The sequence below is a fragment of the Cibotium barometz genome, chromosome 52, assembly GCF_041138505.1.
Source record: "Cibotium barometz isolate CiBa-2024 chromosome 52, ASM4113850v1, whole genome shotgun sequence".
In the NCBI taxonomy this organism is placed as follows: domain Eukaryota; kingdom Viridiplantae; phylum Streptophyta; class Polypodiopsida; order Cyatheales; family Cibotiaceae; genus Cibotium; species Cibotium barometz.
Genome location: NC_141097.1, coordinates 22642469 through 22714557, shown reverse-complemented (window position 1 = coordinate 22714557; position 72089 = coordinate 22642469). Strand labels below are relative to the sequence as shown.

The window sequence follows — 72089 nt, the reverse complement described above, 5'->3', positions numbered from 1 at the left end:
TCCAACAGATGTTTATATGCTTGTTGAAAAGAGTAGAGAGATCAATGACAGTATTGTGCTTACTTGTTTAAGGTGTGTACTCTTTGCCTTTTTTGAATGCTTTTAATTCAATCTGCAGGGTATTGTTTGAAAGAGATTTTCCAGACTAGGCAAAGCAAGTATATATTTGTGATCCTTGGTATCAACTATCCTGATTGACTTGTTGAGGTGTGAAGAGGCCCTCTTGCTCCTTATTTCCAGGGAGTTAGTCCGGGTACCTGCTTTGTTGTGCTGCCATATATAGAGAAGTATGTATTTTCTTTGGATTTCAAGCTGTTGATGGAATTTAAGTTATTAGTTGCTTGTGTTAGGTTTCTTATATTTTTTGTTTACTTTCTCAATTTTAGAGAGCACTGGTCTACTTGTTTAATTAATGTGGTGAAATGCTGGACAATTTTTATGAATAGCCTTCTTGGAATGCAAGGACAGTCTAAATTGTAAGTCATTATACTTTATATCGTTTTCTTCTTGCTTCCTAATTGTTGATTGTAAGTCATTCTTTATATCGTTGAGTGTAGGGCATGTAAGAGGGCTGTTGCATTGATTAAAACTCTATGTCTTGAATTGAAAAAGGATATAGAGTGGAAATTTCTCAACCAACCCATTCCTATGCAAAACGATTCGCACTCTTGTAGCTGGCACATAGTCGCAAATTTTTGGAAGTTCCTCCTTTCCAAGTACACTAATTTTGATAGCTGTGTAAGTTTCTTGTGTCACTGTAATATAATTTCTCTATGTTCATTTCATGAGAGATCCCACATTATTCTAATTAACTTTTATGTTATTTTGTAGTCTGTTTGCTCAAACTAGTTTTGGTTGTGGAGTGTGCGGGCAAAGGCAATAAACATTATCCTCAACAATGTAATTACGCTTGATAACCCTGACTCACCACTTCCACCAGTTGCTAGAGTGCATCAAAGAAGAGAAAAAAGATGTCGTTTCATTCCCCTATTAAGCATTCAGCTTTAAACAAGGAGTCCCTGAGAAGGGAAGCAAGGGCAAGGCAAAGAGGAAGCTTCCATTTGCAGGCAAAGGGCAAGGACAAGGCAAGCAAGGTGCCAACACAACAAAGGAGACAAAGGAGGAGGCCAAGGTGCCGAAGGCTGAGTCAAAGGAGGAGGCCAAGGAGGCTGAGGCTAAAGAGCCCGAAACTGCTTAGAGGCATTTTGTATATGTCCAGAGACAACATTGTAAAGATTCTGTATTTTATTGAGCTCGTCTCATTTTTCTAAAAACATTCTATATTTTTATTGAGCCCTACTCATTTTTGTTATCTTGTGAGTATTGTGCTTTTCCATACTAAAATATATTGTTGAGAATTTTTATTCTCATAGCTTATCTTTGGCTAAAACTGAATTTTAAAGACGTTTGCTTCAAAAATTGTTATGAGTACTTTGTAGAGTATACACATTTCCATGTAGAAATTTTTCATCACATTAGTCATTGTAAGATACAACAGTTCAGTACAAGTCTTACAATGACTTATATTGGGCCCTCAATACAAGACCTTTCTTCTTCAGACAGATTTTTCCTCCGTCTTCTTCTCTGGGTTGTTCATTTGAAGAATTCTTTGATGCATCTCTTTGGCTTCATCTATCAGTTTGTCTACATCTTCAAGGTCTTTCTTGAAGCTTTTAGATATCTGGATAGGTTGATCATTTGTATCCCCAACAGAGGAATAGGAATCATCATCAGAAGAAATAGCTAAAATAGCTGGCCTAGCAACCTTGCTAGGAACATTACTCTCATTAGAAGAATTTGCATCCATGGGCGGCTTTTGTATAGAGCTTATAAGTTGTAAGATATTATGTTCTCAATTCCCTTATGGATTGGTTTCCATCAACATAAAAAAACCATGTGTTGTAAATCTGTGTGCCACTAAACCATTTTGGAATAGGAACCCTAGTACCTACACTGAGCTGACCATTATTGTGCACATACAAGACAGCTTTAGAGTAAATTTGTTGAGTTATATTATAACTTTAATATAAAAATCTAAATTTATAGCTGTTACAAGACTAAAATTCATTGCTCAGTACACTTTTTTGAGGGCAAGGACTTTACAAAATTAACATACTTGAAGTAGCTTCAAAATTCACAAAATTCAAAATCCCCATTAATTGAGCGATATACCATCAACGTCCCAATCGGGATCTACCAAGGTCTTTGGCTCTAGTCATTTTTGAATCTTCCTATTGTTCACCTTGAATTGTGTTCTGCTAATATCCTCACCTCCCACGATATTAAGGTGCTCTCTAATATTTAGGAGGCTTCAATGTCTACTTACACCTACAACTTCCACTGCACCACTAGGCAACCGAAAGCATATGTCGAGAGGCAAAAAACTTGTTCATCTGCATGCATTGGGACCCAACAACTATTCTTTTTCATCCACTGCTCATAATAAAAGCATATGTGTAGTGTGGGACGTGCTTTGAGATACCGAAATGAGACACTAGATTCTACTATATTGCACTTGAATGTGTCATCCTTATGTATCCCTTCTACATTCCTCCACTGGTCTCCAAGCAAGGCTACCATGTCAACACCTAATACCTTCTTGCACACAAATATGGTAGGTGTTTGTGTGAGAAACAAAATTGATTGAACATCTTGGGCAAAAAGATGTATTGGGCATACCCACCAACTAAGACTCATAGATCGAGAGGGCTTTGCAAACTTCAAAGACCCTTGTATATCACAAAGCATCTTTGATCTCATGGACCATTACAGTCCAAGCATCTAGAATGCCATTCTAGAGAAGATAGGGGTAGAGATGTGATTATCTATAGCTTACCAAACCCACTGTCTTGCTTTGGCACCAAATAGGAGTGCTGGCAAAAGAAGACCTTTTCCTTAAGAAGTTTTGCACTTGTTTTACAAGAAAACATTGCCTCACCAATGTCTGCATCATGCAATGCTTGAAATGTTCCAGTAAGGCTTTCCAATGGCTGCTCCTCTATCATGTTTGAAAAAAAAATATCTGCAAACAAGAAATAAGTTGACTTAGATTGAAACATCTCTGTCAGAAAATCTCACATGCCCCTTTCTACCTGCGATACTTACAATTGTATGGAAATCGAGTTTGTTGGCGAAATATCTCATGTTGTGTAAACATGTTGTATCGTGTGGCCACTAGTTTTCCATTGCTTGCCTTCTTAAAGCCTTGTAAATAACCTTTTCAATGGTGCTCCAGTACATTTCACTGTCAAACTCGATTAGGCCCGATTGCAACAAGCAGGCTGTAGATAAACCCAAGCGCTCTTACGAAATGCCTCTCGCACCCAAGCACCATCATCGTCCTTCTTGTTATGCAAGGATATCTCCTCAATCTCATCTTTTGGTCTTCTTGGTGTGCGGCCATATCTTCTTAGAATCTAGAGAAGAAAGATTAGGGTTAGAGTAAAAAGGAAAGAGATGTGCAGACTACGGTTTTATGGGAGCCTTGAAGATGAAAGAGATGGAGCTCCAAGAAGGGAAGGAGATTAAGATGGAGGAGAAAGTTTAGGGTTTTGGGCTTTGATGGTTTCATTAGGGTTGGGCAAATGAGATAGAGATTGAAGAGAAAGGGAGGAAGAGTTTAATTTGGACGCTCGAGAGGGAAAGCGGACTTGAAAATGAAATTTTTGATTACAATGAAATTTGAGATGGGTTTTTGGGGGAAAATGTGAGTTTTGGGGGATCTCAAAAATTTCAAAATTTTAAGAATTTTTGGATCCACGAAAAATGGTGGGACCATACCTACCCTAAACCCCCTACATTTTTAAAGGGACAAGTGTAATTATTAGTACTGAAAGCCTAGTCCCCCCTCCCTATAGCCTACTCTCCCTCCCTATATTCAAAGGAGACCAAATGTGCACAATCCTCTATTCTTATTGGTCCGTTTATTACTTTCATTAGTAAAAGGCCCAAAATCTGTCCAAATGCCCCCTAATGCTCCAAGAGAAGAAGAGGATTAGTGAAGCCCCAAAGCTTCACAATGGAGAGGCAAGGTAGAGAAATAATAGAAATATACTAAACTAAAATTACACTAGCATAGAGTTACTCCAATATGAAAATACAAAGAAATGGGGGTCTATTTATAGGAGAGGGAGGCCACCAACCAAGTCCAACTAGAATCTAGAGGCTTCTAGCTTCAGTTTGATCCATTTTGGACAAGTTTTAGACTAGTTTGGCTCACTTTTTTATTTGGTTTGAAGGAGGAGAGAGGAGAGATGAAATATCTCATTTTTTTGAATTTAAAAATGCCCCCTTGATGTGATTTCTAGGCGCCTCCTTCATGAGCCCCCTCCCCCCATCTTGAGGTGTCAAAATTCTATTTTTATACCAATAAATCACATTTTTTTACTAATAAACCCTAGTAGTAGTCAACTCTTCATCTTATGTGAGAATTTACTCATTTTTGGGAGATTTTCTTTTATTCTTTGCATTTTTCTTATTCCAACACTTGGATTAACCTTATTGACCCTTTTTGAACACTATTTGGACCTTAATCAAAATTTTCTGAAATTATATACCCCTAGGCCAAGATGTCCAATACACATATTCAATTAATTTCTAATGCACATTGGAAAACTCTTTTTAAGATTCTGTTTTAGGGTATCTCTTCCTATTGACTTGGAGAAAATACTTATCCAAAATATTTCAAAATTGTATTATCTCTCTCTAGAATATTTTCTCTCTCTAGACCCAAAATAAGGGAAAACAATGTTTTCTTGCATTCTGAATTAGGGGATGACTACAAAGACTGAAGGAAAGATTCTTACACCTTTACATCTCAACAGCTCGAGGGAGGAATCTTACATCCTACCCCACTTAAAAAATGCGAGATGTCCTCATCCAGCTGGAGGATAATCTCTTTCATCTCTTTCTTCTTTGATTACTTCGAGCGTTACTGCCTTGGAAGTAGATGGCTGGTTTGGAAACTTCTCTCTTTGATTTCCTCAATTCTTAGACTGAGGTCTTGCATTACTTTGCATCAAACCTGAGGGTTGGTTAGGGAGTCTACCTCTAGGGTTGGTAGGGAGTCTACCTCTAGGGTTTCCCTGATTTTAACGAGAAAGGACCTTGATTACTCTGGAAGGAAGGAGCTAGAATCTAGAATCTTGGTCCTTGACTTCCTTGTCCTGAAAACCTTGATCCAAAAGGAGTTGGGAATTCCATGATACGATGACCGTATCCTTGGCAGTTAAAGCATTTAATTCCTTTGTTCAAGGGTGGAACTTCTGAAGTTGAGTTACAGGGGATTGTATTCCGAGAAAAAGGCCTTTCTTCCATTCTGGAACTTCCCGTATCCTGGGTTTGACTAGGACCTTATTGTCTTTAGGAGGCGAAAAATTAAAATCACCTTCCGGCGTTAGGAAGCTTTTGAAGGACGATGGTGTTGGCATTGGTGGCGGGACCTTGACAGTAAAGGCCTTGGTGAAATCCTTCGCCATCCGCACTACTTCGGCCAATGAAACTCACTTAGAATTCTTCACCAAAGTATCCAAGGGTTCATTCATTCCCCGAATGAACCTGGCCACCATCAGCTGCTCTTCATCTAGTATTCAAGAGGGAGAGCGAATGCTTGGTGATATTCCTCCATAGTTTGGCTTCCCTAGGTTAGCTCCAAGAACTCGTTCATCTTTGTCTCCAAGAAACCTAGAGGACAGAATCTCTTTCTGAGGTATGCTTTGAGATCATCCCACGTCTGTGTGTTCTGATCCAAGCGGTTTGTCTCACAGTTGTTCCTCCACACTACTCTGGTTGTTTCTACAATCTGCAGCCTACTGGCAAGAGCCACCTTACTCTTTTTGTTGTTGTAGCCTGTGGCATCGAAGTACTCCTCCATGGCTTCGATCCACTTCACTTCTCTACTGTTTCTCCCAAGTGCTCCCCTTCACCTTTGAAAGATCCAGGCTGAGATCTATGAGTGAAGAGCTTTATGAACATCTAGGTCGAGCTCTTCCTCATCAAGACGACCTTGATCCATGATCCTATCAATACGAAAATTCTTATCAGATCCTTTTTTTCTTCCAACTTAACCAAGACACTCAGGTTAAAAGACCACTTTATTTAAATCTAAAAAGGAGTTAAACTTTAGATCCAACTGATTCTGGGGTTTCTTAAAGTTTGGTCAACCCTCTCAAAATCCTAGGATAAAGATCCCTTCTATAAGAAGAAACATACAGAACTCATTATCAAAAAATAGTTCATTCATATCCTTTACACAATAATGGTCCAATCAGACTAGTAATTTCATCTGAACATTCCCCACGGGAATTTCAGTTATACAGGTTCTCAATCTCTTATTCCACAATTGCGTTCTACTGGGCCAAAGGTCTCAATCTGTCAGGCACGATCCACTAATCCAATAGTGATCTACTGAAAGTCTTGATCGTCTACCAGGTTACTAACATCATCACTGAATTCTCTCCATTCATCACATCATCATGACTTATTCAACTCATCTTTCTTCAACCGAAATTCAAAAAAAATTCATCATCCTTCAATCAGAATCCAAATCAATTCATTAATTCTCAACAACCAGAATTCTAAAATCATATCAACCAGCATTCAAAAAAATCATCATCTAAGATAGAATTTTTGCTCATAACTTCAAGGTCTTAGATTCACTCGTATATACTGTCAGTTATACCCATGGTATATACAGGTGGTCACGGTCCGTGGTGTTATAAGGCAAATGCCATCATATCTAGGCCTCACACAAATCGGGGATTCCACACAAATGCAATACTTCCATCTAAAAACCCAATTTCCAATTTGTGAATTCCCATTCTTAATATCAATTTGTACGAGTTTTAACACACAATTACAATCTTTCACTGGTAACTCATAAATTCTTGACATTTCTTGCTTCTTCGTTGATCAACTTCAACAAATTCGCTCTAATACCAGCTGTGAGATCCTTGCCCCCTCTCTACGCATCGACGAACTCTGGGGTGCTGGCAGTAGAAATAGCAACCTCACGCGTAGGGTAGAGCTTCCCACTCATGGCCTCACCCACGAATGTCCGAACAAGAGACTAATCCGGCGGCGCATCCAAATCGAGCTTGGAAAAAACTTCTCTCACCCAGAAAGCATAGGCGATTCCTCTAGGAAAAATCTTCTAATGTAGTCAAGGGCCTTAACTAAGCTTTGTATTTCAACCGAACCCGCGGGTCACATGGCCAAATCAAGGGAGGAACTTGCACTTGGTTCATAGAGACCAATGCTTTTTTCCCTATCAAAGAGGCACAGTCACATTGATTCTTTTCCATAGAACAAGGATTATCATGTGACTTACTTCAACTATCGTAACTTGAATAGAATTGAATTTTATTATAGGAATCCATCAATCCAGCCTAACCCCATCCAACCCCATGGGTTAGCCAACCGCCCAACCACTGTATTGATAGAATCCATTATAAAAATTTGGTTATGTTTTGTCTCGGGTACTAGGGAAAAGAGTTTCCAAGCCCCCCAGCCGGCTCTCATGCAAAATTTAAATAGACACACCACTTACACACCCAATAGAAAATTTCCTTTTCTCTGAGTCAACTATTTTCAAAACAGCATTAAAATAAAACCACAGTGTTTCCATCATAATTCTCAGCATTCCATTTCGAGGTCCCATTTTTAACTTTTCTACTTCCTAACCATAAAATCCAAATTTCAGTCATTCCTTCCTCAGCGTACCTATGGCCCCACACCGGGGCAACCAGAACGCTCACGACTTGCTCACTTCAGGGGCCTTTTCAATAGTTCCTAGCCCAAAGTACCTAGCATAATCACATATAGATACTCCATTGAAGATCAGCTAGATCAATCAACAAGATGCGTATAGACACTCCATTGAAGATCAGCTAGATCAATCAACAAGATCCATGTAAAAGAGCCATGAACTCATCCGTTGTTGAAGACCAGCAAGGCCAATCAACCAAATCCATGCCTGTGTTCAAAAAACAACTCCAACTCATTTTTCTTCCTCGTCTCGTACACGTGGGTATCTTGGGCGACCCAGAGCCCGAGCACCGTATGGTCAGCACCCTCTAGGCTCTTTCACAGGTCACCTAGCGCTTGACTCATAGGAGGCCACTTCCTTGGTCCCTCATCCACCATACCGAAAGCTTACCATTTTAATTGAACCGAAAGCTTACCATTTTAATTGAATCGAGGCTGGTCAAGACTTCGACCGACCTTGCCATGCGAGACGTCCTTCATTAACTCTTTGTCAGCTGTTGTTTTGCAACCTTTTCACTTAGGTCAGCCACCACCACGACCTCATTCCACAAGATAGTCAAAATGCTTCCCCAGCATTCTTGACATAAAACAATCTTTAAAAAACAGGTTTCACATACAAATATAGTTCCAAATAAAATTCTCATCATTCCACATCCTTTAACATCATTTCTCATCATCCCATATCATTCCACATCATTTCTCATTATCCCACATTTTTCTACATCAATTCACATCACATCATTTCACATCAATTCACATCCATTCACATCATCCCACATCAGTTCACATCCATTCACATCATCCCACATCCACTCACATCATTCCCACATCAATTCACATCCATTCACATCATCCCACATCAATTCACATCCATTCACATCATCCCACATCAATTCACATCCATTCACATCATCGCACATCATTTCACATCCACTCACATCATCCCACATCAATTCACATCCATTCATCATCCCACATCATTTCACATCCACTCACATCAATTCCCACATCAATTCATATCTTTCCACATCCACTCACATCATTCCCACATCAATTCACATCTTTCCACACATCAACCAAATTAAAAGTATAGTTACTCTACTTTTTATACTCACATGACTTTCTAAGTCTCGACCATTACTTGGCTCAGTTAAAGACAACTTTTCTCGACACAATTCAGCTAAGTCTAAATTTTCATTCATTTTTGGATCCTCAATCTTTTCAAGAGTTCTGGATTCCTTTCCCACAAGAAATCTAGGGATAAGTCAGTCTCACAAGTATTCACATTCATCAAATTAAGCGTGTTTCTAGTCTTTTTCTAGGAAATCCTTTTCCCATTCAGAATGTACTCCAAGATTCTATTTTTCAAAAATCTAGATTTATACTTCGTAATTTCATAAGTTAATTATGTTCGTGATTTCTCTTTCTGATTTAAATTTTATCTATGATTTCACAATGCATTCCCATGAATATTTTCTCATTCTTATCTCAATTTTTCCAAAATAAAATATACTCAATAATCTTCTTTTTGAATAAAAGATTTATGCATACGATCTCATGGGATTTATAAAACCAATTATACCCATACTTCCTCTTTCAGCTTAAACACTAATTCATTTTTATCTACATGAATCATTTCCATAATTCTCACAAATTGAATGAATCTAGAAATTTGTGCATAATCTTCTTTATTTTGAGGCAAATGAATAATGCTCAAAATTCCTCTTTTAGCATAAAATTTATTATGCATAAACTCATTCTCTAATGATATAAGTTTTTCCATAACTTTCTCAAATTTTCTAAGAAATTATAATACTCCAAATTCCACTTTTGATATAAAAGTTATTTATGCATAAATTCTATTTTCTAATGATAAAGATTTTTCATAACTTCCCCATATTTTCTATGAAATGAGAATGCTTAAAATTCCACTTTTAGCATAAAAATTAATTATGCAAAAAATTCACTTTTTTAATAATAAAAATTTTGCCAAAGTTTTATCGCATTTTTTATGACATAATAATACTCAAAGTTCCTCTTTTAGAATAAAATTTTTTTATGCATAAACCTTCATTTTCTACTGATAAAAGTTTGCCATAACTTCCCCGCATTTTCTTTGAGTTAAAATGGTTAAAATAACACTTTTAACATAAAAATTAGTTTATGCTATGTGAGAATTTACTCATTTTTGGGGGGATTTTCTTTTATTCTTTGCCGTTTTCTTATTTCAACACTTGGATCAACCTTATTGGCATTTTTCAACACTATTTGGATCTTAATCAAAAAATTTCTGAAATTATATACCCCTAGGCCAAGATGTCCAATACACATATTCAATTAATTTCTAATGCACATTGGAAAACTCTTTTTAAGATTCTGTTTTAGGGGATCTCTTCCTATTGACTCGGAGAAAATACTTATCCAAAAATATTTCAAAATTGTATTACCTCTCTCTAGAATATTTTCTCCCTCGACCAAAAATAAGGAAAAACGATGTTTTCTTGCATTCTGAATTAGGGGATGAATACAAAGACTTAAGGAAAGATTCTCACACCTTTACATCTCAAAAGCTGGAGAGAGGAATCTTACATCCTACCCCACTTTAAAAATGCGAGATGTCCTCATCCAGCTGGAGGATAATCTCTTTCATCTCTTTCTTCTTCAATTACTTCCAGCGTTACTGCCTTAGGGAGTCTACCTCTCTGGGGTTTCCTTGATTTTAACGGGAAGGACCTTGATTACTTTGGAAGAAAGGAGCTGGAATATAGAATCTTGGTCCTTGACTTCCTTATCCTAAAAACCTTGATCCAAAAGGAGTTGGGCATTCCATGCTACAATGACCGTATCCTTGGTAGTTAAAACATTTAATTTCTTTGTTCAAAGGTGAAACTTCTGAAGTTGAATTCTAGGGGATTGTATTCCGAGAAAAAGGCCTTTCTTCCATTCTAGAACTTCTCGTATCCTGGGTTTAACTAGGACCTTGTTGTCTCTTAGGAGGCGGAAAATTGGAATCACCTTACGGGGTTAGGAATCTTTTGAAGGATGGCGGGACCTTGACAACAAAGGCCTTGGTGAAATCCTTCACCATTTGCACTGCTTCAGCCATAGAAACTGGCTTAGCATTCTTCACCAAGGGGGAGAGCGAACGCTTGGTGATATTCCTCCATAGTTTGGCTTCCCTAGGTTAGCTCCAGGAACTCGTTCATCTTTGTCTCCAAGAAACCTAGAGGACAGAATCTCTCTCTGAGGTATGCTTTGAGATCATCCCACGTCTGTGTGTTCCGATCCAAGTGGTTTGTCTCACAGTTGTTCCTCCATGCTAATCTGGCTATTTCTACAATCTTCAGCCTGGCAAGAGCCACCTTGCTCTTTTCGTTGTTGTAGCCTGTGACATCGAAGTACTCCTCCATCGCTTCGATCCACTTCACTTCTCTACTGTTTCTCCCAAGTGCTCCCCTTCACCTTTGAAAGATCCAGGCTGAGATCTATGAAGAGCTTTATGAACATCTAGGTCGAGCTCTTTCTCATCGAATTGGGGGTTGACATTTCTACCACGACAACCTGAATCCATGATCTTATCAATACAAAAATTCTTGTCAAGTCCTTTTTTTCTTCCAACTTAACCAAGACGCTCAGGTGAAAAGACCACTTTATTTAAATCTAAAAAGGAGTTAAACTTTAGATCCAACTGATTCTGGGGTTCCTTAAAGTTTGGTCAACCCTCTCAAAATCCTAGGATAAAGATCCCTTCTATAAGAAGAAACATACATAACTCATTATCAGAAAATAGTTCATTCATATCCTTTACACAATAATGGTCCAATCAGACTAGTAATCTCATCTGAACATTCCCCACATAGGAATTTTAGTTATACAGGTTCTCAATCTCTTATTCCACAATTGCGTCTACTGGGCGAAAGGTCAAGCTGCGTGAATAATCTGTCAGGCACAATCCACTAATCCAATAGTGATCTGTTGAAAGTCTTGATCGTCTACCAGGTTACTAACATCATCACTGAATTCTCTCCATTCATCATCATCATGACTTATTCAACTCATCTTCCTTCAATCGGAATTCAAAAAAATCATCATCCTTCAATCGGAATCCAAATCAATTCATCAATTCTCAACCAAAATTCTAAAATCATATCAACCAGCATTCAAAAAATTCATCATCTAGGATAGCATTTTTGCTCATAACTAAAAGGCCTTAGATTCACTCATATATACTATCAATATAAAGTTGCAATTATACCCACGGTATATACAAAGTCGGGGATTCCACACAAATGTGGTACTTCCATCTAAAACCCAGATTCCAATTTGTGAATTCCCATTCTAAATATCAATTTGTACGAGTTTTAACACACAATTACAATCTTTCACTAGTAACTCATAAATTTTTGACATTTCTTGGTTCTTCGTTGATCAACTTCAACTAATTCGCTCTGATACCCTCTCTCTGTGCATTGAACTCTGGGGTGCTGGCAGCAAAAATAGCATTCTCATGCACAGGGCAAAGATTCCCACTCAGGGCTTCGCCCCACGAATGTCCGAATAAGAGACTAATCCGGCGGCGCATCCAAAACCGAACCCGGAAAAAACTTCTCTCGCCTAGAAAGCATAGGCTATTCCTCTAGGAAAAATCTTCTAACGTAGTCAAGGGCCTTAACTAACCTTTGTATTTCGATCGAACCTATGGGTCACATGGCCAAATCAAGGGAGGAAGTTGCACTTGGTTCATAGAGACCAACGCTTTTTTCCCTATCAAAGAGGCACAGTCGTTGATTCTATAGAACAAGGATTATCATGTGACTTACTTCAACTATCGTAACTTGAACAGAATTGAATTTTATTATAGGAATCCATCAGTCCAGCCCAACCCCATGGGTTAGCCAACCGCCCAACCACTGTATTGATAGGATCCATTATAAAAATTTGGTTATGTTTTGTCCCGAGTACCAGGGAAAAGAGTTCCTAGGCCCCCTAGCCGACTCTCATGCAAAATTTAAATAGACACACCACTTACACACCCAATAGAAAATTTCCTTTTCTCTTATTCAACTATTTTCAAAACAGCATTGCAATAAAACCACAGTGTTTCCATCATAATTCTCAGTATTCCATTTTGAGGTCCCATTTCCAACTTTTCTACTTCCTAACCATAAAATCCAAATTTCAGTCATTCCTTCCTATGGCCCCACCGGCAACCCCAGAACGCTCACGACTTGCTCACTCAAGGGCCTTTTCAATAGTTCCTAGCCCAAAGTACCTAGTATAATCACATAAAATCCGTATAGACACTCCATTGAAGATCAGCTAGATCAATCAACAAGATCCATGTAAAAGAGCCATGAACTCATCCGTTGTTGAAGACCAACAAGGCCACTCAACCAAATCCATGCTCGTGTTCAGAAAACAACTCCAACTCATTTTTCTTCCTCATCTCGCACACGTGGGTATCTTGGGCGACCCAGAGCTCGAGCACCATATGGTCAGCACCCTCTAGGCTCTTTCGTCGTCGCAGGTCACCTAGCGCTTGACTCATAGGCCACTTCCTTGGTCCCTCATCCACCGTACCGGAAGCTCACCATTTTAATCCAACCGAGGCTGGTCAAGACCTCGATCGACCTTCCCACACGTGACGTCCTTCATTGACTCTCGGTCAGCTGTTGTAATCTTTTCACTTAGGCCCCCCCACGACCTCATTCGACAAGATAGTCAAAATGCTTCCCCAGATTAGTTTATGCATAAACCTAAGTTTAAACATAAACATAATTACTTTTAGCACCTTATTTATTTGAGAAAAATACCCGATTATGACTTCCATATGAAAATAATTATAAGAATGTTAGCCCAAACTCTCTCTTTCACTTTAGAATGAATAAATATGAATTTCCTTATTATAAAACAAGCATAAATTAACTAATCCTCATTTTAATTAGATTAAAAATCATAAAAATGCTTAATCTCTATCTCTAGCTTGTTAGGGTAATCTCCAAGAGAAGAAGAGGATTAGTGAAGTCCCAAAGCTTCACAATGGAGAGGCAAGGTAGAGAGATAATAGAAATATACTAAACTGAAAATTACACTAGCATAGAGTTACTCCAATATGAAAATACAAAGGAATGGAAGTCTATTTAAAGGAGAGGGAGGCCACCAACCAAATCCAACTAGAATCTAGAGGCTTCTAGCTTCAGTTTGATCCATTTTGGACAAGTCTTAGACTAGTTTGGCTCACTTTTTTGATTTGGGTTGATGAGGAGAGAGGAGAGATGAAATATCTCATTTTTTTGAATTAAAAATGCCTCCTTGATGTGATTTCTAGGCGCCTCCTTCATGATCCCCCTCCCCCCATCTTGAGGTGTCAAAATTTTATTTTTATGCTAATAAATCACATTTTTTTACTAATAAACCTCAGTACTAGTCAACTCCATCTTATGTGATAAATTTACTCATTTTTTGGAGATTTTCTTTTATTCTTTGCCTTTTTTCTTATTCCAACACTTGGATTAACCTTATTGACTCTCTTTGAACACTATTTGGACCTTAATCAAAAATTTTTGAAATTATATACCCCTAGGCTAAGATGTCCAATACACATATTCAATTAATTTCTAATGCACATTGAAAAACTCTTTTTTTTAAGATTCTGTTTAACTAACATGGAGTTATGTTTATGATTATAGCTGGTGAGATGTGTGAGCGTTAGATGGTGGACTGAGTGGTGGTGTTGGTGGGTACCTAGACTTGGGCAGTTAATCTTAGTCTAAACTACAATTTGTGTAGCCTAGGCTAACTAATCTTAGACTTGGGCAGTTAATCTTAGTCTAAACTACAATTTGTGTGGCCTAGGCTAACTAATGTACATTCCATCCTCCACCTTTGTAGATTTCCATGTTTTTTCTTCTATCCCAAGTTTTCCTTCTGTGATTTTTTGGTACAGAAAGGCAGAAATAAGGGTAAGGGGAAGAAGAGAGATAGGAGTGTACTTTTTCTTTTTTTGTGTGATTTTTGTGGTTAGTCTTACTTGTATTGGTGAATTTGTGTATGTTTTTGTGTGTGTTTTAATCTAATGGTTTTGAAAAAAAATGGAAAAAATGTGTGTTTTGAGCTCCTTGTTAAGTTCTCAATACCTTTTTAATTAGTTGTGAAGTTAGAGATTTGTTAGATTTTGTTGGTTTCAATTACATTTTAGTCATTTGCTAAGTTTTAATTAGTTGTTGTGAAGTTAGAGATTTGTTAGATTTTGTTAGTTGTAATTAAATTTTAGTTTTACATTGTATTAGGTGTATTTTTACATTTAAATCCTTGTAAATATTAGTAATTTAATTAATTTCTAATACTCTTTGTTAACTTTGTAGAGAGTGAAAGAGATACGATTTTTTTATCTACCTTGTTAAGCAAGAAATTGATTAACAAAAAGCTTAATCCCTCTTTTAGTGACTAAGAAAGCGTAACCACTGAGTGGAGAAAAAACATGTTTAGGTGACTATTAATTAGGAGATGGAGCATTGATTTTCAGCACCAAACAACCCTTTGATTCCATGCATGAGAAGCCTATGGGAATCACAGCAGCTGAGTAGATAGAGGTGAAGAAATGAGCTTCATGTTGCCATTCCATTATGCATGAAGAGGGCATTGTTTTTTGGAAGAGTAATCTCAATATATTGTTAGATTTGCCTCCTTTCATAAGCTAAGCTAAGGTTTGAGTTATGCTATTTGTTTTTCTCAAGGGCCCCTCCCTCTTGCCTTTTCTTAGCCCAAAGGTCCAAGCCTTGTTGCCAAGGTGTCCTTTTCTTTATGGTTTGTGTTGTAGGATTTTTTATTTTCCTTGTTATTTAACTTTTTTCACTAAGCTCCAAACATATAACCTTCTCTTTATGTTTTCAAATCCTTGAAGCTTTATTTTTCCATTTCCCATGTGAGCATATTGAAGCTCTGATACCACTGAAACAATATCTTGGAGTTGGAAGAAATAATAATTATGCAGATAAGTATATAAGTCCAAACCATAAACAAGAGACTGAACCAAAATACACAAAAGAGCAAGACAAGAGCACTAGGTACAATCTCTCTCTCTCTCTCTCTCTCTCTCTCTCTCTCTCTCTCTCTCTCTCTCTCTCTCTCTCTCTCTCTCTCTCTCTTGTAATAGAAGATATATTACCAAAATTACTTTACACATGGCCACATGACCACCATGTGATGTACTACCTTTCCCTCGCTAATTAAACCAAACCACAGGTATAGCTCGGAGTACCCTCATCCAATATATAGCTCGGAGTACCCTCATCCAATATATAGCTCGGAGTATCCTCATCCAATATATAGCCGTGTCATTATCCACCACCAAATGAGCTGACCACAGGAGGAAGTGACTTGCCATAATAGTAGCCCTTTTATACGACCTATGTGAGCCGTAATACCAACTTTTGCATCAAATATAAAGGCATTCCTAGTTAACCAAATATGCCACAAACCTGTCCACCTAAAAAAATGAAAGAAAACTGAATTTTCTGGGTTATCCAACCCATTCAAAATCTTACCACAAATCCAATCTTTAACCATACGCGAGAAAAGAAATCCCACACCTTTGCCACCTTATTAGGCATAGGGCTCATAGACATTGTACCTTTTTTTTATCATATACATTTTCATGAGTACACTTACTCTTTGTTGGAGCTCTAAACTTCCATGGTGAACTTCTCCCTCTTGATATGTTAAGATCGTGACCTGCACCCATGTTGTCACTCCATGCTTGAAGTGGTCAACCTTATTTTCTTACATTGGTATGAAAGCACTTGGCTTAGATCTTTGCTTAAGAAATGATTAGTAAAAATCATTTTTAAATTATGCTTAATCTAATTTTCAAAATATATATTTTTTAATCTTGATAATGATAATTATTTTAAAATTACTATAAATTATTTTTTTCAAAATAGATTATTTTGATTATGATTAATGTTAATCAAAACAAGAGCACTAGGTACAATCTCTCTCTCTCTCTCTCTCTCTCTCTCTCTCTCTCTCTCTCTCTCTCTCTCTCTCTCTCTCTCTCTCTCTCTCTCTCTCTCTCTCTCTTGTAAAATAGAAGATATATTACCAAAATTACTTTACACATGGCCACATGGCCACCATGTCATGTACTAGCTTTCCCTCACTAATTACTCCAAACCACAGGTATAGCTCGGAGTACCCTCATCTAGTATATAGCTCGGAGTATCCTCATCCAATATATAGCCATGTCATTATCCACCACCAAATGAGCTGACCACAAGAGGAAGAGACTTGCCATAATAGTAGCCCTTTTATACGACCTATGTGAGCCGTAATACCAACTTTTGCATCAAATATAAAGGCATTCTAGTTAACCAAATATGCCACAAACCTGTCCACCTTAAAAAATGAAAGAAAACTGAATGTTCTGGGTTATCCAACCCATTCGAAATCTTACCACAAATCCAGTCTTTAACCATACACGAGAAAAGAAATCCCACACCTTTGCCACCTTATTAAGCATAGGGTTCATAGACATTGTACCTTTTTTTATCATATACATTTTCATGAGTACACTTACTCTTTGTTGGAGCTCTAAACTTCCATGGTGAATTTCCCCCTCTTGATATGTTAAGATCATGACCTGCACCCATGTTGTCACTCCATGCTTTAAATGGTCAACCTTATTTTCTTACATTGGTATTTTGCTTAAGAAATGATTAGTAAAAATCATTTCTAAATTATGCTTAATCTAATTTTTAAAATATATTTTTTAATCTTGATTAATGATAATTATTTTAAAATTACTATTAATTTTTTTTTCAAAATAGATTATTTTGATTATGATTAATGTTAATCAAGACAAGAGCACTAGGTACAATCTCTCTCTCTCTCTCTCTCTCTCTCTCTCTCTCTCTCTCTCTCTCTCTTTTGTAAAATAGAAGATATATTACCAAAATTACTTTACACATGGCCACATGGCCACCATGTGATGTACTAGCTTTCCCTCACTAATTACTCCAAACCACAGGTATAGCTCGGAGTACCCTCATCCAATATATCGCTCGGAGTATCCTCATCCAATATATAGCCGTGTCATTATCCACCACCAAATGAGCTAACCACAAGAGGAAGCGACTTGTCATAATAGTAGCCCTTTTATACGACCTATGTGAGCCGTAATACCATTTTTTGCATCGATCAAATATAAAGGCATTCCTAGTTAACCAAATATGCCACAAACCTGTCCACCTAAAAAAATGAAAGAAAACTGAATGTTCTGGGTTATCCAACCCATTCTAAATCTTACCACAAATCCAATCTTTAACCATACACGAGAAATGAAATCCCACACCTTTGCCACCTTATTAGGCATAGGGCTCGTAGACATTGTACCTTTTTTTATCATATACATTTTCATGAGTACACTTACTCTTTGTTGGAGCTCTAAACTTCCATGGTGAACTTCTCCCTCTTGATATGTTAAGATCGTGACCTGCACCCATGTTGTCACTCCATGCTTTAAGTGGTCAACCTTATTTTCTTACATTGGTATGAAAGCACTTAGCTTAGAACTTTGCTTAAGAAATGATTAGTAAAAATCATTTTTAAATTATGCTTTCAAAATATATTTTTTAAATCTTGATTAATGATAATTATTTTAAAATTATTATTAATTATTTTTCTCAAAATAGATTATTTTGATTATGATTAATGTTAATCAAGACAAGAGCACTAGGTACAATCTTTCTCTCTCTCTCTCTCTCTCTCTCTCTCTCTCTCTCGTAATAGAAGATATATTACCAAAAATACTTTACACATGGCCACATGGCCACCATGTCATGTACTAGCTTTCCCTCACTAATTACTCCAAACCACAGGTATAGCTCAGAGTACCCTCATCCAATATATAGCTCGGAGTATCCTCATCCAATATATAGCCTTATCATTATCCACCACCAAATGAGCTGACCACAAGAGGAAGAGACTTGCCATAATAGTAGCCCTTTTATACGACCTATGTGAGCCGTAATACCAACTTTTGCATCAAATATAAAGGCATTCCTAGTTAACCAAATATGCCACAAACCTGTCCACCTAAAAAAATGAAAGAAAACTAACTGTTCTGGGTTATCCAACCCATTCGAAATCTTACCACAAATCCAGTCTTTGGCCATACGCGAGAAAAGAAATCCCACAACTTTGCCACCTTATTAGGCATAGGGCTCATGGACATTGTACCTTTTTTTATCATATACATTTTCATGAGTACACTTACTCTTTGTTTGAGCTCTAAACTTCCATGGTGAACTTCTCCCTCTTGATATGTTAAGATCATGACCTGCACCATGTTGTCACTCCATGCTTTAAGTGGTCAACCTTATTTTCTTGCATTGGTATGAAAGCACTTGGCTTAGAACTTTGCTTAAGAAATGATTAGTAAAAATCATTTTTAAATTATGCTTAATCTAATTTTCAAAATATATTTTTTAAATCTTGATTAATGATAATTATTTTAAAATTACTATTAATTTTTTTTTCAAAATAGATTATTTTGATTATGATTTTAATGTTAATCAAGACAAGAGCACTAGGTACAATCTCTCTCTCTCTCTCTCTCTCTCTCTCTCTCTCTCTCTCTCTCTCTCTCTCTCTCTCTCTCTCTCTCTCTTTTGGAATAGAAGATATATTACCAAAATTACTTTACACATGGCCACATGGCCACCATGTGATGTACTAGCTTTCCCTCACTAATTACTCCAAACCATAGGTATAGCTCGAAGTACCCTCATCCAATATATAGCTCGGAGTATCCTCATCCAATATATAGGCGTGTCATTATCCACCACCAAATGAGCTGACCACAAGAGGAAGAGACTTGCCATAATAGTTGCCCTTTTATACGACCTATGTGAGCCGTAATACTAACTTTTGCATCAAATATAAAGGCATTCCTAGTTAATCAAATATGCCACAAACCTGTCCACCTAAAAAATGAAAGAAAACTGAATGTTCTAGGTTTTCCAACCCATTCAAAATCTTACCACAAATCCAGTCTTTAACCATACGCAAGAAAAGAAATCCCACACCTTTGCCACCTTATTAGGCATAGGGCTCATAGACATTCTACCTTTTTTTATCATATACATTTTCATGAGTACACTTCCTCTTTGTTGGAGCTCTAAACTTCCATGGTGAACTTCTCCCTCTTGATATCTTAAGATCGTGACCTGCACCCATGTTGTCACTCCATGCTTTAAGTGGTCAACCTTATTTTCTTACATTGGTATGAAAGCACTTGGCTTAGAATTTTGCTTAAGAAATTATTAGTAAAATTTATTTTTAAATTATGCTTAATCTAATTTTTAAAATATATTTTTTTAATCTTGATTAATGATAATTATTTTAAAATTACTATTAATTATTCTTTTCAAAATAGATTATTTTGATTATGATTAATGTTAATCAATTTTAAAATTAATTTTTAAATTTACTAATTTCTTACTTTGATAAGATTAACAAATAAATTTATGTTAATTAGTTTTAAATTTATATTCATTGCTATTTTCAAAACCCTAATCCACTTTACTACTATTTAATTTCTTGAACGTCATGATCTTCTTGTTCTTAATTTTCTTGAAAATTTTCTTAATTTTTAAAATTAAAGTTTGCTAAGATTTTAGCAACCAATTTTGAATGATTTTCTTCCATTATCTTGATTAGAGAGCTTACTGTTTCAAATATCAATCCTTAAAGCCCTTACTTCTTCAAAATCAAATCTTAGATTGCCAAATCTTGAAATTTGTGGAGAAAACTGCTACAAATTTCAAGATTTTATGTGTAGTTAGTATAGATTTTCAAGAATGTGCAAAAACTCAATGCAATTTCAAGAAAGTGTACATAAGCTTGTTAGAGATTTTCAAGAAAAATGTAAAAATTTAACTTTCTTCAAATTTAGTACAAAAAATAATGCCAGTGAGTTACACTAAACCCTAATCTTGGCCTAAAGTTGATTTTTTTAAAATTTTTGCATTACCTTTACATGTTGACCATAAATATAGAAGAAATGGAGATAGAAGTGAATCTTAGTATGTTGTAGTGTAAGAAAGTGCAAGGAAGTGCATATCTTGCAAGATAGCAAGATTTTTGATAAATTAAACAAATTTGATCAAATCTTGATGCATACAAGAGAATATTGATGCAAACAAGGCATCCATAGTTTAAGTGACAATTTTAAAAAAAGAAAATGTATGCAAAGTATGAAATGATGTATGCATGCACTATTGAGTGAAAATTTGTTGCAATTGTTCGTTGATACTCATAAAGCCCTATTGAAAGTAAACAAGTGAGACAAAAACTCTCTAGCTGCAATGACATCAAGAGATATTTGCAGACCCAACAAATGGCAATAAAATTCCATACACACATCTAGAACACAAGCATGATCAATAATCAATACTCCTTACCTATCTCGCATCCTGACAATATTCTCACATACATACTTTTGCTACAAACAAGCAAAGAACGTATGTGATTGACAATTAGAATCCATTAGGGAATCCATTCGAGCCATAAGCTTATATCTCACATATTGATTCTCGTGCAATGCTGCAACCTGATGGGACAGCCAATCAATAGCTATCTCAATGTTAGGGCAAGAACCGTCCTCTTGAACCACTTGGTTCATCCATCTGCCCAAATTTAATGACCAAATGCTCAAAGACCGTAACTGTACTTGAGACTACCAAATCTATTCGCTTGGCTGCCATATCTGATATGCCACTTCTGTATCTTGTTGACCATTGGCTTACATCATTTGCTTCCTGACATTGTCCTTTTTGCAACACAAACCCACCAGCCTCCAATTCCTGAATCTCATCCACAATCAAGTTTGTACCTCATCTCACTGGCCAAACAACCAGGGGTCTAGTAGGTGATTGACAGATGGTGTTACATACTCTCCAAGTATGATCCACGCTGTTGCTACAAAACCACATGAGCTGACACCTTTGCCCCCATTCTCTCATACCATAAAAAGAAGGAGCTAGAACACCTTGCCCGCAGTTCTTGATGCTCTTTTTGCACTTGCCATCTTGGCCACCTAACCATCCTTGGCAAGTTACCTTGCTATGTAGAGATGTTTGACGTATAGCCCACATTGAATCCTGTATGTCACTCTCCACAATTTCATGTAGCTCTTTTAAGTTTTAACCTTTTTATCATCTCTTTTATGATTCCATCCATTTTTATTTCAAATAAAGAGTATATCCTTGTATTGCCAACAATGCATGGGAGAATTTGAAAAGATTCAAAATGCAACATCTGAGCATGTCTATCATCATCATGGTCATTGTCATCATTATAATAATAAAGGTCACTCCTTTAAGTTTAGCCACAATTACAAAGTTACGCTTACAAAGTCAACTCGTTTGAAAGATAGAAAGTGGCAACACCTCGTCATTAGGAATGATGGAAGAAAATAATGTACTGCCTAACCAACACTATATTCGTGAGTTTGGGAATTTCCCAACTCCCATTTTTTGAATACTAACAAGGTGGGACCTGGATAACATGCCTATAAGTTTTTCAAAACCATATCATGTGACCTATTGTTGGAAAGCGCTTGGAAAATGGAATCTAGTGAGCTATAAAGCGCTCAATTTGGAGTGACGGTGTTCAAGTTATGATTAATCCAAAGATTTGACCATGTGTCCCAAACTTATGGGAAATTCTCATATTCCCCAATATGGTGTTAACCCCTTACGTACATGTTAAGCTGGCACACACAAGGAAGGTGGACTACATGTTAAGCTTGCCCACTAAGGGCTTAGTGAGCAGGGCGACGATCGCCCTTAGTGGACAAGCCGGTGAGACAGGGTAAATTAAAATTCTCCATGCATTAATTATTTCTCATAGGGCTTGGGAAAATTTCACAAAATCTTGCCCCCATCTACCTTCTACCTTCTACCTTTTCAAAAATCCCTTAAGTACTATATCTAATAACTACACTATAAGTATGCATATTCTACCACCTACTATTTGCCATATTTTCTCTCTCATCTATATATATATATACTTGCACAAGTAAATAAATCCTAAGTTTGTTTCCTCGTATATATTTATGCCTAAGATATCTTTTTCCTAAAAGTCTCCTTTTACCCAACCTACTATACCCTATCCTAGCTATGCTATGATACTACTATATATATTATTTACACCACCATATTGTATTTATTAGAGTTCACACCTAATAAATACAAAAGCCATGCTACACTATATATATATATATATATATATATATATATATATATATATATATATATATATACATATATATGTGCTATGTAATATCATTTTTTCTTATCAATCTCTACTCTCCCACCCTCTTTTTCCCCGACACCACCTTGTGGGGCCCACATGGGCCCACCCACGTCCATGTGTTTACATGGGTCCCACTTGTCCCACACACATGTTGGAAGCTCCCTCTTCACACCCTCATGCATAGCCTCTTCACCCGGGCCCACGTGGGCCACTCCGAGCCATCCCGCACACACATGCTCGCCCAAACCCTCATCAAGCTTCTCTCCCACATGAACAACCCCACACATGCCACCCTCCATGTAATTGTTAATTCCTTTCCTTTTTTGGAGAATTTATCATCAACCTACAAAAGTCAAAACCATCTTTGGATTTTATATGTATATATATATATATACATATTCCTAAAAGTAGCCTCACTAATCTTAGGCCCACACTAGGCCTACTTTTTGAAAAAAAAACTATAAGCCAATAAAGGCATGTATGGAAAGGCTTCTCCAACTCACCCAAAAAAAAAAAGAAAAAAAAAAGAGAGGATGCGCACTTTGCTTCTACAAGGATACAAGGCTCCAAAAGAGATATTCAAAGGTGGTCTCCACTTTATCAACAATTTCCAACCTTCCATTTATGGATTAAGGCATGCAATGTCTACCTTCCCTTTTTTGTAATAAAGAAACAAAATATCAAAGCTTGGTATTATCTCAAGATTTTCTTTTGTGGAGAAACCCACCACTTCTAGAAACATCCATGAGGATTTACTAAGCCTCTACACACCATCTACATATCCTTGGAGAGGCTCATTTTGGAGAATTACTTGGAGATATCTTAGCTCATGTAACCCCAACTCACCTTAGATATCCAAAGTATCTCCATCTATCAAAATATCCTCATCTATCCAAATATCCCGCCACATGGCAGGATAAGAGGACACCAAACCTTATAATATCTCGTGATATGAAATATCTTTGTACTCTTGGAGGCCTATAAAAAGGGTCATATTCTTGGCACCAACACACGAGAAAATAGAGATCCATCCATAGGAGCCATTACCCTTCATCTCTATCCATCATCCTTAGGCTATCACTCTAGTCATCCTCTCCATCCTCAAGCCTTGTAATCCTTATGCTTGTATCCCTACTTTTCATATCAATAAGATTGTATTGTGGGATTTTTCCTATCATCAAGTGCATTCTCTCTCTCTCTCTCTCTCTCTCTCTCTCTCTCTCTCTCTCTCTCTCTCTCTCTCTCTCTCTCTGGGTAGAGTCTTAATGTTCCTCGTGCATGTGAAGTAAGGAGGAGCAAGGAAAGGTGTGGGCTTGCCCCTACTCTCTTCTCCACAAGGCTTGGCGTGTCACCTAAGAGGGTTGAGGAGGAGCTCCCCTAAGTGTGCGGTCCAGGGCCTTGAGTGCTTTGGTGTGAGGTTTGAGAGAGTTTTCCTTTGGAGCCTTTTCCATCACCTTACCTCCCTCCTCCTTGTGTTTTGTGAGATGGAGATCTAGGAGAGTGTTAGAGGCCACCCCTCTAGAATCCTCCCTCATAAAGGTGGTGCCGCCACACTAAGGAGTTCTCATAGTACCTTTAGTTTACAACTCTACCACAAATGTAATTTAGTCACATGAATCCCAATTTGCCAATTAGGCCCAATCAACCCTACCAACCTCATTCCCTTCTTTCTATTCATATCATTACTAGCAATAAGATCTTCTTCCATCAAAGGATAGTCTTACTTTTTGGCCCACAATGCTTGGCAGAAATTAATGCTTCTCCAAATCCTTTTATTTTGCCAATTCTAGATTATAACATTACATTTGATGTTTACATATTTATTTTTCTATAAGTTAATCCCTTGAATATATTCTTAATCACATCTCTCCTCTTCATCCTTTTCTTTTGCCAATTCTAGATTATAACATTACATTTGATGTTTACATATTTATTTTTCTATAAGTTAATCCCTTGAATATATTCTTAATCACATCTCTCCTCTTCATCCTTCTTCTAAGAAATCTACTACCATGGTAAGCTCTTTCCCTACATTTCATGGGCAACCAGGCGAGGATGCATCGAAATTCTTGGAGATGGTGCACCTCACCTCGGGGCGAGACAAAGACGAAGTAAAACAAAGGGCCTTTCCCTTAGATTTAAAGGTGGAGGCAAGACTTTGGTATGGAGCACTTTCCCCTGCCATCAAACGAGATTGGAATGCTCTATGTCAAGCTTTCATCAACCATTATGGGAGAGGAGACTCACCGGAGGGAATATGACAACAATTATTGCAACATAGGCAAGTCTCTCTTCAAGATTTCTCTTCATATGAAACCAAGTTCCAAAATTTATGGGCTAGATGAGTTGTTGCCTTAGGGGAGAATGAAGTTGCTCTTAACTTCCTCAAGAGGGATAGGTTTATAGCGGGTCTTTTCCCTCCACTCAGAGAGAAAAAGTAGAGTCAAAGTTCCCTCCAACTTTTGAGATTGCACTAGAGGTAGCAAGGGATAAAGATCGCAAATTGAGGTATCAAAACCAAAAGTTTAAGATAGAAAGAGAAATAGGGGAGATGGGGGAGATGTAAAACTCTCTCTGGGTTCCATTCCAATAATGAAGGAGAATATGCCACTCTATAGTTTGGGTTGGATTGGTGCCTTGAGCATGGTATTAAGAGGTTGATTGTCAAAGGAGATGCCATGTTAGTGGTAAAGCAGCTACAAGGAGTTTGGTCTTGCAAAAATGCTAATCTATTTACATGGGTCAAGCAAATTAAAAGTTTGATGCAAATATTTGAAGCTATACAAGTGCATCATGTATCTAGGATGAAAAATAAGGAAGCAGATGCTTTAACCAATGACTAATTTGTGGTGGTAGTGGGAGCAATCAAATTTTAACAACCAAAATTCCAGGGACAAGAGGCACTCTCACCTACAATTGGCCATGCACTTTGAAGGCGTCTAATGTTTTGTAAGTCATCCCTTGCACCCTTAGTATCTCTTTTTACCAATTAAATGGTCCCAAAAATTCTCTCTCTTCATAATACTGCCAGAATACACCAAAAGAAGAGATTTTATAAGGCTTTACAAATCTTTATCTTTTAAAGAGTTGTTGAAGCTTTTTCAATAAAGCTTTATAAAGCTTTGAATTGGAATAATCAAAATTACTCCCCTGTGAGAAACCTAGGTAGCACAGCCGGAGGGAAGGAGATGTTTGCGAATTGGTTGAGGAAGGAGAGAGAGAGAGAGAAAAAATAAATTCAATCCTATGTTGCTACTGCCCTGAGGAAGGAGAGAGAGAGAGAGAGAGAAAAATTCAGTCCTGCACTGTATATATATATATATATAAAGTTTAAGCTTACTCACAAGCTTTAGTGCTCAGCGCATAACATTTGGGAGAAAAATAAATAAATCAAGGAGCCCCTCATCCGTCCATGATGGATTTCTTGCTCCATCAGTCTTGTGAAGATTAGAGAGTAGAGCTAAGGGTTTTGGGCTATGGTGAATCCATCCATTCGGTTGGATTTGAGGGAGAAGGAGTATGGAATAAAACCACTTTTAAGCTTGAAACGTGGTTTTCTCTTGTGTAGGGTGGTTTCAACAAGAAGGTGATGTTGTATTCTCATCCCTTGATCAAGATCTTCATCTAAGGGTCCACAGATTTCTCATAACTACCCAAAGTTCTTCTAAGCTTTACCCTTTGGTTTCTTGAGAGCTTTTTCTTGAGAGCTTAAGCTTTACCCTTTGGTTTCTTGAGAGCTTGACCTTCTTCAAGAATGAACACCCAAGCTATGATACCGATACCAGTGTCACAAAACCCTTTTGTACTTCTTGAAGAATTAATTAAAAATCTCACAAATTACATCATAATTTGAACAAAGACTTGAATTGAAATTGATAATTAAATAACTTAGCATAACACGAGGGAAAAGAATTAGAATAAAATCACCATCAAAAGTAAAGGATAGAGAATACCACATATAGTAAACAAGATTGGGTGCAATCTCCCCCTCAATCGTGTAGCTCCACTTCCACGCCTTGAGTATTTTGAGAATTTTATTCATAAAAATAACCTAAGGAGCTAAGAATAGATGAGCGTACAAATTGGTCTTGCTTTTCCCACTTTTGGGGTATTGCTTTACATATTTTTAATCATATCAAAATCCCTATGGTTTGTACATATAAAAACCTTTGCCTAAATATAATTGTTATTGGGCCTTGTTACATAAAATAACTTTGTACACATTTACACATATATTAATCTTGTGCTCACTTGCACATTCCATTAAGCTGAATCCTGCAAAAATTAAATTAAACATATTTTTGTATGATTATTAATTCATCAAAAATAATATAAAATATATACCTGTAACATAGATTAAGTTATGGATTCAAATAAGCTTGGCAAGAGGTGAAGCGCATGATAATGTAAAGTATTTGTGTGATGCATGCACTTACAAAATGTACGCTTTATAGGAGTGTCTCGACATACCACGACAGTAGTCCCTAGGTGCAGCGAGCATCAAAGTGCTAGTTCCTCTACCGTTATAGAAGCCTCGATGTTAACAAGTGTAATAATCAATTGTGACCACATGTAAAATGATAATAAAGGTGTGTCTTTTATATCTTGTAATAACATTGATGTATAACTCTACTCAACATGGTGTGGCATGACATCATTCTATAAAGATGATGGCATGTGTTGGGGATCCTTTGAAGATAGGCCATGCACTTATGAACCAGCAGTGTCCACCAAAGCTAGAACATGTCTTTGATATGTTGTTAAAGGCCAATATGGGAGACATGACCTTTAATGTTAAAGGTGTTAATACAAACACAGCGTGTGATTGTATTGTAGTGAGACTGCCCACAGGAGGTTCTGTTTATGGTTTCCCCAATGACATTGTTCCACCATGGAATCTCTGCACATGTGAGTGATAAGATTATTTTCCCTTCATTAAGACCTTGTGTGTTGTTGTGCATATGTTGCATGTGTGTATGTCATGTTTACGTTTTTTGTGTATGTCATTCTAATTAAGACCTTGTGTGTTGTTGTGCATATGTTGCATGTGTGTATATCATGTTTACGTTTTTTGTGTATGTCATTCTAATTAATGCCACATAGATGGAGAGGATCATGCATTGCTTCAGATTTGTGAGACCATCTTAGATGACAATGGCTCTATTATTGTCATCGATACTATATATTAAGTGGCAATCATTATAGCTCATGCTGAGCATTTTGGCTTCTCCTTGGACACCTTGGTGAATGTGCGATGTACAATGCAGATTGGAAGGGCCTTTGGACAAGAGGTAACACTAACCATAGAGGTTTCCATCGAGCATCACTTTTTGCTACAAAAAATCATCTCATACTCTTGTGCAGATACATACCCTTGTCGCTGTTACCTTCATGTGGATAAAACCATACACAACCTTTCTCACCTGATTATATCATTGATCCTTACACATGATGCACTAGGACCAGACGCCCAGATGGGACAGCATGGCGAGGTATGGAGTTAACTCTTCATGTGCTCCTAAATAAGGGCCTTACATTTTTGGTAGAATTAAGAGAGATGTTTTCTTTATAGGTGGATCTCAGCGTGGATATGACTTTTGGGATAGCTGTTGAGCCGTCATGTAAAGTAAGGATAAGTGTTAGTAGAGCTTTATGCTGGATGTGAAGATTGTGTGCTATGGTAGCAAAAAAAAAGGTATGAACATTGTTTGTATTGACCCCGATGAGGATGTAGTGGAGAGTGTCTTGATGAAGATTTCATTGTAGTGCAATAAACATATTTATTTGTGAATATTTAAGTGACTAGGTCATGATCTTATTTGTAACAATTGTTTATGATTGTGTCATGATCTTATGATTGTGTCAAGAGAAAGAGGGTGAGAGCAACGCATGTTGGGGTTTTGCAACAATGCTTATATACGTACAAACCAATAAAGAATCGACATTTTCTGTATTGTGTGGATGAATAAGGTAGTGAAGCGTTTGTAGACTCGAGGATCTATACATAAAACATGAGTCAAGTAAGCTTTGTTGGGAAATGAGAAAGAAATATAGAGAGGGTAAGCAAAGAGAAGGACAGAAAGAGTGAGAGAGAGAGAGAGAAAGAGAGAGCGAGCGCAAGAGCAAAGAGAGGGGAAGATAGAGAGGGAGGATAAAGAGAGTGAGCAAAGAAAGGGACTGCAAGAGTGAGAGAGAAGGGTAGAGAGGAAAGATAGAGAGAGAGATCTTGTCTTCTGAGGAGGTTCCTGAGCAAGCAAGAACAAAATGAGGAGTTCGAGAAAATGAGAGAGAGAGAGAGAGAGAGAGAGAGAGAGAGAGAGAGAGAGAGAGAGAGAGAGAGAGAGAGAGAGAGAGAGAGAGAGAGGGGGGGGGAGGCGAGAGTGAGCAAAGAGAAGAATAGAGAGGGATAGAGAGAGAGAAGGAGAGCCAAGAGAAGGATAGAGCGAGAGTTAAGAGAGAGAGAGAGAGAGAGAGAGAGAGAGAGAGAGAGAGAGAGTCAAAAGAAGGTTAGAGAGAGGAGGGAGGATAGAGAGAGAGAGAGAGAGAGAGAGAGAGAGAGAGAGAGAGAGAGAGAGAGAGAGAGGAGAATGATAGAGAGAGCGAGCAACAAGAGGGATAGAGAGAGAGATGAGGATATAGAGAGCGAAAGAGGGAAGGAGGATAGGAGGTAAGATAAAGATAGAGAGGGAGAGGGAGAGATACAAAAGAGAGAAGGATAGAGAGTTAGCAAAGAGGAGAGAGAGAGAGAGAGAGAGAGAGAGAGAGAGAGAGAGAGAGAGAGAGAGCTAAGAGAAGGATAGAGAGAGTAAAGAGAAGGATAGAGAGAGTGAGCAAAGAGATGGATAGAGAGAGAGGGGGGAGGATAGAGAGAGAGTAAAGAGAAGGATAGAGAGAATGAGAAAAGAGATGGATAGAGAGAGAGAGAGGAGGATATAGAGAGCAAGAGAGGGAAGGGGCATAAGAGGTAAAAGAAAGATAGGAGATAAGAGAAGGATAGAGAGGGACGGTGGGAGGTAAGGAGGTAAGAGAAGGATAGAGAGGGAGGGTGGGAGAGTGAAAGGGAGGGAGAGAAATGGATGGTGGTAATAGGAGAGAGAGAGAGAGAGAGAGAGAGAGAGAGAGAGAGAGAGAGAGAGAGAGAGAATGTTAGCAAAAAGAGACGAGGGTGGGAGAGGGAAAGTGAGGGAAGAGAGAGGGAGGGTGAAGAGGGTGGGAGAAGGAGAGAGAGGGAGGGTGGGAGAGTGAAAGGGAGGGAGAGAGTGGAGAGAGAGGGAGGGTGGTAGAGTGAAAGGGAGAGAGAGAGAGGGAGGGTGGAGAAGGAGAGAGGAGGATCTCCTAGAGAGAGGGAGGGAAGAGAGAGAGTGGGGGAGGGAAGAGGGTGGGAGAAGGAGAGAGAGGGGGAGGGAAGAGGGTGGGAGAAGGAGAGAGAGGGGGAGGTGGGCTGGGCGGTGGTGGGCGGAGATGGTGGTGGCAATAGTTAGAGAGAGATTGTTCAAGTAGAGAGAGAGGGAAGCTAAGAAAAACTCCCTCGACCAAGCTCACTCGGTGACCATCCCCCAAAATTGTGACTTTTCTTTTTAAAAAAATAACTTTGTATTCAAGTAACTAAGGTTTTATAACATGTACATATATAAATCAATGCCCCAACTAAGGTTTTATAACAAGTAACTAAGGTTTTATAACATGTGCATATATAAATCAATGCCCCAACTATACAAAATGGGAAAAAATTATAAATAACCAAAATCGTGTCACATGGCCGATGTAAGTGGTACTCTATTCGACATCTCAGATGGTGTTCAGGCACTATGTATAAAACCATCATCCGTGCAACACCTCAATCATGCCATCGCATATTACTCACAAGTGTCATTCACATTAGTTAGAACAATTGATTGGACTCTCACAACAAGTAAACTCAATATGATTAGGTTTAGTAGGTATAAATACATAACACCAATAACACTAGCTCAATATTTACCAAATGGACCTAAATGCATATAGTAATAATATTAGATGGTCGCTATTAAAGTGGTATCACCCACCACGATCAATCATAGAATGGTGAGATACCAACATGGTGGTATCTCAAGTGTCCCCCCCCGGGTGGGATCAATCATAGAGTGAAATATCTAACAATGTCATGGATATCACCAATCTTAAGAGGTGGAGTGGTAAGGAGAGGCCAAATTGTCCCTTTATAACATTAGCAAAAGTTCTTCTATTGAAAAAGACTAGGATGCTTTTGTTAACTATAAAAAGTTTATCATGTGCTATTTTTCTCAATGTGTGATTACTTTGCTTTTGGAGCAGCATATTTGAGTTTATGTGATTAAGAAATATAACTTATGTGACTTATTCTTGTTAACCATTGGTAGATTTTTACAAATTAACTATTAATTTTAGAAAATACTTATTTCATGGTTACTTTTAATAATACAAAATAGAATGTTAATTCTTTTTGCTCAGAAGTCCCATCTAGCTATTTTTTCTCTAAATAAGTAGAAACTTATAATTTTGTCATTGACAAGCATGAAGATTCTCATTCTTTTGTTTGTAAGATTCATAAACATAACCCATAGTCTCACAATTTCCAAGATCCATGAAAAGGTGACCTCTCCCACTTACTTCAATGTTTGATGATTCACTTTTTGTTCTAGATGCTATGCTTTGTCATGAAACTCAAAAGTAGGAACATTAACGTGATACAAAATCATAACTGTCATACTTTACAATTTGAATTACCCTTACAAATTATATTTATAGTGTTTAAACTAGCTTCATACCATGTTCTTTAAAGCTAATACATAGGGTGTCTCATCCTTGGGCACGTATTGCATGGGCTAGGTACCACTCTCACTTTATTTCATTTTACTAATCTTGTAGAAGTGGCTATACCTTTTATAAATGCATGTGCACTAGTATGCTCAACGCAAGGTAGTGTTTTTTTTTTGGGGAGGGGGGGATGTTGCATAGCGGTTAGGTTCCTTGCTAAGAGGTTTTGATTGAGAAGAAGACATGATCATTATCTACAAAATTCATTAAGTTTATCTCCTTACAATCATCTATGTACACCCTACGGGAATCGATCAAATTTACGATGTCATTATCCTATTCTTTACATATGGTAAGATGAATGCCTATGCATGCACACAGGTGTGCATGTGTGCTTGGTAGACTTGAATGTCTTGTTACAGCTACACTCTTTCTATGAAAATAGAGAAAACCCACCACATAGAGTTTCAAAAATTTTTTTTTTTGGGGGGGGGGGCATGTTAAGTATGCACGGTGATTTGTTGGTTATTTGTGGAATGAGTACAAGTATTGTTTTGACACTCTATAAGAGATGTGGATTTAAGAGGTAAAAGGTCATTAAGCATATTGAGGCAATGATATGAGTTATCACACGAGTTGCTATTGGACGATATCAATTGAATAGAATTGGTCAAAGATAGAATTGTTCAACCGAGACGATGAAGCTAATGACAAAAGCATTTCTCTGCTCGAGTCTCAGAGACGAGCGTACTCGTCTTTGACCCCGGCTCGAAAAACAAAAACAAAAATAGAATTGTTCATGGATCGAACACTTGAGATATTATGTAACTCTATCAAGGAGGTTGCATGTAAAGTGGGTTGTTTTCCAAGCTCTGACTGTAATGTTTGAAAGAGAAGTTTAAAATACTTAATTGGAAAAGGTAATACTTTAAAGAAATCAAGATTCAATAAAAAAGAAGGATTATAACTCAAATGTATAATTGAGGTCCCTAAAATAATTAAACAGAACTTCTGAGAGGTTTGTTTCCCTATTGCACACCCTCTGGTTTGTTTCTTTCTCACCTTATGGTGTAAGAAAGGGGTGGGGGTGTGGTCGGTTTGCACTTACGTTCGCTGGCGTAGATTTCAATGTTTTGCCCACGAGAGTCCGGGCTAGAGTTTAATGTTTTGTCATGAGAGTAGTCCGGGCTAGAGTTCAATGTTCTGCCCGCCCACACTAGGGTTCGAGCTATTATCCCCGCCCCTAACTACGGTCCCTTCAATATTAAGCCGATGCTTAGAGTGGAGTGTGACAGTGGTCGGGTGATTAAAGAAGCGTCGTTCTTCCTCTCGGGCAGCCATGGATTTGATTTTGGCCCACCTTTTCCCCTCACTCCACAAGGCGTTGGGAGAGAGAGTGTTTTTGCGATACGGCCGTAGTGGAGTGGTTAAAGCGGATGAAGCCCCAGCCAATGGTGCGGGTTCGATCAGTGCTCTCTATGTAACTGGAGTTGGGTGTATGAGTAGTGTATATAAAAACTAGTGATTTTTGACAAACTTTAAAAAAAAGAAAAAAAAGGGGAAAAAGGGGAAAAAAATGTGAACGAGGTCCGAGGATCACTGGCCACGTGTAATGGTTGTGTTTCAATTGGCAATGAATGCTAGGCACACAACACGGGCTTGGCAAGTCTCTCTATTAAAAAAAAAACATCGATTTTGCGCAAAAAAAACCAGCATGCCTTCCTCGCCTCCTGGCGAGAGTTGCTCTTCGACTTTTCAACACCCAAGAAAGCAATCACAAGCACATCCGCAGAAGCTCACACATTTCCCATCGTCATCACCAGCAACCCAAGCTTGTCAACAAGCAGGTAGCTCTCTCTTTCTCTGTCTCTCTCTTTCTCTCTCTCTCTCTCTCTCTCTCTCTCTCTCTCTCACACACACACACACACACAATCTTTAAGCTCGAGTAGTGTTTTGCTTAATGATGCCCTGGACTAGTGTCTCGGGTTTGCATAATCAATGCTATCGTTTATGATATAGGATTGTTTAATTAATGCTCAGGGTTTGCTTAATCATTGCTTTAATCCATGGTCAATCTCCTTATCTTTCTGGGTTGCTGAATGTTTTAGCTACTTAATGTTTTTTTTTTTTTTTTTTTTTTTTTTTTTTGCCCTTAAGTTAGGTTTGACGCTCTACGTGGTTCAGTCACAGACATCTAAGAAAAATAGAGGTGTGCTTGCATGCTATTCAGGTGCAACTTTGAAGAAGAAGAAGATCAACTATGGATGTGATCAAGGCAGCGGTACATCTCGGGTCGAAAGCCCAAAGCACTTTAGCTGTTTCTGCAGAGGAGACTTGTCACACATATGCACAGCTGCTGCAGTCTGCATTCTCCATCTCTACTGAGCTGAAAACCATCCTCTCTACTCAGAAAGCCCATGTAACTGTTGCTATTTATGCCATGTAAGTGTTATTATCCGGTGCTTGAAATTATGTAGAGACATATGATTATGGCAATTTTTGCAGGTTTTGAAGAAAAGTGATGTAAGCAATGGCCTACCGCTATTTAATGATCTCAAGGGGGCACGGGTGGGAATTATTGCAAAGCCAAGTGCTGAATTTGTGGCTGGGATGTGGGCGACATGGCTGTGTCGTGGTATTGTGGTCCCACTGGCTTTGAGCTATCCAGAAGCTGAGCTCTTACACGTTCTCACAGATGCGGTAAATTTCAAGGGTTTCTGATCGTCAGATTTCAAACACAGTGTTCGTATGTAGGTTAGAATCATTTTGATGAAGTCAAGGTAAGTGTTAGCTTTGCATGCTTGCAGGATGTATCAGTGGTGCTTGGCACGGCAGACTATCAAGCACGGCTACTAGAAGTCACTCAAAAAGCTTCATCTCACTTTTGCCTTCTGCCTCAAGTCCCGTCTTTCGAATCAAAAGAAGCAAATAGTTCAAAGACAACCAACTCAAACGAAGCACCTTTTGAAGAAGTGTTGGCCAAAGTAACTAGTCTCTCTGCTATTGAAGGTAAGTTCTGATACTTTTTTACATCTTTTTGGTTTGGAACTCTGGGTTGGCATTATGGCAGGTAACTGAGTTTCTGGTGAAATGCTCACCAGGTGAAACCCCAGGATTGATCATTTACACGAGTGGAACCACTGGCAAACCAAAAGGAGTGGTTCATACACATTCTGGCATGAACGCTCAGGTATTCTTTCCTGGCTTTAATCACAGAATCTAACTGTAAAAGATGGTATCAGGGGCCTTACAAGTGAGTGCTTGAGGAACCTGCCATGAGGGTGGGCCATTGGCTTTTAATCTACAAAAAACATGGGAAGGATGTCACTGAAAAAAATGTATTGACATCACATGAGTGCACAGAGGGTTGGTTTTAAGTCCACGTTACTATTTTGATAAGGTAGCTGCTAGCTCAATGTGCACAGCTGCATAGGGAAAATTTTAAGACACACGTTCTCAGAAGGAAGTGCTGGATGCTCTTTCCACATTTATTCTTCTTGGATAACATTGGACTGGTGATTTATGTGACTTGTTTCTGGTGCAGGGTCCCCACCATTTGCAGTTAGAGGCAATCTGAGAAATAAAACATACCCTGAGGGCAGCCATGTGTGTTAGCTTTCATTTGTCTTTGCATGGGGATTTTGCAGTAGATCTTGTTAGCAGGAGATTTGCATGCAGCTAGGTAGAGTATAGGTCTAGTAGACAAGGCAGCCTTTGCTCTTCATGGATGCAGCATATAAGTTGTACATGCAAAATCTTTCTATCCAGGAGGAGTGGTACTGAGGGGAGTCCATCATAGTTGCTAGGCGTTTCATGAAACGCGTTTCATAAAAGTTTTGGAAATGTTTCTGTCAAATCCCAGACGTTTCATACAAAACACGGGGGGCTACAGGCCCCAAAATTTTCACACACAGCAGCCAGTCGACTTCCTCTCCTCCACACAAGAAGGTTGCACGTATCCCAAAAAGCTAGAGAGAGAGAAAGAGATGAGAGAGGCGTGTAACTCCAAAAGTGGAGTGGCCTCTCTCCCAAAATTATCGTAGGACCCAACTTTAATAAATATTAAAGTTCCCTAGGGGCCACTTAGGCCTAGGGGCAACCCATGAATAAAACATTAAAATATTAATGTTCTTGTTCCCCCCTTCACACCTGGAGATGTCCACACATCATTCTCTCTGTCCGGGCACCCCAAATGTGAATCATTTAATATTTTTGCTCAGCAACCACCATGCCCACACTTGTGCTGTTCCATTTTCACAGGGTCATGACATACTCCCCTCTTGAAAAATGGCAAGCGTCCTCTATTGCATTCTGGTGATACAACAAAGTATCCAAAGTGAAATATACAATATGGCAAGATTAGCGTCCCAATCTCTCTAAGTCATGCACATGTAACATCATTCACTGCAAACCAATGGCGTAGTAGTAGTCCAAGTTGTATACCACTGTGAACCATACACAACCACAACATCCAATGTGACTAGTACACATATATCATAGAAGTCCCATAAACAGATGTACTGTCAGCCAATCAGTACCTTCGGGTGAGACAAAAACTGCACCAAGCGACCTCTAGATGTCATCTGAGCCTGTCTGTATCAAGGGAGTGGAGGTGCTACCCCCCTCTTGAGCATCAGGCAATGCTCCAGACCCATGCTCTGCTGAACCTGAATGAGCCAAAACAAGAGTCGGCTCCAACTCACAAAGGCATCGAGATAAAGCTGCAAAACCTGAGGTGAATCTGTTAAGTCACCTTCCTCCATCCACTTCGCATCCATCGGTGAATAGTTCTTAAACTTCACAAGATAGCGACGGGAAACTTTACCTCGTACCTTTCTTTCCTTATGTGCCAGTATCTGCTCTGGAATAAGAACCTCATCAAGTTCCTCAACTTCCGGCTGAGCCTCATCTGATACATCCTCAGGCACATCCCCACGGAAAGGTCTAAGGAGACTCACGTGAAAAGCATTGTGAATCCTCCAGTGATCTGGTAGCTTCAAACGATAGGCCACCTCACCAATCTTTTCCAATACCTGAAAAGGCCCATAATAACGCAAGCTCAACTTAGGGAATAAGCGCTCTTTACCCTTCATCTTCTTGAGTCTAGCCTTTTCAAAGCGCAAAAGAACCCAATCACCCAATGCAAACTCTAAGGCACCTCTGTGACGGTCTGCGGCTTTCTTTTGCTTCTGCTGAGTTTTCTGGAGTGCCAACTTAACTCTCCGATAAGCTTCATCCATGTTTTCCACATACTGATTAGCCTCAAAGATCTTATCCTTGGTATGTAAAATGGGTGGTACCTTCTTCCCTCCCACAATCTCAAAAGGCGCCTTGCTTGTCGAGGTATGAACAGTGTTGTTATATGCAAACTCCACCAAAGGAAGATACTTTTCCCATTGTTGCTTGTGCTCTGACACATAACACTTAAGAAGATCTAACACTGTAGAGTTAGCCTCTTTCGATTGACCATCTGTTTGTGGATGAAATGAAGATGAAAACTTGAGAGTTGTACCCATGTTGTCAAACAATCCTCTCCAGAACAAACTCGTCATCCGTGGATCACGGTCACTAATGATAGACGTAGGCAAGCCATGATACTTGAAGATGTTCGCCATGAACAACTTCACCATATGATCAACTTTGATCGTCTTACGCACGGGAATGAAATGAGCGTGCTTACTGAACCTGCATATGATAGTCCAAATACCATCATTCCCCGTTTGTGTCCGTGGCAGATCAAATATGAAATCCATGGCAATGCTCTCCCAGGGTCTATCTGGAATAGGTAAAGGCTGTAGTAACCGTGGTGTCTTTTGACGGTCAAACTTTACCTTCTGACATACGATGCATTGCCTAACAAAGGCATCAACATCTTTTCTCAAGGTTGGCCAATAAAAGAAAGTCTCCACTGCTTTTACCGTGGCGTCAATACCTCTATGACCTGCATACGGTGGAGAATGACTTTCAATCATAACCTTAAGTCGCAATGGCCTGGTAACACACAGTTTGCCATGCATCAATAAAAACCCATCTTTGAGAGTATAATGCTCATGCTGCTGACCCTCAGATATCTGATTATACAACCTTTCAAAGTCCTCATCATGGGCATACTGCTCTTTTATTTCATCAAGCTCATGATGATAGGCAAGTGAAACTGCTGAGACCTGTGGCTTGCGTGACAAAGCATCTGCCACTACATTCTTTTTGCCTTCCACATGCACAATCTGGAAGTGAAACATAGACAAAAAGTTTGCCCATCGCATATGCTTCTCTGAAAGCTTGGTTTGCGTGAGGAAATAACGCAAGGTCTGATGATCTGTCTGCACTGTGAAATCAGCCCCAAGCAAATAGCGTTTCCATGTAGAAAGAGCATGAATTACAGCCAACATCTCTTTCTCATAAACTTGTAAATGCTTCTCGGCATCTTGCAATATTCTACTCTCATAGGCTATCACATGTCCCTCCTGCATGAGAACTACCCCAATGCTACTTCCACATGCATCACACTGGACAACAAAAGCCTTTTGGAGGTCCGGTAACACCAATACTGGATCCGAAGTAAGCTTTTCTTTAAGCTTTTTGAAGGCTGTAATTTCCCGATCAGCCCATCTAAACGGAGTTGCCTTCTTTGTCAAGGCATGAAGAGGCGAAGCAATTTCAGCAAAATACCGTATGTACCGCTTGTAATAGGAACATAATCCCAAAAAGCTGCGTACATCATGCACGGTTCTCAAATCTGGCCAATTAAGAATTGCTTCCACCTTCGATGGATCCATACGGACTCTATCCTTAGACACAATATGCCCCAAGAAATGTATCTCTTGCAAGAAAAACTCACTCTTCTTGCCATTAATAACCAGCCTATGGTTCCTGAGTTCTGCAAACACAATGGCCAAATGCCTTCTATGCTCCTCCTTAGTTTGTGAATGCTCAATCATATCATCAAAGAATGTGCCCACAAACGCTCTATGAGGCCGGAAAATCCTGTCCATCATTCTGTTAAATGTGGGAGGTGCATTTGTCAAACCAAAGGGCATAAGCAAGAACTCATACAACCCAAACGTGGTTCGAAATGCTGTCTTATGCACATCCTCGGGTCTAATACGTATATGATGATACCCGCTTTTCAAGTCAATGCGACTAAAGATTGTGGAGCCCTGTAAGTGGTCCAAAATGTCATCGATCCTTGGAATGGGGAATCGATTCTTGATGGTATTCTTGTTCAGCGCCCTGTAATCAATACACATGCGCCAAGAACCATCCTTCTTTTGCACTAAGAGTATAGGTGAGCAAAAGGGTGATGAGCTAGGCTGTATCAACCCTTTATTCAAAAGCTCCTGTACCTGACTCATAATTTCTTCTTGTTGGGCTGCACTAACACGGTACGGCGGTCTATTTGGTGGAGTACTACCAGGAATTAGATCAATGGCATGATCTTCTGGCCTCTCCGGAGGAAGTTCCCCTAGCAATGACTCGGAAAAACAATCTTGGAACCCACATAAGAAATCAGTCCTGTCCTTATCTAACATAGACAAATTAGACTTAGACTCATCATCTTTTGCATCCTTTACATAAATCAAATACGCGGAAAGATGCTTTTTCATTACTGATGAAATTGTCGAAGCTGATACAATAGGAACCCCATACATATTTGCTTGCATTCCAGGTTGCATGCTCCCAAACATGTTTCCTTGCATTCCGGACTGCATACCACCATACATATTCCCCTGCATTCCAGGCTGAAAATTTGCTCCAAAAGTCCCTGGCATACCCATGCCTCCCTGAGGATAACCCCCAGTCATAGATTGGAACACAGAGCCACCACCAAAATAACCTGGATGCATAGTCTGCTGAGGAATAGATGGCTGTCCGAAGAAAGAACTCTGAGAGTTAGCACCAAAAGCATGTTGCATGTTCGGAAACTGTCCAAAAGATGGATCCTGTGGGAAGGCACCACTATGACCTTGAGGAAGGTTCTTAGAACGCACCTTCTTCTTCTTCTTTTCAGGCTCTGTACGGGATCTCATAAATTCAGCAAACTTCTCACTTTGTGTGAGCTGCATAAACACATCCATAACACCAGCCAAACGATTTTTAAACTGAGCATCATCTTCCTCTTTACTAGGCACATCTTCTGGCTGTGTTACATCCTCATAATGCTCATCATCTGCAGCCTGTTCTCTTGCAAGAATATCCTCAGATTCATTTCTTTCAGGAGAGGTCTCTTGCTCTTCCTCTTCATGATAAAAATATTTGTCTTCTGTATCAGACATGTTGCTGAATTTTTCAGCGATGACTTTCCTCGAGTCAACCACGAGCTCACCCCCTTAAGAAAGTTGATGATGGGTCCCGGCCAACGGAACCTTGAAACCGGCCTCTGGTAGAAACCAAAGTGCGGTAGACTAGTAGTCACCCTTCCACTTGTAGTCCAGATATAAAAACAAATTTAATTGGAGCTAGAGTGCCCCAAATCTGAAATGAGAACGACACCTGTTGGCCCCAAAGCTTGGCGCCCCTTTCGGTATTTCTTTATTCAAATTCAAAAAGATGTAAAGCTGAGTACAACAAAACCAGCCAGGGGATTACACCTGTATGTCCAATCTGGCAGCCCACGATACCTCTTAGCACAGAGGATTCACTCACAGATCTGTGTCCCACAAAAGCAACACTCTGTGTTTCCCTCTGATCAGCCAAGACCATTCAGCAGGGCAACCTTGAGCACACATCTGGCATATCCCAAGTACATGGTTCCACAACTCAGCACAAACATACATCCACTGTCCAATCCTTGTTTCCACCCTTTCAATCTGCCATACCCCTCCTCTCACAAGGGACCAGATAGCACAACTCTGCAGCAGACATAAGCCAATGGAAAGAAAGAAAGATGGACAAGTTCAGAGCTTACCAAATTAGCACGTGGTTCTGCACTCGTGAAGCCAATCGTACCAGTCTGTACTTGCCTTCTTGCAACCACTTGCCCGATGCACCAAATAAGCTCTGATTCAGCACTGCCTGCAACTGTCTGCACAGTCTCTACGCCTGCAGCTGCTGCTGCCACCTGTACCTGCTGGACAGAACAGTCCTTGACACTCTGCACCTGTCCGTAGAGGTCTACAACTCCTGACTGAATCTGTCCGTACAGAACTGTACGGATTGTGCTGCGCACGCCTGAGTCTGCCTGTTCACCTGTTGTACCCGACTGTACCAGCTGGTACAGTTCTGTACCTGCAACCAGCCGCCTGTAACTGCTGCACGGTTCTCTGATGGCTTCACCTGCACCAGCCAGCAACAGAGCAGTAGCCGCCTGTACCAAAGCCGCCTGTACCTGTAGCAGTCGTACACTGTACCTGCTGTCGTACAGATCTGTACGGGCAGTCTTCACAGAGCTGTACGGCCTGTCTAATCAGCTTGCTCTTCTCACACACAGCAGCCAGTCGACTTCCTCTCCTCCACGCAAGAAGGTTGCACGTATCCCAAAAAGCTAGAGAGAGAGAGAGATGAGAGAGGCGTGTAACTCCAAAAGTGGAGTGGCCTCTCTCCCAAAATTATCCTAGGGCCCAACTTTAATAAATATTAAAGTTCCCTAGGGGCCACTTAGGCCTAGGGGCAACCCATGAATAAAACATTAAAATATTAATGTTCTTGTTCCCCCCTTCACACCTGGAGATGTCCACACATCATTCTCTCTGTCCGGGCACCCCAAATGTGAATCATTTAATATTTTTGCTCAGCAACCACCATGCCCACACTTGTGCTGTTCCATTTTCACAGGGTCATGACAAGAGGAGCTATCTTGTATTTTGAAGTACCATCGTATTCCATTACTTGCTAGCTGTATGGATGAGTTTAGTGCAATCCTTGGAAGATAGTCAAGTGCAAGATACTAGATCTTGTGAAGATAGAAAATTACATCAACCTCTAGCATGGATGCCTCAACTTCAGCTAATATGATCTCATGAGGAATTGAGGATTTTGCGCTCGATGTCACCAATTTTGGGATTTAGGCTTTATAGGCATTTATCAGTATTGTACAAATTTGTGAGGATCTATGGACTTTTGGACAAGCTTTGAGAATGGGAGGTTATCAAGATGTGGGTTTTGGGCATCTACACATCTTTGTGGGTCTCAAGAACATGATTCATGCTTTGGACTATGCGGTATGTGTTGGTCCCTAGATGAGGATTGACAAGGAGCAACACTGAGAGCACAGAGAGACTGAAGTTGACCAGCAAGATTATCAGTGCATTATTCAAAGGATTAATTAGGGATTAAAGAGGAAGACACAAGTTGTGGCATGATTGAATTATGTTCTTCATCAAGTCTCATCTTTGCAAGTCTCTTCCGGCCCTCTTCAATGTGGTGTCTTGACTTGTGGTAGTAATGACACTTTCCTTTCTTCTTCATGGTGCCACCTTGTGTGACAAGTCCACTTTGCCTTTGTCCCTAGGGTAAAAGTCCTGGTCTCCTTTGCTTGCATCCCCTTGCATCTGTTCTTCCTTGTGTGCACCTCATGGAGAAATAATGCAACCAGCTTCTCTCAAAGGATATAGGATGGCCTCCTCCTCTCATAGAGATTGAGAGAAGTATGAAAAGAACTCTGATAGGACTCAGGTAAGGAATTAAGCATGGTGGTGATCAATTTTCTGTTATCAACTACCTCATCTATATTATTCAGCGGTGTTCCTTCAGGTCTGTTATCTTCGTAAGGTGATGCGCAATGGAATCACCTTCGTTTATGGTCAAGTTGTGAATACTTCTTATAGGAGGCCTACAAATCGGAAGACAATATACACTCATTTAGAACACTTAACTCAAGTTAACAATGGAAACAACATAGCAACATAAATACTAGAAATACAAAAATACCCATGATACTAGCATTGGGGCCAGAAAAGGTCGGTCCCCCCCTCAATACATTTGTATTTCTTAGAGTATTTATATGTACAAGTGTCACGGGCCAAATAGGCCAGATTTCTCCACACAAGGAGTGAATACAACTCAAACAAATTGGTTCAAGTTGATGAAGTTGTGTTGGTCGGAGACGTCTCAAATCACAGGCACATTCCCACCTTCACTGGGTGCACACCTGTCTTTCACTGGTCTTTCGGGACCGTGCACCAACAGGCATGCCCGTACTAACACAGGCCAAGGGGTATACCGCGGAGGGAACATGGCTTGGTTCTCCAAAATAAGCTTTGCTCCGAGATTCCCTAGTGTGTCTAACCTTCACTGGCTCTCAGAAGCTTTGAGGGCACGGTTAGCACCACCACATAGGGAAAAACTAATGACACTAGGAAAGCTTCTTGAGCATGGTCATCATAAACATGCTTTGTTCTTGCTCTGCACAAAACTTAAAGAAATCTTTGAACTTAATTTAACAAATTTTGGATTTACACAAATAAGAAACATGAGGCACTTGGTACAGCAAGTACAATTCAGGTACAACAGGTACAATTTGCAGCAGGTATATCGATACTTCACACGTGTGCAGGTACAACCAACTAGGTGGTACAATTCAGGTACTGTACTTGCAACAGGTACATCAGGTACTTCACACGTATGCAGGTACAACCAGCCAGGTACAATTTAGGTGTACTGTGCTTGCAGCAGGCACAACAGGTACATCACACGTGTGCATGTACAACCAGCCAGGTAGAATTCAGGTATTGTACTTGCAGCAGGTACTTCACGTGTGTAGGTACAACCAGCCAGGGACAATTCAGGTATTGTACTTGCAGCAGGTACACGTGGTGTTGCAGACAGGTTCAGGGCAAGTACAACAGGCGGGCAGCAGGTACAGGTAGGTATGGGTGAAGTACAGCAGTCAGGTACAATTCAGGTAGAGGGCAGTTGGGTACAATTCAGGTAGAGCCAGGCGATGGAGAGAGAGAAGGAAATAGCAGGCGATGAAGAGAAAAAATGCAGCCAGCCACCCATGTGGGAAATATTACTAAAATATTTCATTTAAAACCGTTTCCAAATGTTATAAAACCTTAATGCCTATTTAATACTGTGGGCACCCACACTAGCAAATGTCCAGTCCTCCTTTTAAATGTGTGAACACATTGGCTTATAAATATTAAAGTTACCATAGCTTATGGATTTTACAATTTACAAGGGCCAACATGGTAATACTTACTACCTGTTCACACCCACACCAATGTGTTAGCAAGTAGCACTTGACGGTATATTGGGGGCGTCCCCATCCAATGTACCGGCATGGCAAAATAGGCAAACACACGCAAACAAATCATGCGAAAACAAGTTTATGCATGCAATCATAAATGCATGTGCACATGTAATGGACGAAATCTCCCTTTCATGAAACTTGTACAAAAAGTTTCTGTCGGGCATAAAACTGGCACGACAGAAATATAAATATATGTCGTGGTCTTCCTATGGAGTGTAGGTATAAGAAGATGTAACACGCGGAAGCTCTGGGGGTCTTCTTTCAGCCCTAAACACCATTGAAAACATGCTGATGCATAACGCAGACAGAAGGGAGAGTAGAGAGAGAGAGAGATATATTCTGGAAATTAAGTATATTCATATGGTACAAAAAGGTACTTTTCTACAGCCCTAGGCTGCCTTCTTACAAAAGGTGATAAACACCAAAATCTAGTCCTACTCTGAGGACCCTAAGGACCCATTCCATAAAGGAATGAATGAATACAATGAGGAGCAAAACTTGCTATTTATAGTCTCTTGGACTTCTTGGAGAGCTGGCCGACTGGACCATATATCCATCAAAAGTGATGCGCTTGTCATGCTTGCAGCCGACAGATTCTCTGGTTTCTCTCCAAGTGTCCAAACTAGCCCCTTTCTGCACCTTGTGTTCCAAATCCTAGCTTTAATAGTCTTTTTCTTGTCTGCCTCTTTTGGATTAGCTCTGAGAATGTCCATGGCATTTTATGCACATGACAGAAGATGCATGATGCATGTATGGTGACTACCACTACTCCTACTATGCAAGAGGTAGAGTTATGGCATGCACGCTTTGGGCATGCAAATTTTGGTAGTTTGATGCTTTTGTAGAACCATCATATGGTGATGGATATGCCTCACGTGGAGCTTCCCCCCATACATGTATGTGAGGGATGAATTTTAAGCAAGATGCCTTTCCAAAGGATGGTTCAGTAAGAGTTGTCAAGAAATTGCAGCTCATTCATATGTGGTCCCATGTGGACATCTTCCTTGGGAAAGCATCTGTAGTTTGTGACATTTATTGATGACTTTTCTAGATTTGCATGGGTTTACCCCATAAAGGCAAATCTGAGATCTTCACGTGTTTTCAACATTATGTTGCCATGGTTGAAAATGAGTCAGGATTTAAAGGGTAGACACTTTTTTCAGATAGAGGGGGGGAGTATGTGTTTGACGCCTTCGAGGCATACTTGACACAAAAGGGCATAAAGCATCAATGTAGGCTTCTCCTAATGAGGGATCTCCTAATGAGGGATCGAGGTGCTTGGATTGAAGGAGGGTGTTGGAGGTGCAATTCTCGTAGCTACTCTCGGGTTATCGCCGCATGGCCCATATGCAAGAGCATGGGAAGTTGAAGAGCCATATATAGGGTATCGTCTCCGGCCGGGTTTTTGGGGGGAGCAACGGTTGGGAGATGGGAGCCCAACCACCGACATTGCTCAGTGCCCTGGGTGGTGTGCGTGTTGTTGCTGCGTGACTTTGACAACCAGGTCCACTGCAGGATCACACCAAGTCCACTCCCGAGGTCCCATTGGAGGTGTGTGATGGGCCGGCTCTCCCAAATTCATAAACACTAGAGTCTATTCCTGGCCACCTTGGCCGGTGGTGGGTCAACATGCCACTCATGTGCATGGAATCCGATCACCCTCAACCTCTGTAACGTGCATCCCTTGAAGTCCTCCAAGGGGGCTCTGATATCACTAATCTGCCATGAGGTCCAATCAAAAAAGTGAGCAAGGCAGAGCTCTCATCCATGCCATGAACTGCTAGAAGAATATCATGCCTGGTTAACACTCACTCCCAGCCACCACAGGGGGATAGGGTTAGGGATCAGGGTCAGCCACTCCAGAGACTGCACAAGTTTTTGTCCCTGAACAGAGGGGTTCTGCCCAATATATCTGTCACAAAGGTAGGTTGGGAAAACAAAATGTTGAAGAAACCTTGGCCTAAACAGAATATCTGAGAGGTGGCTTTCATGTGCAGGACTTCATTCACTATCCAAGTTTGAAGTTTATTTTTAAGAGGGAATTTACCAGTACACATTATGTTCATGATCACACCGAATGTAGCAAAAAGCCCTAACTGCAGATCCACAAACTCTTGAGGAATTCTTGCATGTACCTGATGCTCCTCTAGGATCTTTGTATGCTCAGAAGGACTAGCTCTGTCACCCTGTGTTGTGGACGGTTCAAGAATCTGATGAAGTTTTGTCTTGGAAAGACGGTTTTTAGCCAAAGGAATGTGCTGTTTCAGGCCCGTGCAAAGTTTTGTGCTTCTTCGTGGTGACGGATTCACCACTACCATCTCCTCTCTGTTGTATGATCAGATGAAGTTTTGTCTCGGGAAGACGGTTCTTAGCCCAAGGAATCTTCTGTTTCAGCATACTCTCCTCTCCCTTGGCCTGTGCAAAGTCTTGTGCTTCTTCTTGGCGACGGAGTCACTACCGCCATCTGGGGCCCTTTCCATCTCTAGCTCTTCTTCCCACTCCCCCCACAACATTGAATCCATCTCCTCATCCATCCCTCCCCATTCCTCACCTCTTCTCTCTTCCCCCATAGCTCCATACAGAAAGCTCTGTTCTCTATGAAAAAGCAACGAAGCATGAGAAAAAAAAGTGCACTCTTTATATTGAACATGTTTGCTTTGACCTTCTAGTTTTGAGCTACAAAAGGAGCTGGATACTGCTAACATTTTTTTGTCCAGAATTTATTTTTTTATTTTTTTGGCGAGAAACACCGGTTTATATACACTACTCACACACCCAACTCTGGTTACATGGATGCACAACACCATAGAGAGCACGGATCGAACCCACACCACCGGCTGGGACTTCGTCTGCTTTAACCACTCCACTACAGCGGTGTTTGCAATTTGTCCAGAATTTCATTTCTTGGGATGTTATTTTGCAGGTGAAAATGTTAAGTCAAGCCTGGGAGTACACCATTGATGATCGATTCCTTCATTGTCTACCACTGCATCGTATCCTTAAAACATCAGCCTGATGTAATTGAGTATCCCTAGTCCTGTTGTCTTTGTGCATTTGGAAAAGTTATGGAGTTAAATTATCCTTTTGCTGGAACGAAGCAGACCTTTACATCATGGCAGATGTCCATGGACTTTTTAATGGTCTCCTTGCTCCTCTATTCGTAGGTGCCATGGTAAGCTTTAAGTTTGCAGTTATTTTAGTTTCTTATGAAGTGTCTTTCAGTTTTAGTTTATGTGATTGTACATATGAGGTTGTGTCTTCCTGTTCTTCAAACCTCTATCATGACCTGGATGAGGAAGGAAATGGGCACCAGGATGCCCATTCTTGCCCTTGTAGCCAACCGTTGGTGTAGTAGGGAGGATGCCAATGTGAATCGGTGGATTGGTTCCCATCCATTGACACCATGGGAACCTGGAGGCCACCATGTTATCAAAAGTGGAAGGTGCCCCTCCTGTTCTGTTGGAGGTGGAGTGTCCGTTCTACATGTCAGTGGCAGTTAGAACACACAGCTGGCCTTCAGGTGGTTATTGACCTCCATAGGGCAAGCAGTGACATGACGGTTTTAGACATGGGATTCAGACAAGCTTCATGCTTTTTTGAGAAAGCGATTTCAGCAATTTTAGCTTCTGACTGATGACAGCATGTCTCTGTTTTGGAAGGTTGAATTTTTGCCGAAATTCAGTGTAAGAGGAGTATGGAAACGATGGTCTGAATCCTATCCTACTGAAGGTGTCAAGGGTGCTAATGCTATTACTGTATTCACTGGGGTGAGTTTGATCATCTAATGTATTCGCTTTGTGAATACTGTTTTTTTTGAAACATATAGATACTGGCACATGTACTTTTTTTATATGTCAAAGCATATTTTATTTTTGAAACATATAGATGCGGGGCACGTACTTTATTTTATAATGTCAAAGCTACCATATGGGCACGACTCGTAAATATTTGGTCGATTTCAATTTCCAAATGCAGGTCTGGATTTGTCTTTCTATAACATCTAGATTTTTGTTGTGAGATTGAAAGCAGGTTCCAACCATGTATGCTTACTTGCTTCAAGGGTACAAGGGCATGGATGAAAATGCACAGAAGGTTGCCGCATCAGCTGCTCGGCAGTTGCGTCTCATGGTTTGTTTGAGACTGTTCCTTTGCATGTCTTGCATTGTTGTTAGCACCTTAATATGGAATTTTCCTCTCACAAAGATCCCTATCTTCTTTCAAGATTAATGATGCAAACTGGTTAACCAGTTGTGATGTTGTCATCTGACTCACGAGTTTGGCAAAACTCCGACCACGAGCTCATCAGGATTATAATTTCATGCTTCATCTTGATTAATTAATGGGAATATGAGATGTAATATGTATCATGAGCTTAAGTTTGTCTTTCTTTAGATCACCTCCAAGTAAGTGTGTCAATATAAGCATGTACACATCTGTGTACATGACACATGTACAGTAGCATACTCCATGTACTTATATTCCCGAGCAGGACCTTCACTTTCATGGTTTGTGAACCATGGTCGTGAACTTAACATCCTTAACCGCTAAGGCTTGCCAGATGACTAGATCATTTGGCACCATGCGGTGTAAGCAACAGTGTAAAGCAAGGCTTGTGTTCCAAGCAATTGGTCAAAGGACACATCCACAAGTTGTCAAGTTAGTGGACTGGCTTTAAGTGGCAGCCTCTTGAATAGTTCAAGGGTTAAGTGTGTGGGACAAACCCACCTCAGAGGAGAGGGCCTTATGGGGGAAATAAAGGGTCTGGTAGAAACTATGTAGGCAGTAGTGTTTTTTTTCTTCACATATTCTTGCAATTTATATTAATGAGTGATTAATATGTGAGAAACTTAATGCAGATGTGTGGATCATCTGCCCTTCCACAACCAGTCATGAATGAGTGGGAAAAGTTGACAGGACACCGGCTATTAGAAAGATATGGCATGACAGAGGTGAGAAATAGCTGTTACCTTTTTAATTTGAGAGAAACTACATGCAGGCACACGTGTGCCCGTGCCCACACACGTGCACGAACCCACCCTGGGTGTCAGCTTGGCTGTGGGTTACAATATTACAAAGACTGTTTGCCGTTTATAAGGATGCCAGAGGACTCTGCTCTACTCTTTGCTTGCATCATCTGCACAAATCGTCAGTTGAGGTAAGTTGTTTATTGTTTCTTCTTAAATGACAGTTTGTGATGGCGTTATCAAATCCTTATCATGGGGCAAGAAAAGCTGGAACTGTAGGGAAGCCTTTACCAGGAGTGCAGGTCAGAAAAAACTGCATTTCTTCCCTTTTTTTTGGAATTTTTTCTCAAAAACCTTTGCAAGGAATCTTTATTATTTTTCCATATGCTACAAATTGCCAGGTCAAAATAGTTGATGATGATGCTGCTGTCCCTGGTGTTGGTGAATTATACGTGAAGAGTCCGTCTCTGTTCAAGGAGTATTGGCGGAAACCAGAGGTCTGATTTGAATCTATATTTTAAGTTAATGCATCTAGGTCAAGGTGTTACGACCCTTCAACATCATTTCTTTGTGAAAAACATTGTATTATGATGATGATGATGCCTTAGCGACTGTCTTTTTGTTGTCTGGGCATTAAAAATAAATTCTTCACTGCAGAAAGAGGAAAGACTGCTTTGTGATTCTAATTCTATGATAAACTAATCAAGTTTCTTTTTCCTGGGAAAGAGATCCTTCTATTAGTTTAAAAAACAGCAGCCCGAGGGCTAAATCTACATGCTCAGAACCCTCATGAGTCATGAGAGGCAACAAAAAAACTGGGGAGGGGTGGTTCCCTCCAAGGCTCCATGGCTGGCCGCTCTTGGAGGGAAACTACCTCATTCCAAGTAATCTCGCCAAGAAAGGAACCCATGCGCCATGTGTGCAGAAAGGCCTCTTGCCGTCTACGCATTGGATCCAATCCGCCCTGAAGCTTCCTCCACTGATCGCAGAGGGTATGAATGAGGTCAGGCCAAATAGAGTGGATGCACTGAGCTTGAGGGGTGAGAGTACTCTCGATGGCCGCGCTGCAATGGGCCGGCCATATATGCCATGCAGCCATGCTGCTGCTGATCTCCCACTGGTGCCCGGAGATCAGAGCTCTGCTGACCTGCTGGGGGCAGGAACTGTATCAATCCTGCAGTGAGAGAGTTGAAGGGCCTGCCCACCTGCTGCCTCCTTGTAGGAAAGAGCAGGGACGGCCTCAGTCACCCAGGCTACTGCCTCCCAGGTGATAGTATGCAGGGCAGACTGCACCATTGTGTATAGGCGAAGGATCCTCTGCTAAACCTGTTGCATTTGGGAGAGTCCCAAGGGCAGTACTGCTGCGACTCCGTGGGGTGGTTGCATGGCACGCACTATGTCGGCTGCCCTCCAATGGCCATCCAAGTGCCGATAGCAAGGCTGCAGTGGGCTAACTGCCAGAGGAAGAGTGTGACCTTCCTAGGCCGATAGCTGTTCCTTAGATGCTTCCAAAAATCTCCGAGGAAGCAAGAGGAGATGCCATGGGAGGCCCAGTGGTCTGCTGCTACCGATGTGCCATCTATCTCATGAATCTGGATCCTGTGACCCATCCTCACCATGTAATGAAAAAAGGGGCTGGTCAGGCTCTCCAGGCTGAAGGGGTCTTGCCACTCCCACTCGCCGAGATCCCACTAGATGCAAGTCAGAGGTTGCCTCTCCAAGAGCCATAGGCTGCAGGAACTGTCGTGGGCCATGTAGGTCGGAGGAGGGTCGATGTGCCACTGGTAATCGGGAACTTGTCCCCTTTGGTCCCCTTGAATGAGGACTTGACTGTTGGCGGCAGAATAAAGCACAGAGACTCTCCGGAACCACCCATCCCGAAGTATGGTGCCAAAGCCCAATCCACTCTGTTGTAGGCTTTCTCAAATTCCAAGAGTAGCATTGCCATATCCTCATGGTGAAAGCGGGCTACGGCGGTTGCCTCCCAAAAAGTGAAGATGTTATCCAAGATGCCCTATCTTGGATGAAGCCTGTCTGTGTGACATGAATCAGATCTGGGAGGTGAGGCTGCAGGCGGCAGCTGATGGCTTTGGTGAGGATTTTGTAGGCCTTGCGGGCTCCCAGTCCCTCTACGAGTCTTGCTAGAGGTTTGGCAGAAAGATGACTGTATCTTCATTTCTCAGGAGAATTATGTGAAGAAGCTGCCCTCACTTTATGAGTTTTCAGATTGTACACCACCTCTCTTGTCCCATGGATCCCAATGCCAAGTTATCCAAGGAGGATGATACACCCTTGGTGGATTCCACAGGATCTCGGCAGATTGTTGGCTCATTGCTTTACCTAGCCAACACCCGTCCAGATATCTCCTATGCTATGAGTGTTTTTAGCCGGTTCTCATCAGCCGCTCGAAGGTCTTATCGGTAGGCAGCCTTGAGAGTTCTTCGTTATCTTCGAGGTACTTCAGATTATGGCATCACCTTTTCCAGTAGTGATGATTTGGCTGGTTTCACAGATTCTGATTGGGTAGGCTGCATTGATACTCGGAGATCTACATCTGGGTATGTCGTAGTATCTAGTCCATACTATGCATAATGGAGTTGATAGTTATATAGTCTTGTGGGTTGACTACCATGAGTATATAACATGCACGTTCCTAAAGGTGAATTTGGGCATGTTCCTGGATTCATCTAGGTATATATATATTGCTTCATGCTTGGTACTGGATTGATTTCTTGGAAGTCTAAGAAGTAGAGGACTGTTTATGCTTCTTCCACCAAGGCTGAGTATCAATCCTACCTTCTTTCTCACTGAGACACTTTGTCCACCCTTATATATCCCTCCTATGAGTTGGTCGGCCAGCTGTAGCAGGCCGACAGCTACCATGTAGCATAAAAATGCTATAAAAAGCCTAAAAATGGTAGAAAAATCCCAAATAATATCTACTAAAATATGTTATTGCAAGGTCTCATAAAATGACTAGTACAAGCATGAAAAGGTGTCTGTAGACCCTTTGAGATGATATATATTTCAACACCTCCTCTTTAGTGCTAGAGGGACAATCCAATACCAACACGCTGAAGTAACACCTCCAAATTAGCTCTCAGAAGTGGTTTGGTAAAGAGATCAACCACATTATCCTTGTTAGAACAGTAGGCCAACCGAAGAAGTCCCAACTCGATCCAATCACGTACAAAATGATAATGCACCTCAATATGCTTGGATCGTCTCCGTATAACTAGATTCTGAGCTAGAGCTAGAGCAATAGCACTCTGAGAAAGAAGATGGTAACTGGGGAAGTGTCGGCACAACACAAATGCTCCCCCTTCCCCTCACTTTTCATCTCATTCTTGCATATCTGTTGGAGGTCATTGGCTGTTGCAATAGTCTCTTATACTTGTAAGCACCTATGGACTTCCCTTGTGCTCATTTTCAGCAATAATCAACTGTTTCCAGTCTTCTACAGTTTGTGCTTTGGGCCTACAACCTGTGTTTGCTCTTTCTTTCATGTGTGTGGGTCAAGGTCCCCCAAAAATGAGATGTAACAAATTGTGTGTAAGGGCCTCGATGATATAAAGGTTCCATTCCCATGTCGTGCTTTCACCTCTTGCATGAGTGCAAACTATGGCACCTAGCAAGTTATGAGGATGGGGGGGCTTTTTGCCACATGGGAGCTCTTGGATTTTGCAGCTGTGGTGGTGCTTCTTTTCTTGACGTGATGTCCGGGTGTTGGCACCAATAGTGTGCGGTCCGGGGGACCACCTGCATTGGAACCTCAAGAATCGGAGATTGAAAGCATGAAACTGGCACCTATTGTAACTATTTGGCCCTCCTAGCTCTTTTCACATGGTAGAGAAATGGCTAGGGCGAGCAAAGAAAAGTGTAATTCGGTGATATAGAATGGCTAAGGCGAGCATTGCTACGGCCTTGAGGAGGCTCCCGAGAAAGCGACTTCTCTCTAGCGCCGATATGATCGAATGGAACACATGAGGGTTGCAGGGATCTTTGGTATGCATCATGAAGTTGTGAATCAGCAAGATCATTGTATATATAGCATGTTTTGGCAATATAAAGTAGATTAGGTCTATCTCTATCTCTCCTTCTCTTTTGTGTCTTTGCTAAACATAGGATTAGCATTATCTTCTTTGCTTACCCCGTTAATCATGAACACGCTTCCGCAACACATGTTACATTGGTATCAGAGCTTAGGTTATCCTAGGATAGCCCTTAGCTTATGTTTAGTGCATGTTGAATTAGGGTTTTTGAAATTGGAGTTTGCGTTTTAGGGTTTACAAGCAAAATTAGGGTTTGCGTTTTTGTGTTAAATCTGCATTTTTGCATTAGCTTTTTGCTCATTTTCTTAGTATAGTGCTAGAAAGTCTAGATTTCAGCCTAGCATGATCTTGGGGAGTTTAGAAAGCCTATCTTCTTTGCTTAGCGTTAATCATGAACACGCTTCTGCAACGCATGTTACATTGGTATCAGAGCTTAGGTCATCCTAGGACAGCCCTTAGCTTATGTTTGGTGCATGTTGAATCAGGGTTTTTGAAATTAGAGTTGACAAACAAAATAAGGGTTTGCGTTTTTGCGTTAAATCTACGTTTTTGCATCAACTTTTTGCTCATTTTCAGCATAGTATAGTGCTAGAAAGTCTAGATTTCAACCTAGCATGATCTTAGGGAGTTTAGAAAGCATGTAAAACTCTAGAGTTAGGGTTTTTGGGCTGATTATAATAGAAAAAATAGCAAAACAATATCATGAGTTCAAAGGCAATAGATAATGACTTTCTCAAGACTTCGTAGAGTCGTTGGGGACAAGAAGATGAAGAACGATACAAAAGGGAACAAGAATGCTGTGCTCAGTATTCGTCGGGGCCAGGTTTAGGCAACAACTCATAGAAGAGCTTCAAGAAGAGGCGCATCAAGGCCAGCTTCTGCATGAGCAATGATGGACACAACTCAAGGAGACATGGGCACAATTCATGGAAGCATCAACTAAGGCCAAGAAGGAATCACTTAGGGTTGTGAAGCAGTCCATGATCGAGAGCGTTTACCCAACGAAAGAGAGCTTCTAAGACGAGTTCTTGGGAGACGTGATCACAGAAAGAGGTGTTTCCGAGGAGGTGCCATTACCCGGGATACACATGCCGAACCAGAACCAGAACCAGAACCAGAGCCAGAGCCAGAGCTAGAGCCAGAAGCCAAACCAGAACTAGAACCACAGATCGAGTAGGTGGATCTTTCCAAATCCTATTTGGAGGAGGATGAGGTCAACCTGATAGTTCCCAAGGAGGTGGATCTTTCCAAATCCTATTTGGAGAAGGATGAGGTCATCTCGATAGTTTTAGAGGAGTTTTCAAAAGATCCAGAGAACGAGCCAGAGAACTTGAAGACCAAGTCAGAGAGCTTGGGGATTGAGCCGATGGATATGAATTGCAATCGTCAATTGAACCGGAACGGAATTGGAGCAAAGGTGTATGGATTACCCCAGTGCTCCAAGCTTAGCAAGAGGGTATGTCATGTGCATCCGTTCATCCCAATGCTCCTAAACATGTATATTCTCATTAGCAAATATATGGGCAGATTCAGGGGCAGATTTAGAGCAGATTTTGCAGCCCCACAGGCTCTCGGAAGTGCCCAAGACACAGCCCAATGGTTGGACCACCTTTTGGGCATAGTTTGGACACAAAATATGACTTTTTGGACAATGTTTTGTGAGTAAAATAGACAAAACCGACTTGATTACGAATTCATACCTTTTTCCTATAAATAGAATCATTAGGCATTCATTAGAATCATCATTCAAAGATCAAGAGGATCCATTTGTCAAAGTCTGCAAGGTAGCAAAGACACAGTGGTGGTTCAGCAGGAGCTTCTCTTGCTCGATTGCAAGTAGAGGGTTGTAGGGTCTTTGGTATGCATCATGAAGTTGTGAATCAGCAAGCTCATTGTATATATTGCATGTTTTGGCAATATACAGTAGATTAGGTCTCTCTCCTTCTCTTTTGTGTCTTTGCTAAACATAGGACTAGGGTTATCTTCTTTGCTTAGTGTTAATCATGAACACGCTTCCGCAACGCATGATACATTGGCATTCTCTACCCCACTTAATGGGCTACTAACTCTCACACTGATGGCTCAACACTGTGTTTTGTGCACACTTCCACACTAATGTAGGCCCCAATCCAAAGGCCTAATTAATAACCTTGCTTTGACGGGATTATCAACGGACTCTCGTAAGGCAACCACATACTCAGGACTCTATTATGTGTTAATCCCACCTTGTAGCCAATCCATGCCACGGATGTAACACGGAGCTGGACCAAAGGCCTTGCTATGCAGCATTTTAAGTTTTATCACTCAAGCAATATGGACATATAGCCAACTTATTATTGAATCTACATCTCTCAAACCTTCTCAGTTGAGACAAGTTACAACTACGTGGCTTGAGAATCGGCCACATATTAGTTTTTATATTCATAGTAAAACTCTCAGTACCTTTTGGTGTTCTTTTTGTGCAGGTAACAAAAGACTCTTTTGGAGAAGATGGGTATTTCAAGACGGGAGATTCTGTTACCGTAGACAAAGATGGCTATTACATCATTCTAGGGAGTAAGCTACTTGAATCTGTGGTCTACAGGATAGGAATCAATATATTTATGCTGCATTTTGGCTTAGCCTGCCTATTCAAATGGGTGAATTCATTCAAAAATTTTATTATTTTTAGGTGGGTTTATCTACTTATTTTTAATCAACTTGGATTTGTTCATTTTAATTATTTGAAGTGCTACAAAAGGTGGGGTTTTTTAATTGTAGAACAGAACTAGCCATTTGTGCCTGATAGCTTGCACCTTTTGCCCCTATTACTTGTTTGAACAGGAAGCAGTGTTGATATCTTGAAGGTTGGTGGGTTCAAGTTATCTGCATTAGAGATAGAAGCAGTTTTACTGGAGGTAAAATGGTTTTTATATAGTATTAAGTAAAAGATTCACACGGGAAAGTTGTGGATCCCTGCAGTTAGGGTGGGGGAGCTGAAATGCCACATATTATTAATTTCCCCTGCTATAATGCAGCATCCCTCTATTGCGGAATGTGCCATTTTGGGACTACCAGATGAGTATTATGGTGAGGTGATTTGTGCGGTCGTGGTCCTGAACAATCAAGCAGAGTCCCAAGCAATTGGCAAGGCTGACCCTCCTTTCACTTTACCTCAGCTCCAAGCGTGGGCAAAAGAAAGATTAGCACCTTACAAGGTGAGTTCTTATCAATTAAGTGAAAAATATAACTTGAGCTCAACATAAGGGGTTTCATCATCACATTTTGTGTGTAAAAAATTACAGAAATGTATTTACACAAGGTGTTATTTTATGTGAGTTTGTGGATTTGCAAAATAAAAGGAGTCATTTTATAAAAACCAAAATTCACAGGCTTGCCGTTGGGGGCCTCTTCTGTTGGAATACTGCTAAACTTGGCTTTGTAGGTCTCTGCTAAACTTGTCTTTCCACCACTAAAATTTTACTTTGTGAGTGCACCTGCAGACTCCAACCAGGTTGAAAATCTGGGAAACAATGCCTCGAAATGCAATGGGCAAGGTACATCGTGTTTCCATAGGTGTTAAATCTACTCAAGGTGGTTTAAATGTTCACTATTTCTAATTAAAAGACTAATGTCTTTTGTGTTTGGATTTTCAGGTCAACAAGAAGGAGCTGAAGAAATTGCTAACAAGCCCAGATACTGCTTAAGGGAGTAAATTTCGTCTTCGGCATCCTTGTTGACATAGACAAGTCGATTCTTTGTACATGAGCATAATTTGGGCATAGATACATTATGGGTTACACATTCTCTCTTTACAAATTTTTTTTTTTTTGGGGGGGGGGGGGGGGTATAGAATCAAATGTTTTGACAGTGCAGAAGCTATGATGGATCCTACTTATTCCACTATACACATCAGAGATCTCATGCCTTTTTTTGGGGGGGAGCATTTAAACATAGAATTTTGAGCACTCCTGTATGGTGGGATGTATTTAGGGTGTAGAGAAGGTTTTAGTAATATTTGAGGCATGCCCAACATGAAGAGAAGGTCTGAATTATTGCATTACATACTCACATGAGGTGCCGCAAGTCAGAAATTTCACAGACCTAATACTAGATTGAAAATTTCAATAGTAGATATCAATGTTTGAACCTCGAGAAGTGGGCAAAACAATCGTTGGTCCAACATTTCAACCAAATGTGCTTGGCTGGTAACCAAACGTTGCATGGGTGAGGGTAGGGTGCACATGTGAGCTTCTTATCTTGCAAGCTTGAACGTAATCTAGGTAGGCATGTACACATAAATCACAGGTTAGTTGGTCATCATGCATAAGTGCCAGTTTCCTGTAGGTCTTCAATTGCTCAATATTATGGAAGCATACAATGGCTTGTCAGTTTTCATTTTTTATGTACATTATCATTTGTTTAGGAATTATAAGATGTCCTATGCATCTCCTTTCATGGTTGGCACATCTGCACCATCATTGGCTATGGGTCATTTCTCGATGAAAAACATCTTTCCTTTCACATCTCCCATAAATGAATTGATGTCACTTTGTGACATTGCGATGTGAGCGTAGTTGCATGGCATGCTATTTGCTCGTGTACGTATGGGTGGTTGGAGTTTGAGTTGGACATCAAGAGTTTTCTACTCAATCTAGGAGACACTAAGGTTAATGTAGCAAGTATCGAAAAATGTCGCCCTCTCTATGTAGTTACCAGTCCAAGCCCATCAATAAAAATAAGTAAGGGGTGATGTGTGTTACATGGGCTTTGTGTATGACAAGTTGCATGCTTTCTAAATTAATTTGGATTTACTTGGTTTTTTAAAGTACAAATGAGAACTAAATTTTGTGCTCCCTTTAATATGTCAACATGAACGCGAGGTGATTTGACGGGTGTAAATTTTGGAAAGTTGATTTTTTTTTTCCTTTGTTCGTTGTAGGAAGGAAAACTTATGACAAGGCTTGTCTAGCATGGGTGCAAAATTTCAATTCTCTTGCACTTGCTGGTTGTTTCCATTTTTGGGTGAGTGTTATGGCTACACAATACTTATTAGTTATGGTTAGAGAGAGAGAGAGAGAGAGAGAGAGAGAGAGAGAGTTTGCTATTTTTTGTTTGCAAGAATACTAATTACATTTATAAATAAACAATTATACTATGTGTTACTATAAAAGAATACTATATGATTTGTATTTGCGTTCATTGTGTTGGGAGTGGAGACAAAGGTAGCAATACACATAGATACATCAAACAAGAAGAGATTAAGAAGCACAACACTCCAAGTAGATTGATGAAAATGAGTGGTGTGACATGATAAGGTCACTTACATACACTCAAAAGAGTGTGTGCTGATACTCAGGGAGAAAAACCCTCCTGAGGAAAAAAGTGTCTCGGTCCATTATTAGCCTACTTCAACACATCATTACCATATAAGTGGTTGTAAATCTTCGTGTAGTGATGATGTGAACATGTATAGGGATCATGTGGTTGATCAATTCTTGAATGGCAATAAGCCTAAAGCTTTGCAAAAAACTTTCAAACTTGTCTCGTGAGGGAGTCTTTGAACATGTTTGCCAGATTGTCGTGTGTAGAGGAATAAGCTATGCTAATCTCTCATGCAATGAGCCTCTTCCTTACATAATGATAATGTGTCTCAATGTGCTTTGTGTAAGCATGAAATATGATAATCTACAAATAGGGGCATGCATAATGGAATGTAATACATACATGCAAATAAAGGTATGAGTTAAAAAGCATAATACAACTCTAGGCTCTTTATGCATGTATCATAAGAGAGTTCTATACTCTCTATGGATCTCTAACATTGTACAAAGGTAGGAGTATACCAAAGAAGTCTAGCGAGTATACATTTTATTATTTTTTGCATAAAAGCATGGGCCGAATTGGATTCTCAAGAAAAATAATATCTCTACTCACCAAAATCATTCTTGTGGTTGGATGGTAGAGTTTACACCCTTTGCTTTTTGAGTTGTACAAACATGCATTTTACTGCCTTATCATCCAGCTTATTTTGTTGCTCAGGCACAAGAGCATAACCAAGACAACAAAAAACGTGCACCACACATAGCTTCTTGATGTTCCAAGCTTTTTAAGGGATAATTGTCTGCAAGGCCTTGGTGGGGTATATGTTTAACACATGAGTGGCACACATAACTACCTCAAATCAACAAACATGAGACAAAGCTTGCTCTTTAACTATGCAACATACCATCTCCATGATAAATTTGTTCTTTCTCTTAGCCACACCATTTTGTTGAGGTGTGTAAGGCATTGTGCATTGATGTTTTATGTCTCTTTCAACCATATATGCATCAAACTCCTTTGACATATACTCTTTCCTTCGATTTGTACACATGCAGACACAGAGACAAAGTGTCTAAAGCATGTAAAAACCTATGACTTTATCTTTGATGGATACACCCTGGTGTACTTAGGAGTAGTCATCAATGAAAGTCACCAAGTAGAGATATCCCACGATCGATGTGGTCTTCGTAAGACCACATACATCACTATGTATAAGCTGTAATTTCTAGAGAATCTTTATTGATCTATCTTTCAGGAATGATGGATGCACCCCTCGCATACATGTTTGACAAGGGCCTTAAGCTTTGGGAACTCTAACCCCATGTCTTGCCTTTTAAGCATCAAGTGACCAAAGCGGGGCATGCCATAGCTCCACATCACTCAAAGCACGTGTAGTAGTAACTAAACAAGCATCATGTGCCAATCTCTCATACGTGTCAACCTATAAAGCACATTGCTCCGAGTAGTGGATAACATAATGTCTCCATTAATCCAATCATGTACTGTATCAACGAATCTGTCCCACCATTTGTAACATTGGGCACAACCTTACCAACTCCTTTCACTTAATATGAGGAGTTTTTTGCGCGTGTGACTGTGCCTTCTTGTGAGGAGCAGACTCAAGTAGACTCAATGGAGGAAAATGAATCACATTGAGAAGTAATGTGCTGCACCACTATCAAAATACTACACAAGTTGGATATGTCACTTACATACATACATCATGGATAGAAGGGTCATAATTACAATGCACAATGAATGTCCAAATCACCATGTGCATAATTCACTGATGACTCCTTTTCAACACTTAGTACTGATGAATCGTGGACAAAAGTGTTATAATCGCGGTGCACAATGAATGCCCAAATAATCATGTGCATAGTTTGATCACTCCTTTTTAGCACTTGGTGCCGATGTATCAGCTACAACCATGTTAGCCTCTTGCTTCTTTTCCTTCTCTAGCCTTCTTCTACTTTCATTGATATAGTGACGTAGCTTTTGAAAATAGTTGCATTTTCTTTTCTTCTTAGGCTCATCATCCCTCTTGTTGGTATTCTTTCCATAAGACTGGGTTGATTCTTCCTTGGCTTGTAGTCACCTTGAGAAGAAAAGGATTTTTCTTTACCTTTTTGATAACAAGCAGTAACGATTGCCTGATCTCCCACATGCATACTAGTTGAGTTTTTGTGAGATTTCTCTTCTTGCAAAAAAGCACTGCATCAACTCACTAAACGTAAAGACATTGGGTTACCCTGCATCATGAGCCAAAGTGTAAATGCAAAACCTTGGTATAAACCTACTAAAGCTATGAGAACAGTAGACACCAATGAGCTGGTTAGATAGGCCTCATTAAAACATGCAAAATTTCTCTCTAAGATCTTTGATGCTTGTGAGAAAGTCATCCATTAGGTCTCCCTCACTCATATGCTCGAACTCTAACTACTTGTGCAAGTAGGCCACTCGTGCCTCATTATGCACCCGATAAAGCGTAGAAAGTGTATCCCAAGCTTGCTTGGTAGTTTCAAATGAGCGAATATGAAAAATAATGCTCCTTTTCCACCAATGCATGTGCATGTGCATCTTTGCCATCCCATTTGGCTTGTTCCACTATTGGATGTGTGAAGGCAGATGCGAATAGTTACATCTCAACTAGTATCACCATCCAAAGTACCTACACTATCATGCATTGGCGAGACAGGGCATGTCTCAATGCCAATAGCATCATTCCAAAGCCCTTTGGTAACAACCAATGCATGATGCATCATATAGAACCTAGTTGGTCCCATCAAGCTTATTCTCAGTAATCCCAAATACATCAGTGCTTGCTATTTAGCCTACAAATAACAAATCTTTGACATAAAATACAAATATCCCAACAACTTACAAGTACCATTAATGCCCACTGAATGCAACTAAGATAGCTGCTAGTAGATCACTGAATGATGAAAAAACTTATAAAGTGTATGGAAATGTTACTGGTAAGAATGCAAAAGTCGATGATAATGATGAGCTCAAAGATGAGATGTCAATGAAGGAGACACAATGACGGCCTTGTCTGTACACTAAATGTATGCTATTGCATTGTAGAAAACCTAAAATCAAATAAAGACAGTTTGAATTGACACTCCTATAGGATGTATATCTTCTCCACCTAAGTGGATAGATCAATCTAAGGTAGTCACAGAGAAGAGAAGCTCATGGAGGTGATGACGAGAGGGTGAGGCCCAAGAGAACTTACTTTGATATACCAACTGTTGGAGTGGGGACAAAAATAACCACACACACACATATGCAACAAGCAAGGAGAGATAGTGAGAAGCACAACACTCAAAATAGATTGCCAGAGAATGAGTGAAGTACAAGTAAAGTGACATGATGATAAGGTCACTTTAAGAGTGTGCACATATGCTCGAGGGAAAAAACCTCCTAAAAGGAGGAAAAAAGTACTGCGGCCCATTATTATCATATGTCCACATATCACTACTATATAAATGGCTTCACATTGATATACAATAAGAGAAAAAGCTATATGTACTATCCTAAATATAAGGGAAAAGTCTAACATAGAGAAAATCATTGTATGTACTCTTTTATCAAAGTAAACCGCCTTTCATTGTGAAGAACCTTGTTTTCATCACCAATAGCCTAATTTAAAGCCAATAATGGTCTCTACAAGTATGCTTTTCACATAAAAAGAAGAATTTTCATCTTTGCCCGTGAAAAATAATGTTTATCACACTAGCAATTTTTTATGAATTAAAATTCTTTTACACACAAACTAAGTAACAGATTGTTACACTTTAAAAAAACATACAGAGCCAAACTTTGCAAAAATTGACTGCATTTTTAAAGGAACAATGGGTGTGATGCCCAAGGTAGTAGGTGCACTAAGTATCTTAAGTCAAAACCATCATGCCTTCAACTTTTACAAATGTGATGGTTGCTAACACTAATCCTTTTGGGATCTATGGTGGTACACAAATCAAGGAGTCACATCATAGGAAATTATGGTGGTACCCAATTATTATGGTCTCAACATCTTGAGTGTAAAAGAAGAACCTATACTTGAGAATACACCAATCAAGGTGTGGTTGGAATTTCTAGTTGGGAATGATTGGGTGAAACATGAAACTATCATTAACTCCAAAGTTAGGTAACAACCTTGTGTGGATGGACATATGGATGAACCTTGGTCACCTTGTACTTGAAGAGACCAATATCTTGATACATGTTGGAATAACCCACAAGGTGAAAAGTATGTAAAATATGTTTAACACAAATTATTTATACTACAATTAATCTATTACAATGCAAGTTCTATGTAGTGTTTATCTATTATAGGTGCACTAGAAGTGGATGTTATCCTTCGAGGAAGCTGGGTAAGCCTCTATTGATGACCCACCCAATTAATTGCATGCTAACCTTGCAACTACCTATAAGTAATGTAACCTTATTCCTTAGAAATGAAGATGAAGTGTTAAAGTCAAAGAGAGAATTAGAAAGTATCCAACAGACAATCGTGAGTGAAAATAAGAAAGGAACCAAGAATATGGTTAGGATTTTTTACTCACAATGATATAGAATTTAAGCAAGCCCCCATATACCCAAGGCATGAAATTAATCTAATGAGATTTGACACATGGAATTCTTTGTGTCAACCAACACATAGCTATATTAATTCGACTAGTGATGCTAAATTGGATATATTAAATAAGTAGTATATGTTGGACTAACCCTATCGAGTGTAAAATGCATTGATGAAAGAGTTACGCCTGTAAGAAGTGTGATACTTGGATGAGAATGGATTGAAGCCACTCAATGTGCCATCTATTAGATCAAGGAGATTGTTGCATTGTTAATACATCCTAAAGAAGTCATTTCATCTATTTGTGGTGAAGAAGGACCTATTATGGAGCCTAAATTTACGAATCTCATCTTAGGAGAAGTAGCCTCACCATCGACTACCCTTCTTGTTTGTTAAAGTCAAGAGCTTACCTTAGCCAGCCTTACCAAATCATGTGTCATTGGGCCTTGCCTTAAAGCCACAATTGCAACTTCTCGATGTGGGTGTGCTAGATCTACCATCTCACCTCCTCACTCCTTTTTTCACATCGAATTGTTCCTAGGGGGTGAAGGAAGAGATCTCTTTGCCTAGATGGAGGCAAATATAGATTCATCAATGGTTTTGTTCTCTCTCAAAAAAGCGGTGGACGAAGAAGAAGCTAATGCAAGAGGAAGATCTATAAACAAACCTATCTAGCCTACATCCATTAAGCAAGAAAGATTCAATAGCATACATGCAAGTAAGAATAGAGAAGAAGGGGAGATCATAAGTATTCTATTGTAAGAGAATGATTGTCTATTGTTTAGTGTTAAAAATGACTTATACACAAGTGACTAGTTTTCCCACTAGGCTGGCCACACTAAAAATGGTATGGCGTCTATTACTAGTCTTAAGTAAGTATGTACACAAATTCCTTAGACTTTTCCTATTAGACATTAAGCACAAGGTAAGGCTGCTTTGTATGTTCCATCACCGTCTTACAAAAAAGATAAGTTTCCATTTGAGTGGGTAAAATGGCAGTGTGCAATCGGGTGAGTAAAATCATGTTAACCTACAAAGTGGCTAAATACCCCCTTCCTAATAGTGATCGCATCCTCATGTCACCCAAGTCAGTGGCGAAGTTTTTGTCAGGGTGGAAAGATGTGAATGGTCCAAAATATGCTATGAAGTTGGTGTGCTAGCTTAAGTGGTATGGTTCATGACTGATCCACAACCGGATGAAAGGTATACTAGTGATAAGCTTTGGGTAGCCTTGGTAGTAAGCAGCTTGTCAAGGTGGCATGAAATCTATAGGCAATGTAGAATTTCTCCCATGATGCAAGACCTCCTTTTGTTATGTAAATGACTGTGACCCTTTAAAATTAGGTAGTTGGTAGAAGCAGTCTGTCTGCAACGTGTGATTGGCAAAATGAGCACCAGGGCCATCATGGAATGATTTGCATGAGTAGATGGAAATCCAAATCTTCTTCACGGAGTGACATGATAGTATGTCCCAATCTCACATTACGATGCTTAGATCTTAGGTGATTTGTGGGAATCCATCACCACCACAAGGTTGGGTGTGTGGGAATAAAGTTGAAGCAGAGGTTGTATGCATGGAAGCTCTTTCAAGAGGCATCTATGGGCAAGATCAATGGTTATCTAGGTGATGGGTTGTAACATGGGCTAGGCTTACATCCACCATGGTCCCCCCATCCATAAATGTATATAGATGTTGGCGTTAGTTGTAGGTGCATGTGTCCGTGTGTGCATCATCAGATACAAGATGATGTGAAAAAAAATGTGATGATTGTAGTGAAGTATGCAGGTGACATGCATGGAAATGAGAAAAAGGTGTCCTGTGTGTATTCCTCCAGCCTCAAAAGGTGATGTGCATGGGCAATGGAAAAAGGTTGGTCCTGTGCATGTACTCCTCCAACCTCAAAAGGGGTGCCCTATGTGTTACTCATCCAATCTCAAAGATTTCTCTCAACTGCTTTCTTTGACCCTTTTTGTTGCCTCTCAAAAGGTGTGTTCTGTGTGTGACTCCTCCAACCTCAAAATGTGTACCCTATGTGTGTACTCATCCATCTTCAAAGATTTCTCCAACTCAACTACTTTCTTGACATTTACTCAACATCCCTTTTCTTCGAGAGTCAAGATTTGTGAGGTCCCTCTCCCCACCGCGCAACGAATTCAATGGTGCTAGCAGCGGAAGTAGCACTTCTTGCGCGGGGCAGGGTCCCACACTCGGGGCCTTGCCCATGGATATCCGGACAAGAGACTAATCCATCGGTTCTTCCAAAACCGAACCCAGAAAAACTTCCCTTGCCCGGAAAGCACGGGCGATTCCTCCAGGATAACTTTTCTCTAACGTAGTCAAAAGCCTTAACTAACTGAATTGATATGACCAAACTCGTAAATCCCATAGTTAGATTAGGGAAAAGATTGTACTTGGATCATAGAGACCAACACTTTTTTCCTGATTGAGAGGCATAGCCGTTGATTCTTTTCCATAGAATAATTTTTGTCCGGGATTTACTTCATCTATCGAACCAGAATAGAATTGAGTCTCAATTTAGGGATCCATTAGTCCAGCCTAACCCTATTAGTCCCATGGGTTAGCCAACCGCCCAACCACTCTAGTGAAGGGATCCAATTAAAAATTTGGTTAGGTTTTGTCCCGGGTACCAGGGAAAAGAGTTCCCAGGTCCCCTAGCCGGATATTCATGCAAACTTAAAACTAGTCACACCACTTACACACCCAATATGAAATTGCCTTTTTCTCAGCATCAGCTATCTTTAAAACAATCATTTAATGAAACCATTGTGTCACTGATCACAATCCTCAAAATCTCCGGTTGAATCCTTATTTCCAGTCATTCCTTCATCGATGTACCTATGGCATCATTGGCAACCAGAACGCTCACCACTTGTTCACTCAGGGGTCTTTTCGATAGTTCCTAGCTCATAGTAACCGGCAATATATTCACATATCAAAATGGAATCTCTGTTGAAGATCAGCAAGATCAACCAACGGATCCATATAAAAGAGCTATGGACTCATCCGTTGAGGACCAGCAAGGCCAACCAACCAGATCCATGCCCGAATTCAGAAAACAATTCTTACTTCTTGTTCCAATATCTTCCCCGACGTACGTGTGGGTATCTTCGACGACCCAAACCTCAAGCACCGTATGGTCAGCACCCTCTAGGATCCTTCGCAGGTCACCTAGCGCTTCACTCATAGGCTGCTTCCTTGGTCCCTCATCCAATGTACCGGAAGCTCGCCATTTAAATCAAACTGAGGCTGGTCAAGACCTCCGGCCGAGACCTTGCTATGCGAGACGTCCTACGCTCCGTCTCAGCAGTTGTAACTTTAATAGATAGGTCTCCACGACCTCATTCACAAGACAATCAAAATGCTTTCCCAGCATTCTTGACATAAAACAGTCATTTAAAAACAGATTTCACATACAAATACAGTTCCAACAATATTTCCATTTTTTCTCATCACTCCCACATCCTTTCACATTAGTCCCCATCTTTTCTCATCTTCCCACACATTTTTTTTTCTTCATCGATCCCTATCACATCACATCCTTCCCACATCAAATCACATCCAATCGCATCATCCACACATCCATCCACATCATCCATACATCCATCCACATCATCCACACTAATCCACATCATCCATACATCCATCCACATCAACCCACATTATCCACACATCCATCCACATCTTCCATACATCCATCCACATCAATCCACACGTCAATCCACATCATCCATACATCCATCCACATCAATCCACATTATCCACACATCAATCCACATCATCCATACATCCATACATCCATTCACGTTAATCCACATTACTCACACATCAATCCATATCATCCATACATCCATCCACATCATCCACATCAATCCACATTATCCACTCATCCATCCACATCAATCCACATTATCCACACATCCATCCACATCTTCCATACATCCATTCACGTCAATCCACATTACCCACACATCAATCCATATCATCCATACATCCATTCACGTCAATCCATCCACATTACTCACACATCAATCCATATCATCCATACATCCATCCACATCATCCATATCAATCCACATTATCCACTCATCCATCCACATCAATCCACATTATCCACACATCCATTCACATCTTCCATACATCCATTCACGTCAATCCACATTACCCACACATCAATCCACATCAATTCTCATTCATTTCATAAGTATTCCCATTCTCATCTAATCACATCTTTTTCTTTCTCATCACTTATTTCCTCATTTATCCTCATCAGATCACATCTACTTGCATCTACCCATACATCTCATCACTTCACATACATTAACATCTATCCAGTTTACATCGCATCTTATCACATCCATTTCACATCACATCTCATTCATTCACATCCCGATTCACATGCTAACACATTCATTCACGTCCCTTATCGTTCATTCACATCCCGATTCACATGTCATCACATTCATTCACATCCTATATCATTCATTTATATCCTGATTCACATGACATCACATCTCATCTATTCACTCACATTTATCTGATTCGCATCACATATCATCACATCTATTTACCTTTCATTCTCATCACATCCATCCATCCATTCTTTCCCATCTATCTGATTCGCATTACATCTCATCACATCTATTCACCTCACATTCTCGTCACTCCTATTCTCATCGCATCCATCCATCCATTCATTTCTTATCTATCTGACTCGCATCACATATCATCACATCTATTTACCTCTCATTCTCATCACATCCATCCATCCATTCTTTCCCATCTATCTGATTTGCATCCCATCTCATCACATCTATTTACCTCTCATTCTCATCACTTCTATTCTCATCACATCCATCCATTCATTCTTTCCCATCTATCTGATTCGCATCCCATCTCATCACATCTATTTACCTCTCATTCTCATCACTTCTATTCTCATCACATCCATCCATCCATTCATTCCCATCTATCTGATTTGCATCACATATCATCACATCTATTTACCTTTCATCCTCATCACTTCTATTCTCATCACATCCATCCTCTATTCATTCTCATCTATCTAATTCATATCACATCTTATCACATCTATTTACCTCTCATTCTCATCACTTCTATTCTCATCACATCCATCCATCCATTCATTCCCATCTATTTGATTCGCATCACATATCATCACATCTATTTATAGAATGTAAGAGAATTCTTATTTTTTATATAAAGATTCTTTACGCATCTATTTATGCATAAGAACAACTTCAGTGGGAAATAACACTTTTATAAAAATCCGTTTATGCATCTATTTATGCATAAATTCAATTTTAAGGAGAAAAACACTTTCGAAATAAAAATAAATCTTTTATGCATCTTTCTATGCATAAAATCAAAATTGATGAGAATAACTCTTTTGAAATAAAAATAAATTTCTTTATGCATCTTTCTATGCATAAAATCAAAATTGATGAGAATAACTCTTTTGAAATAAAAATAAATTTCTTTATGCATCTTTCTATGCATAAAATCAAAATTTGATGAAAGTAACGCTTTTATAAAAAAATTCTTTTATGCATCTATTTATGCATAAATTCAATTTTAATGAAAGTAATACTTTTATAATAAAAAAATTCTTTTATGCATCTATTTATGCATAAAAATCAATTTTGATGAAGTAACACTTTTATAATCAAAATATTCCCAATATACATCTTTCTATGCATAGAAATTAATTCTAATGAAAATAACACTTTTATTATAAAAATATTTCTAATATGCATTTTTCTATGCATAGAATAAAAATAACACTTTTAGAATACACAAGTGGTGTGGATTACTCTTTTTGAATAATAAATGATAAAACTTATTTCACAAAATTTAAGAAAATTTTGCCATAACCTCCTTTGTATGAGTGACCATTTTTCAAAATTTACCATTCTCAAGTTACTTAGAAATTATCCCAAATGGTTTAAAGCATTCTAAACTAATCAAATTTCACTTTTTAAAGAGAAACAATATGAAAAGTTTAATTCTAACAATTTGATTACACATTTAGGATAAAGAAAGACTGAATTCAAGAATAAAGAGAGGGGGAAAGCCTTTCCAACAAGGCATAGCATCATTTTTTATTTTATAGAAAATAAAAATTAGAAAACCATTAAATGGAATAAAGAAAAAGTAGGATTTCTAGCTTACATGAATTTTTGTGAGCTTTCCTTTGGCTTGATGGTTTGAGGGATCTACTCTTGTTTGCAACAAGAGTGGCCACCAATTCTTTTGAAGAGGAAATGGTCAAAAACTAATGAATTATCAATAAATTCACTGTTTTTGGCTCTGGGGAGAAGTAGAGTAACAATGCATAAAAAACTATTAACCATTTACAAAGGGGGAGGCTTCATTTATAGAAAAAAGTGAGCCTCTAACCAAGCAAACTAATTCTAGAATTTTCGAGATCAGTTTGGTCAATTTTTGACCATTTTTAGGTTAGTTTAGCTTACTTTTTGGATCTAGCTGAAGCAGGAGAGAGAAGAGATAAAAATATCTCATTATTTGTGAGTTTCAAACTCAACCACACATGTGAAATGGGCACCTCCTTCATGAGGGGAATTCCCCCACACAGGTGTCAAAAATGCAACATTTCTTCTGAATATCTCTTCTTTTTTAACTAATAATCTTGTCCTTAGTCAACTCTTCATCTTATGTGAGTATTTACTCATTTTTGGGAGGATTCCCTTTTATTCTTTAATTTATCTCCTCCCTACATTTGGATTAATCTAATTGGTCCATAGGAACCTTAATTCAAAAATTTCAAAAAATCTGGACCCTTAGGCTAAGGTCCTTTTTACCTGATTTCAATTTATTCAATTGCACATTGGAAATTTCTTTTTGAATATTTATTTCAAGGGAAACCATTTTAGACACTAGGAGGATTTTTATATCCAAAAATATCTCAATTTTGAATTACCTCTCTCTAGACATTTTCTCTCTCTAGGCCAAAACAGGGTAAAACAAGATCTTTCTTTTATTTCAGAGAGGGGAATAATTATAAGATCAAAAGGGGAGGTTTTTACACCTGCACACCTCAAAAAGCCGGAGGGAGGAATCTTACAAGATTGGTATATTGTTACATGGCATGGACTTTGTCCAATCATGTGATAGCAGAGTTGGGCCTCCTCTATGGCTCGAGGAATTTCAGCGATATTGAGAATTGAGGTTAGAGGCAATGTGGATCAATGGCTGGTGGGGTAAAAAAAGAGACCATGGAAGGTTCCTAGTGATTTGACTAAGGCTGGCCTCTATGGCTCGAGGGATTATGGCGATATTGAGCACTCGTCGGGATAGAGGCAATGTGGATGGGGTCAAAGAAAGGTTTTTACTGATTTGAGGAAGCTCCAGGCGATGGGTCGTATCGTGGGGGCCAAGTTTGAGCCCACCATGATTTTGGTGATATATCGAGCATTGGGTATAGAGGTAATGTGGACCAATGATTAGTGGAGTCAAATTAGAGACCACGAAAGGTTCCTAATGATTTGAGGAAGGTCCAGGCGTGATGGGTCATACCATGAGGTAGGCTTGAGACCGCCATGGTCTCCCATCTAGAAATGTACCTGGACACATGTTTCTAATGTAGGTACTTGAGATTGTTTGTGCATATTCCTGCTAGATATGTTTACTAAATGCATATCCCATGTGTAGGGAAAAAAATTTTCCCGAGCGAGTTTGTTTGAGAAAATGAAAAAGTCTAGTGAAACCCGCCAAACAACCTCCAGATAGAATAGAATAGCTACACTTTCCAAACATGCACACACCACCACAAAATTGCATTCTAGTTAAAAATAATAGCATTTAATCTAACAAATGACATCACCCATCACTCTCAGGGATAAACAAAAAAACATCAAATAAAAAAAGGGAACTTGAAAGATGCTATATTCTAGCAATCAAAGTGCACCTAATTCAAGGCTCACAAAAAGGACCACCGTTTGACAAACCATCAAAAAATTGACATAAAAAACATTTGTGCATTATGTTGGCACATTGCATCGTCTACTTTTCCAAGATCTTTAGTTCACATTTTAAATACATGTGGTTGATGCTTACTCAACTACCTTGAGAAAAGCACACTATGGATAAATAGATATCTACATCTATTTTTGAGATCTAGAACTACTTCAAGACCCTTTGATGTAATGATTTTGGCTGTTTTAGCATACTCCAAACACCTTTCTATCCTCCTTTTATTTGATAATGGAGTGACATACTCAAGTACCTCTGCAAATTCATCTTCACCAATCTCTAAACTACCAGGTTTCATATCCCCCATCAACATGTCTTAAATGACATCTTTAGCCACGGATGTCTCCAATTGTTTTGCCATTGTAAAGGGATTCACTGCAGCACTAGACACCTCCTTTTCTCCTCAAGTTTTTATTCAATACTCTTGCATAGACTCTCCTTATAAGGATGATTATGATTACCAAGATGTATAGCACATCTTGTAGTATTGTCATGCTCTCTTAGAAGACAGTAATAAATAACTCTTGGGCACGTGGAGACACACTCAGGCATTTGAGCATAGTGCTCACAAGCAATGTTTCCAAACTCTAGACTAATTAATCCTATAGGATAACTCCGTTTCAATCTTCCTTTCCACTGTGTTTCATTCTAAATGTATGTGCTATAGAATAGGTGATGGAGACAACACCAGAATATGCAATAGAACACAAAAAAAGAGTTGGTAAATTACGCTGATGATGACACAAAGTAGTATTTAACATGCCAAGATAGATTTTGGTAGTTGTTAGCAGCTTCCCTAATGCATTGCGTCAGGAACATGTAGCAAAGAAAAGAAAAAGATGAAGAGCATGGAATCAATCTACAAATCCTGCCTAACCCTAACAACAACCCTTATCTACTCACTTATTCCATGTGTCCATCTGATAATAGATGCATACATTATGGTATGATGGATCATAAGTGGTGGCATGCTACCTAATTGCATAATGCATCATAGAAGCTTACATGAATCCTAAGTCACAAACAACAACATTTCATTCCTCAATAGAGAAACAGTAGAAAGGAGTAGTGCTTTGAACCATACCTCATTAGAGGTAGAAGAAAG

General features: G+C 39.6%; 1 protein-coding gene across 2 annotated transcripts; it reads left to right on the top strand.

The window, feature by feature from the left end:
- Positions 1 to 33517: 33517 nt before the first annotated feature.
- Positions 33518 to 57194, top strand: AAE13 (AMP-dependent synthetase and ligase family protein). 2 transcript variants are annotated; one of them, XM_086788790.1, is made up of 17 exons: positions 33518 to 33704; positions 34088 to 34276; positions 34363 to 34557; positions 34665 to 34866; positions 34959 to 35047; positions 46971 to 47040; positions 47167 to 47219; positions 47707 to 47814; positions 48077 to 48175; positions 48904 to 48996; positions 49236 to 49313; positions 49413 to 49508; positions 55529 to 55619; positions 55887 to 55960; positions 56081 to 56260; positions 56546 to 56599; positions 56699 to 57194. In XM_086788790.1, the coding sequence occupies exons 2-17, from the start codon at positions 34118 to 34120 to the stop codon at positions 56747 to 56749; spliced, it is 1692 nt and encodes a 563-aa protein (XP_086644916.1). In that variant the 5' UTR covers positions 33518 to 33704; positions 34088 to 34117; the 3' UTR covers positions 56750 to 57194. The 2 variants fall into 2 exon arrangements, with proteins under 2 accessions (XP_086644916.1, XP_086644918.1); XM_086788792.1 differs by having other exon boundaries at positions 33592 to 33704; positions 34019 to 34276.
- The last annotated feature ends 14895 nt before the right edge of the window (positions 57195 to 72089 follow it).

Bases quoted from the DNA above. Each gene is read 5' to 3' on its own strand.
- AAE13 (XM_086788790.1), top strand. From the start codon at position 34,118: ATGGATGTGATCAAGGCAGCGGTACATCTCGGGTCGAAAGCCCAAAGC. The intron at 47,815-48,076 runs GTGAGTTTGATC...GATTGAAAGCAG, and splicing joins CTATTACTGTATTCACTGGG to GTTCCAACCATGTATGCTTA. The intron at 56,600-56,698 runs GTACATCGTGTT...TTGGATTTTCAG, and splicing joins CTCGAAATGCAATGGGCAAG to GTCAACAAGAAGGAGCTGAA.